The following is a 72,089-nucleotide window of genomic DNA, read 5'->3' on the forward strand; positions in this document are numbered from 1 at the left end:
CCCGGTGCTGCCCCTTATCCCGGTGCTGGTCCTTATCCTGGTGCTGCCCCTTATCCTGGTGCTGCCCCTTGTCCCGGTGCTGCCCCTTGTCCCGGTGCTACCCCTTGTCCCGGTGCTACCCCTTGTCCCGGTGCTGCCCCTTCTCCCGGTGCTGGCCGTTCATTTAGGGGATGTTAGTTTTAGGGTGGTCATTGGGAGGGGAAGACAGAAGCGGGGAGTGACTATGGTGGTGTGGGGACAGCGTCCAGAGCCTGAGCCACCACCGTGGTCAACTGCCCACCCAGACCCTCCCCTGGACTTTGTGCTGGTGCGCCCGGCGTTCGCACCTTGAGGGGGGGGGTTCTGTAACGGTCCTGACCTGTTTTCTGTTGTTTTTGTATGTGTTTATGGTCAGGGCGTGTTTTTTTGGTGGGCAGTCTATGTTTTCTGTTTCTATGTTGGTTTTGGGTTGCCTGGTATGGCTCTTAATTAGAGGCAGGTGGTTTGCGTTTTCCTCTAATTAAGAGTCATATTTAGGTAGGGCGTTCTCACTGTTTGTTTGTGGGTGATTGTCTTCCGTATCTGTGTTATGTCTTGCACCATACGGGACTGTTCGGTTGTTCGTTTCGATGTAGTCTGTTCCTGTCCGTGAGTTTTACGTTTTAGTTAAGTAAGTTCATGTTCAGGTTTTTTCGTCTACGTCGTTTTCTTGTTTTGTAAGTTTGAAAGTGTTTGTTTTCGTGTTGCCGTCGTTACAAATAAAAGATGGCTTATTTCCCGAATGCTGCATTTTGGTCTGATGATCCTTCTCTCCTCTCCTCGTCTGAGGAAGAGGAGAACGACAGCCCTTACAGAGCTTAAAAGTATGGCAACTTGGTATGAACTTTGAACTCTTATTCACTCCAGAAGTGATACCTCCTAGCCGTTGAGTTAGCAGCAGTCGCTAAACGTGGGCTAGGAGAGGACGGACAGAGTATCCATCCTACCATGCTCCAGTTCACCACTAGACATTCTTCAGAGGACCAGAGATCCATAAAGGACAAACCGGCCTTCCATCGACGACCAATCTACCGAAGCGCAGCTCAGAGTAAATATTTATTGCATTCTCCTTTTTCAAATGAGCGGTTATTTAGAATGCATAAGATTCTGTATTTACGATAGCATTGCTTCTCCCTTTGTTACTCAGTCTTCCCGCTCTTTCACTCAAACCCAACCTCCTCTCTTTGTGTAACCAGCCGTCGTATCTGTTCCGTCCACCAGGGACGTTTTCTTTATGACATAATTTGTAATCAATGTATGATCCATTCTGTGTGATTATTTAGGTATTTAGTAAATAAATAATGAAACCAAATTTTGTTTTGCTGATTCAACTTGTTAGCCAGGGTTCGTGAAGATAACCAAGAATTTACCATTTCAGATGAGACTAACAAGGTGACGATTAATAATTGACTGCTATTGATGTAAAAGATCACCAGGTCTTTATTCGGTTTATTCGGAAGATAACAGCTCTATTAACATTCTTTCGTGGTGCCCTGACTTTCTAGTTAATTATCTAGCTTAATCAGGTAATAATAATTACAGAGAAATTATTTTATAGAATAGCATGTCATATCACTTAATCCGGCATAGCCAAAGACACGACACCTGTCATCATGTTGAGTGTCCATGGTTAGTCTGTCATCATGTTTAGTGTTCTCCATGGTTAGCCTGTCATCATGTTTAGTGTTCTCCATGGTTAGTCTGTCATCATGTTTAGTGTTCTCCATGGTTAGCCTGTCATCATGTTTAGTGTTCTCCATGGTTAGTCTGTCATCATGATTAGTGTTCTCCATGGTTAGCCTGTCATCATGTTTTGTGTTCTCCATGGTTAGCCTGTCATCATGTTTTGTGTTCTCCATGGTTAGCCTGTCATCATGTTTTGTGTTCTCCATGGTTAGCCTGTCATCATGTTTAGTGTTCTCCGTGGTTAGCCTGTCATCATGTTTAGTATTCTCCACGGTTAGCCTGTCATCATGTTTAGTGTTCTCCATGGTTAGCCTGTCATCATGTTTAGTGTTCTCCGTGGTTAGCCTGTCATCATGTTTAGTGTTCTCCGTGGTTAGCCTGTCATCATGTTTAGTGTTCTCCGTGGTTAGCCTGTCATCATGTTTAGTGTTCTCCGTGGTTAGCCTGTCATCATGTTTAGTGTTCTCCATGGTTAGCCTGTCATCGTGTTTAGTGTTCTCCGTGGTTAGCCTGTCATCGTGTTTTGTGTTCTCCGTGGTTAGCCTGTCATCATGTTTAGTGTTCTCCGTGGTTAGCCTGTCATCATGTTTAGTGTTCTCCGTGGTTAGCCTGTCATCATGTTTAGTGTTCTCCGTGGTTAGCCTGTCATCATGTTTAGTGTTCTCCGTGGTTAGCCTGTCATCATGTTTAGTGTTCTCCGTGGTTAGTCTGTCATCATGTTTAGTGTTCTCCGTGGTTAGCCTGTCATCATGTTTAGTGTTCTCCGTGGTTAGCCTGTCATCATGTTTAGTGTTCTCCGTGGTTAGCCTGTCATCATGTTGAGTGTTCTCCATGGTTAGCCTGTCATCATGTTGAGTGTTCTCCATGGTTAGTCTGTCATCATGTTGAGTGTTCTCCATGGTTAGTCTGTCATCATGTTGAGTGTTCTCCATGGTTAGTCTGTCATCATGTTGAGTGTTCTCCATGGTTAGTCTGTCATCATGTTGAGTGTTCTCCATGGTTAGTCTGTCATCATGTTGAGTGTTCTCCATGGTTAGTCTGTCATCATGTTGAGTGTTCTCCGTGGTTAGTCTGTCATCATGTTGAGTGTTCTCCGTGGTTAGTCTGTCATCATGTTTAGTGTTCTCCGTGGTTAGTCTGTCATCATGTTTGGTGTTCTCCGTGGTTAGCCTGTCATCATGTTGAGTGTTCTCCATGGTTAGCCTGTCATCATGTTGAGTGTTCTCCATGGTTAGCCTGTCATCATGTTTAGTGTTCTCCATGGTTAGTCTGTCATCATGTTGAGTGTTCTCCATGGTTAGCCTGTCATCATGTTTAGTGTTCTCCATGGTTAGTCTGTCATCATGTTGAGTGTTCTCCATGGTTAGCCTGTCATCATGTTTAGTGTTCTCCATGGTTAGCCTGTCATCATGTTGAGTGTTCTCCGTGGTTAGCCTGTCATCATGTTTAGTGTTCTCCGTGGTTAGCCTGTCATCATGTTTAGTGTTCTCCGTGGTTAGCCTGTCATCATGTTTAGTGTTCTCCATGGTTAGTCTGTCATCATGTTCGGTGTTCTCCATGGTTAGCCTGTCATCATGTTCAGTGTTCTCCATGGTTAGCCTGTCATCATGTTGAGTGTTCTCCATGGTTAGCCTGTCATCATGTTTAGTGTTCTCCATGGTTAGTCTGTCATCATGTTGAGTGTTCTCCATGGTTAGTCTGTCATCATGTTTAGTGTTCTCCATGGTTAGTCTGTCATCATGTTTAGTATTCTCCATGGTTAGTCTGTCATCATGTTGAGTGTTCTCCATGGTTAGCCTGTCATCATGTTGAGTGTTCTCCATGGTTAGCCTGTCATCATGTTGAGTGTTCTCCGTGGGTAGCCTGTCATCATGTTTAGTATTCTCCATGGTTAGCCTGTCATCATGTTTACTGTTCTCCATGGTTAGTCTGTCATCATGTTTAGTGTTCTCCATGGTTAGTCTGTCATCATGTTTGGTGTTCTCCATGGTTAGCCTGTCATCATGTTTTGTGTTCTCCATGGTTAGCCTGTCATCATGTTTAGTGTTCTCCGTGGTTAGCCTGTCATCATGTTTAGTATTCTCCACGGTTAGCCTGTCATCATGTTTAGTGTTCTCCATGGTTAGCCTGTCATCATGTTTAGTGTTCTCCGTGGTTAGCCTGTCATCATGTTTAGTGTTCTCCATGGTTAGTCTGTCATCATGTTTGGTGTTCTCCATGGTTAGCCTGTCATCATGTTTAGTGTTCTCCATGGTTAGTCTGTCATCATGTTGAGTGTTCTCCATGGTTAGTCTGTCATCATGTTTAGTGTTCTCCATGGTTAGTCTGTCATCATGTTTAGTGTTCTCCATGGTTAGTCTGTCATCATGTTTAGTGTTCTCCATGGTTAGTCTGTCATCATGTTGAGTGTTCTCCATGGTTAGCCTGGCATCATGTTTAGTGTTCTCCATGGTTAGTCTGTCATCATGTTGAGTGTTCTCCATGGTTAGCCTGTCATCATGTTTAGTGTTCTCCATGGTTAGCCTGTCATCATGTTTAGTGTTCTCCATGGTTAGTCTGTCATCATGTTGAGTGTTCTCCATGGTTAGTCTGTCATCATGTTTGATGTACTTTTATACACTTACTTATTTTAATGTGTGATTTTATTGCTTTTAATCCTTCTGATTTTCTTGTGTATGTAAAGTGACTTTGGGTGTCGTGAAAAGCACTTAAAATAAAATGTATTATTATTATTACCCGAACCGTAACCATTTTAAATGTAAACTTTAATGGGGTAGGGATGTCCCAAAGATTCCGGATGGGAAGGATCATAAAAGTACTCACCCCCCAGTGAAAACAACTGTGGTGTATTTGGTCTCTGTGTTCCAGTTGGACAAGCTACTATGTGCAGGGTCAGGGACTGTAGGCCAGAGATTCTGCTTTATCCTGCAGAGAACAGACACTGTTATCAGACTCACAGACTAAGTGGAGGCATCTGCAGTCTGCTGCTAATCAGCCAGGGAAACATATGGGTCTGGAAAAGTGCAGCAGGCTGGCAAGACATGGGGAGAGTTCCACTTCAAGACCTCTACTAGTAGGCTGCTCTCTCTTTGGCTCTCTCACCTCTGTCTCCACTGTAGGCAGTTCAGCAGTATCAGGACGGTGAGCACAGTAGGAATGGAACACCACAGGATGGTGTCCACCAAAACAACGCCCCCTAGATTGGAACACACACACACACGCACACAAATTAATGAACAACTGTCCACTCCAATGGAGGTAAGTCAATAGAACAGTTAAAACATCTCAGCCTGTCTTAGTCCTCACCTACAACCACATCAAGCATTGGACCAGGAGGACTCCCTCCTGCATCAGTGTGAGCCACCATGTGGATCCTGTACAGTCCAGACAAACCACTTAACTGGTACCTCAGGCTGTCTCCTGGCACCACTACAACCTCTGGAGTTTCTTCTTCACTCTGGATGTAGAGGGTGTAGTAGCGGATGAAGCCATGCCTCTGCTCCAGAGGAACAGGCTCCCACTGCAGGACAACAGCACTGCTGCTCAGCTCCTGCACCACTGGCTTGGGGCCAGCAGAGGGGGCTGAAGAGTTCATGTAAAAGGGTGAGTAAAAAGGTGTACAACACATCCACATAAAATGTTATTCATTATGGTGGCAGCTATTGACAAATCAATGAATGAGCTAAAGCCTAGGATATAAGGTAAGTTGTTGTGGTGTGTGTGTGTTTGACCTTCTTGCCTGGTGTAGGCTTCTACTGACAGCTCCTCCCCAGTCTCTGCATCATACTCAGGCCTCACAGTCACTTTGTAGCACAGTTTCGGCCACACGCCCTCTGACAACAATGGGTATTTGGTCGCACATTACTCACACCCATCGTCAGAATATAATCCCATGCAACAACACATACTTGTCTGTCAAGTCTTTGTAGATACAACATATACTGTAAAAGTAGGGCCCCAGAGGTTTTCCTGATCACGTCACCAAATATAGGCCTTTTTTATTTATTTACACTGAACAAAAATATAAACGCAACATGCAACAATTTCAAAGATTTTACTGAGTTACACTTCATATGAGGAAATCACATGTCTAGTGAGGATGCAGGTCATGGAAGAACTGGGATATTTTCAGCTTCCAGGAATTGTGTACAGATCCTTGCAACATGGGGACGTGCATTATCATGCTGACATGAGGTGACGGCGGCGGATGAATGCACGACAATGGGCCTCAGGGTCTTGTCATGGTACAGTATCTCTGTGCATTCAAATTGCCATCGATAAAATACAATTGTGTTTGTTGTCTGTAGTGTATGCCTGCCCATACCATAACCCCACCGCCACCATGGGGCACTCTGTTCACATCATTGATATCAGAAAACCGCTCGCCCACACAATGCCATACACGCCATGTGCCCAGTACAGTTGAAACCGGGATTCATCGTTGAAGAGCACACTTCTTCAGCATACCAGTGGCCATCGAAGATGAACATTTGCTCACTGAAGTTGGTTACGATGCCAAACTGCAGTCAAGACCCTGATGACGAGCATGTAAATGAGCTTCCCTGAGGTGGTTTCCAAAAGTAGGTGCAGGAATTCTTTGGTTGTACAAACCCACAGTTTCATCAGCTGTCCGGGTGGCTGGTCTCAGACGATCCCACAGGTGAAGAAGCCGGATGTGGAGGTCCGAACTGGCGTGGTTAAACGTGGTCTGCGGATGAGAGGCCGGTTGGACGTAGAGCCAAATTCTCTAAAACGATATTGGAGGCAGCTTATGGTACATAAATTAACATTGAAATCTCTGGCAACAGCTCTGGTGGACATTCCTGCAGTCAGCATGCCAATTGCACGCTCCCTCAAAACTTGAGATATCTCAGGCATTGTGTTGTGTGATAAAACTGCACATTTTACAGGGGCCTTTTATTGTCTCCAGCACAAGGTGCACCTGTGTAATGATCATGCTGTTTAATCAGTTTCTTCATATGCAACACCTGTCAGGTGGATGGATTATCTTGGCATTGGAGAAATGCTCAATAACACGGATGTAAACAAATTTGTGCACAGAATCTGACAGAAATACGCTTTCTGTGCGTATGAAACATTTCTGGGATCTTTTATTTCAGCTCATGAAACATGGGGCCAACACTTTACATGTTGCATTTATATTTTTGTTCAGTACATATTTTTAGGGTAGAAAAAACTATGTGCTGCTGCACTCAAATGGGTAAAGACCAGTGGATGCTGCTGAGGGGAGGACGGGTCATAATAAGTAGCCGGCTACCACCATGTTACTCAACCCTGCACCTTAGAGGCTGCTGCCCTATATACATGGACATAGAATCACTGGTTACTTTAATAATGGAATACTAGTCACTTAAATAATGTTTACATACTGCTTTACTCATTTCATATGTATATACTGTATTCTATTCTACTGTATTTTAGTCAATGCCACTCCGACATTGCTCGATCTAATATTGATATATTTCTTAATTCCATTCTTTTACTTTTAGATTTGTGTGTATTGTTGTGAAATGTCATGTTTTGTCTTTGATCTTCATGTCTTGTCCCTGTGCTTCCCTCTGCTGGTCTTATTAGGTTCTTTCCCTCTTTCTATTCCTCTCTCTCCTCCTCCCTCTCTCCCTCCCCCGCTCTCTCTCTCTATCGTTCCGTTCCTGCTCCCAGCTGTTTCTCTTTCTCCTAACGACCTCATTTACTCTTTCACACCTGTCCCCTATTTTGCCCTCTGATTTGAGTCCCTATTTCTCCCTCTGTTTTCTGCTTCTGTCTTTGTCGGATTCTTGTTTGATGTTTGCTGTTCTGTGTCCTTGTTCCGCCCTATCGTGTTTTTGCCTTCATCAGATGCTGCGTGTGAGCAGGTGTCTAGTGGTCGCGTCTCCAGTCGTTCATCTCTACTGACGAGAGGATTTCAGTTTTCCTGTTTTGTTTTTACCTTAGATATATCAGGAGTATCGTTTTTGTCTAAGACTGGAATAAAGACTCTGTTTCTATTTCGTCGCTTTTGGGTCCTCCATCAGCATAACAGAAGAATCCGACCAAGAATGGACCCAGCGACTACGGATTCTCTCTACACTACCGTCAAGTTCCAGGGAGCAATGCTCGGCAGACACGAGCAGGAATTGTCTGCTGCTCGTCAGGCCGTTGAGACCCTGGCCGCTCAGGTTTCCGATCTCTCAGGACAGTTTCAGAGTCTTCGTCTCGTACCACAAGCTACTTCCTGGTCTTCCGAGTCTCCGGAACCCAGGGTTAATAATCCACCATGTTACTCTGGACAGCCCACTGAGTGTCGCTCCTTTCTCACCCAGTGTGATATTGTGTTCTCTCTCCAGCCCAACACATACTCTGGAGAGAGAGCTCGGATCGCTTACGTCATATCACTCCTTACTGGGCGGGCTCGGGAGTGGGGCACAGCTATCTGGGAGGCAAGGGCTGAGTGTTCTGACGTTTATCAGAACTTTAAGGAGGAGATGATACGGGTCTTTGATCGTTCAGTTTTTGGGAAGGAGGCTTCCAGGGGTCTGGCTTCCCTATGTCAAGGTGATCGATCCATAACGGATTACTCTATAGAGTTTCGTACTCTTGCTGCATCCAGTGACTGGAACGAGCCGGCGTTGCTCGCTCGTTTTCTGGAGGGACTCCACGCTGAGGTTAAGGATGAGATTCTCTCCCGGGAGGTTCCTTCCAGCGTGGACTCGTTGATTGCACTCGCCATCCGCATAGAACGACGGGTAGATCTTCGTCACCGAGCTCGGGGAAGAGAGCTCGCGTCAGCGGGGCTTCCCTTCTCCGCATCTCGACCATCTCCTTCCATCGGCTCAGAGACTGAGCCCATGCAGCTGGGAGGTGTTCACATCTCGACTAAGGAGAGGGAACGGAGAATCACCAACCGCCTTTGCTTCTATTGCGGTTCTGCTGGACATTTTGTCATGTCATGTCCAGTTAAAGGTCAGAGATCATCAGTAAGCGGAGGGCTACTGGTGAGCGCTACTACTCAGGTCTCTCCATCAAGTTCCTGTACTACCTTGTCGGTCCATCTACGCTGGACCGGGTCGGCTGCTTCCTGCAGTGCCTTGATAGACTCTGGGGCTGAGGGTTGTTTTATGGACGAAGCATGGGCTCGGAAACATGACATTCCTCTCAGAGAGTTAGGGAGGATCACACCCATGTTCGCCTTAGATGGTAGTTCTCTCCCCAGTATCAGATATGAGACACTACCTTTAACCCTCACAGTATCTGGTAACCACAGTGAGACCATTTCTTTTTTGATTTTTTGTTCACCTGTTACACCTGTTTTGGGTCATCCCTGGCTAGTATGTCATAATCCTTCTATTAATTGGTCTAGTAATTCTATCCTATCCTGGAACGTTTCTTGTCATGTGAAGTGTTTAATGTCTGCTATTCCTCCTGTTTCTTCTGTCCCCTCTACTCAGGAGGAGCCTGGTGATGTGACAGGAGTGCCGGAGGAACATCATGATCTGCGCACGGTCTTCAGTCGGTCCAGAGCCAACTCTCTTCCTCCTCACCGGTCGTATGATTGTTGTATTGATCTCCATCCGGGGACCACTTCTCCTCGGGGTAGATTATTCTCTCTGTCGGCTTCCGAACGTAAGGCTCTCGATGATTATCTGTCTGCTGAAGGCATTCAGATGGATCCCGCTAAGGTCCAGGATGTCAGCGATTGGCCTGTTCCTAAGTCACGTGTCGAGTTACAGCGCTTTCTCGGTTTCGCTAATTTCTATCGGCGTTTCATTCGTAATTTCGGTCAAGTGGCTGCTCCTCTCACAGCTCTGACTTCTGTCAAGTCTTGCTTTAAGTGGTCTGGTTCCGCCCAGGGAGCTTTTGATCTCCTCAAGAAGCGTGTTACATCCGCCCCTATCCTTGTTACTCCTGACGTCACTAAACAATTAATTGTCGAGGTTGACGCTTCAGAGGTGGGCGTGGGAGCCATTCTGTCCCAGCGCTTCCAGTCTGACGATAAGGTCCATCCCTGCGCTTACTTTTCTCATCGATTGTCGCCATCGGAACCCGAGGGGATTCTCCCTGAAGGGCGTGTTGTCGGGTTGACTGTCTGGGGAATTGAGAGACAGGTAAAGCAAGCACTCACTCACACTGCGTCGCCGCGCGCTTGTCCTAGTAACCTTCTGTTCGTTCCTGTCTCTATTCGTCTGGCTGTTCTTCAGTGGGCTCATTCTGCCAAGTTAGCTGGTCACCCCGGCGTTCGGGGTACGCTTGCTTCTATTCGCCAGCGGTTTTGGTGGCCTACTCAGGAGCGGGACACGCGCCGTTTCGTGGCTGCTTGTCCGGACTGCGCGCAGACTAAGTCAGGTAACTCTCCTCATGCCGGTCGTCTTAGACCGCTTCCCATTCCTTCTCGACCATGGTCTCAGATCGCCTTAGACTTTAGTACCGGTCTGCCTTCGTCTGCGGGGAGGACTGTGAGAGCCGCCAATAAACGTAGGATTAAGAGTCCTAGGTATTGTCGCGGTCAGAGTGTGGCTTTCCACTCGTAACCTTTCCCTTACGACAGCTTCTCGCAAGTTGACTCCGCGGTTCATTGGTCCGTTTCGTGTCTCTCAGGTCGTTAATCCAGTCGCTGTGCGACTGCTTCTTCCGCGACATCTTCGTCGCGTCCACCCTGTCTTCCATGTCTCTTGTGTCCAGCCTTTTCTTCGCGCCCCCGTTCGTCTTCCCTCCCCCCCTCCCGTCCTTGTCGAGGGCGCACCTATTTACAAGGAACGGAGGATCATGGACATGCGTTCTCAGGGACGTGGTCAACAGTACTTAGTGGATGGGGAGGGTTTCGGTCCTGAGGAGAGGAGTTGGGTTCCATCTCGGGACGTGCTGGACCGTTCGTTGATTGATGATTTCCTTCGTCGCCGCCAGGGTTCCTCCTCGAGTGCGCCAGGAGGCGCTTAGTGAGTGGGGGGGTACTGTCATGTTTTGTCTTTGATCTTCATGTCTTGTCCCTGTGCTTCCCTCTGCTGGTCTTATTAGGTTCTTTCCCTCTTTCTATTCCTCTCTCTCCTCCTCCCTCTCTCCCTCCCCCGCTCTCTCTCTCTATCGTTCCGTTCCTGCTCCCAGCTGTTTCTCTTTCTCCTAACGACCTCATTTACTCTTTCACACCTGTCCCCTATTTTGCCCTCTGATTTGAGTCCCTATTTCTCCCTCTGTTTTCTGCTTCTGTCTTTGTCGGATTCTTGTTTGATGTTTGCTGTTCTGTGTCCTTGTTCCGCCCTATCGTGTTTTTGCCTTCATCAGATGCTGCGTGTGAGCAGGTGTCTAGTGGTCGCGTCTCCAGTCGTTCATCTCTACTGACGAGAGGATTTCAGTTTTCCTGTTTTGTTTTTACCTTAGATATATCAGGAGTATCGTTTTTGTCTAAGACTGGAATAAAGACTCTGTTTCTATTTCGTCGCTTTTGGGTCCTCCTTCATCAGCATAACAGTGAAATGTGAGACACTACTGCACTGTTCGAGCTAGGAACACAAGCATTTTTCTACACCAGCAATAACATCTGCTAAATATGTGTATGTGACCAATAAAATGTGAGTTGATTTGAATAATGGCTGGAATGGGGTCAATGGAATGATATCTAACACAAAGACGTGGTTTCCATTTGGTTGATACTACTCCATTGACTCCATTCCAGCCATTATTATGATGCGTCCTCCCCTCAGCAGCAATCTCCATTGGTAAAGGCTATGAGGCCATTGGAAATTTGGTAGATAGTGCTCTTTGTAAAGGGTGGACTATGACTGGCATTAAAACAAAATGTATAATGTCCACAACTTAGTAAGTGAAAAATTTAGAAAAAATAATCATTGGGCTGACTTTTCACATCAAGGCACTCTTGAAGGGGGATGATGTAAAAAGCATTTATTGTCTTGTCATTTTGGTTTGTTATGTTTTATATAATAAAAAACAGAACCCCCGAATTGCCTAAGTGCTTGGGTTTGGTACAAGCCTTCATTAGGGTGTAAAAGGATCAACAAGTTCATCAAGTGGTGGATATTATCCACTTAGTTTTTTGGACATATTTTGTGGAGTATTTGGAAGTTATATTGACAGGTATAGATTAGAATATGAGATGGGGAAATAGATAGGAGGGACCTGGTCGTGGCGGGGGCGGCAGGACAACCCCCGGCACACAGAGTAGGAGGCCCCTGTGACATGTGACCTGATCAGGGAAAACTCTGTGCCCTAGTCATGGGCATGACAATTAACTAGCTGAATGATGCATAGAATCAACCCATTTACCTGTGATTATAATTTTGCTTGCATTGTGGCTCAGTCTTTGCCAGTATGGAGTATAGCTAGCTGTCTCAGATAAAGCCCACCACTCCACCAGGAAGCTGCTTAGTGATGGGGACTCTAGAGCTGTCCATCGTACCTCCAGTCTGGAATCATCCAATGCTGTGACACTGACATCCACCAGAGCCTTGGGTGCTGGTGATCATACCATCAGTAAGTTATTTTACAGAGGATATGCATTGGACACAATACAACTAAAATGATGCAAAAGTTTCTGGGCATTTGTTCAAATTCATATCAATATATACACTGCCACACAATGCTATCGTCTTAATATGTCGCAATGCTATTGACGTCAATGGTCAAATACAGTCAGAGTCTGTGTACCTGTGTCCGTGGTGCTGGGAATTGTGATGGTAGCTGGAGGAGAGATGCCGGCAGGGTTGGACATGCTCAGTGTGCAGGAGCAGCGCTCAGGGGGAAGGGTCAGATGACAGGAAGTGTCGGACACACTCAGGGCATTGCAGTCCCATGTATGCAGTGCATTCTGGGAACCCTCAGTACAGCAGGATATGTTAAACCATGGGACTGAGCATTTCACTTGACTCCTGGGTGGGGACTGCAAGACACACAAGGACAACAACAACTCAAACTGAATGTTTATAGAAGAATATCCATATAGACACTTTACAATGGAATAGACCTGAGAGAGCAGAATAACTAGCCCTAGTGCCACCTCAGAGAAAGTTGGTGGGAGGAGCTATAAGAGGATGGGCTCATTGTAATGGCTGGAATGGAATAAATGGAACTGAGTAAAACGTGGTTTTCATATATTTGATGTGTTTGATACCATTCCATTCCAGCCACTACAATGAGCCCGTCCTCCTATACCTCCTCCCACCAGCCTCCTCTGTGCCACCTTACCTTCCACAGCAGAGTCACTCGTCTCATGTCTGCTCCACCTACAGGCTGAACGGTCCTCCATAGCTGAGGGACAGTAGAGGGTGCTAAAGGGGAGAACACAATCAGATAGCGCAAACCTCACTAGTATCTTCAACACACTCCTAATCACATACATTCAAAAACCTTGCCACACATGTAAGGTGATGTATAAAAGATTCATGCACAATAATGTGCTCATTTAAGCAGACAATTTCTGTTCTTATCTACATATGATTTATGGTCTGCCCAGACTACATTTCCCACAAGCCTGTGCAGCCAAGGAGGAAGCACACTATGGCCAACTTGGCTTGGACTTCACTTTCACCTTGAGTGTGACTTTTCAAGGGGAAATCTGCAATTTAAACAATAACAAAGTGGCCACCCCGCTTTCTATAAACAATTGAGGGATGGGGCTGGAGAAACGTAACCACTCACAAATTCATAGACTGACCATTAACGATATCTATGGACTGACCATTAACGATATCAAAATTATAGTTTTAACCATGTTTTGAGTATATACAGTGTTTGTTTACAATTACATAGTTTACGGAGTTAAACAAGCTTATATTTTGGGTTCTTATGTGGTTAGTTGAACTAAGCTCATGAAACATAAGTTAAAATCGTAAAAAATCTCTGGGTATATATCATTAATTTAAAATTCAGTTTGCCCCTTTCATGTGCTAAGGGTAAGCTACACTGCCACTACCTCACTCTCCAACCAACGGTCATGAAATGATCATGAATTGCTGAGAAAACTGAAGAGGAAATTCAGCAACTCTTCAGGGGTTGCTGAATTTCCTCTTCCCTTTATTTGAATGTTTTTGTTACTTTTATTTAACTAGACAAGTCAGTTAAGAACAAATTCTTATTTACAATGACAGTCAACCCCAGCCAAACCTGGATGACACTGGGCCAATTGTGCACCGCCCTATGGGACTCCCAATCACAGCCGGATGTGATGCAGCCTGGATTCAAACCAGGGACTGCAGTGACACCTCTTGCACTGAGATGCAGTGCTTTAGACTGCTGCGCCACTCAGGAGCTAGAATGTACTAGAAATCAACTTCTGTTCTAGCTTAACAGGTAAAGTTATTCTACATGAGTCATTTGAAAAGCCACACAGATCTATATGAGGGGAATAGGAGGAACTGGGGTTTATCAACAGTTTTTGATTTGATGTGATAAAAGATATTCCCAGATCATTGTTCCTTGACCGTTTCATAGTCCTAGGAACAAAGCACACTACGCTGGCAATATATTGTTCTACTCTACATCCCTTTTCTTTTTCTACTAGAAAGCACATCAAACTCTCTCATGTCACATGGTTTCCCTCTCCTCGCTTTCTTTTTTTCTTATTTTCTTTTTCCTAAAGGAGTAGGGCATTGGAATCCATGCTGCAGCTGTATACAGTGGGCTCCAAAATTACTGGCACCCCTGACTGGCAATGCACAAACAATACTTAAAAAAATATAAACAATATAATTATAGAGATAAACTCAAAATACCAACATGTGAGAATACTGTACTTTATTCATGTTTCAATGGAACCCACCGAAATCAATGATTGATTTAATAAAAAATCTATGACCTCCAAATCAAGGTTTCACAATTAATGGCACCCTTAAAGATTATTGTAAATAACATCTACCAAAATTAAACCTGGAATTAAATTCCACTTATTTAAGTTTATCTAAGTCTTAAGGAACTATATTGAGCTATTACATCACTTCCTGTTTCACTAGGATATAAAAATAAGGTAACACGCATGCAATATCCCTTTGCCATCCAACACCATGAAGAAAACAAAAGAACTGGCAGTTCAAAAGAGACAGATGGTCGTAGACCTTCATAAATCTGGTAATGGCTACAAGAAGATCCACAAACGATTGAATATACCACTGAGCACTGTCAGGGCAATTCTAAAAGTTGAACAGTTGAAAACCTCACGGGTAGAGGACGCAAATGCATTTTGCCCCCCAGGATAGGGAGGATGGTGAGAGAAGCAAAACATCCCCAAGAATCACTGTGAAAGAATTGCAGGCCTTGGTGGCGTCTTGGGGTCACCAGGTTTCAAAATTCACCATCAGAAAACCACAACCACAGTCTCTTTGGAAGGGTTGCCAGAAGAAAGCCCTTTCTGACCCTAAGACACAGACGCAAGCGCTTGGAGTTTGCCAAACGTCATTTAAATTATGACTGGAAGAAGGTGCTCTGGTCAGATGAGACCAACATTGAACGTTTTGGTCAGATACAGCATCAGCATGTTTGGCGTCGTTACAGAGATGCATACTAGGAGAGGCACCTCATACCCACGGTGAAATATGGTGGTGGGTCAGTGATGTTTTGGGGCTGTTTTAATTCCAGAGGTCCAGGGGCACTGGTTAAGACTGATGGCATAAGGAATTACACCAAGTACCAGGCAATTAAGGCTGGCAATCTGGTTGCCTCTGCCAGAAGGCTGGGACTTGGCCGTAGGTGAACTTTCCAAGAACACAATGACCCAAAACATACCTCAAGATCCACACAGAAATGGTTCTGTGACAACAAAATCAATGTTCTGCCATGGTCATCTCAGTCGCCGGACATCAATCCAATCAAAAACCTGTGGGCTGAGTGGAAGAGGGCAGTTGATAAGCGCAAACCCAAGAATGTGAAGGATCTTGAAAGGATCTGCATAGAGGAATGGTTCAAAATCCCTCCAAATGTGTTTCTTAACCTGGTCAAACATTACAGGAAAAGACTCCATGCTGTTATCCTTGCCAGAGGTGATTGAACTAAGTACTAAATGAGAAGTGCCAATAATTATGAAACCTTGATTTTGGGGAAATGTATTTTGCATTAAATAATTGTATGATTTTGGTTGGTTCCATTGAAACATTAATAAAGTACAGTATTTTGAGTTTATCTCTATAATTATATTTTTAAAGTATTGTTTGTGCATTGCCAGTCAGGGATGCCAGTAATTTTGGAGCCCACTGTATGTGTTCCGGTCTGGAGGGCACGGCTTAGACCACTACATCTCTCTCTTTCTCTCACACACTCACACACTCACAGTCTCTCACTCTCCCTCACTCTCTCCCACTCTCTCACCTGCCACCTCTGTACACTGCTGTTGTGTTGGGCTCCAGTCGCTCCAGTGGCTGAGGGTACTATTGTATCGGTAACGCATCATCAGTGTATATAGAGTGGAGGCGGAGAAGAGACACGTGGAGGCAGAGAAGAGACCGTGCTCTCTCTCAGGTCTCAGGTCCACCTTCACTGTCTTGGGCTCAGGCTGATGGCAATATATGGGTAAAAAACGGATAACAATTTAACACCAAACACCCGCTGTAGATATACATATATTATACACATCACATTGTATACATTATATAGTCCTACAGTAACTGATAGATTGGAGATGACAGTGGGCCACACACCTGCTCCTCTGTGCTGTACTGCACCTGGAAGAGCAGAGCACCATTCGAGATATGTTTTCTGGTCACCGGGAAGCTGGTATTGGTAGTCCACTGCAGCTTCAGGCATCTGGGTTTGCCTCTCACTGCTGACACATTGGAGAGGACAGGGGTGGGCAGCTTCACTGGGGGGAGAAAAAGACAAAGGGTTAGATGTAAAGTAAGATGTGTGTAAAACATGTGCGTACAGATGTAGGATCTTAATTTAAGCCAGTTTGCTACAGCAGGAAAATAATCCTGTAGCAGTAGGAAATGTGAATTATTATGTGGTTTGTAATTAATGGACATTTTTGTAGGGGTTGATACATTTTTCATAAGGGAAAATCAAACTCAGAAATTTCAAAGCGGAACTTACAAACTTCAGAAGCCTTTTTAAACTTCAAATACACTACAAGGTTTACATTTCCAATATTCTCCTGCAACAGGGTGATCAAATTAAGATCCTTCATTCTGTATAGTCTATTGTATGACACTGTGTATTACCTGCGTCTATGGCATTGAGGCAGAGGCTGGGTGAGCTTGCTGTTGTGTGAGGGCTGTCGGCCAGGACCCTGATGCAGTAGCAGCGGCTCAGATAGGTCACGTTCACAGAGCAGTGGGTCTGGGTAATAGTCTGACACAGTTGGGACTGATGGATCACAGGGTCATCGCATCCGGTTCTGCAGGCACAAACACACAGGAATGCACACGCACACGCAGACACACACAAAATAATTTTGTTTGTTTCCTGAATAGTTTCCCGCACAATGAATCTCCACTGTGTCAGCCTCAGAACAACCCAATCCGAACCTCAAATCACATTACACTGCAGTCAGGTGTTTCGCCTGATGTTTCCTGGTGATGAAATAAAATGATCTATATGTAAAGGTTAATGAGCACCAACTTTGAGAATATATTATTTTACAGATCTGTGTAATAAACATGTTACAATGTCATTTTTAAGTACAATCCAGGGAAATAACCATAACAAACTCAAATACGACTCACACATGATGAAACACAGTGATAAAGTTGATACACCAGAATGGCTTTGGGTAGGCATTAGGCAACTTATGCTGGGAGCTTTGCCATCAATATAATTAATGAACTCTATGAATTATATTTTAAATCTCCTCATTCAGCCTGTGGTCATGGAGAAATCAAAGGCATGCTGATGTCAAGGTGTAGAGTACTCATTGAAATAGAACAGGGGAGGCTGGTGGGAAGAGCTATAGGACGGGCTCGTTGTAATGGCTGGAATGGAATTAATAGAACGGTGTCAAACACATCAAACATATGGAAACCAGATGTTTGACTCTGTTCCAAAAATTCCATTCCAGCCATTACAATGAGCCTATCCTCCCACCAGCTTCCTCCGAAATGTAATGAAACATTCTGTGGTTGCGCAACTACTGGAATATGTCAGCCTGCCTTTGTTTACTTCAGTCAGGGCACTGCATGTTGAAGGATATATTGGCATTCAAGTACTGCCTCTTCCTCTGTCTAAGGGGCTTCATACAATCACAACCATTAACTTGTGCCGTAGATGTTGTAGCACGTGTCTTACATGTTGACCTGCAGTGTGAAGCGCGTGTCTGAGGGAGAGCCTTGTCCAGGTGTCCAGTAGCAGGTCACGTTGGAGTACGCAATAAAGACACACTGAGGCTGGCTAGGGCTGAGGGAGAATTCTGCATGGACCATAGGGGAGAGAAAGGATATAGGTGATTCAAAGTGTGTAGAAATAATGTTTAATTAATGCTCACATATGGAAACAGCACATTCAAAATCCTCTGTTTTGATCTATGTTATTGCTTGCCATTGGCTGAACAAACCAGTCTCAAATCAAATCAAATGTAATGTAATTTGACACATGCGCCGATTACAAAAGGTGTAGGCAGCCCTTACAGTGAAATGCTTACTTACAAGCCCTTAACCAACAATGCAGTTTTAAGAAAAAAAAAGTGTTAAGAAAGTATTTACGAAAATAAACTGAAGTAAAAAAAATAAAATAACAGTAGCGAAGCCATATACAGGGGGTACCGGTACAGAGTCAATGTGCGGGGGCACCGGTTACTCGAGGTAATTCAGGTAATATGTACATGTAGGTTGAGGTAAAGTGACTATGCATGGATAACAAACAGAGAGTAGCAGCAGCGTAAAAATGCGGGTGTGGGAACAATGCAAATAGTCTGGGTAGCCATTTGAGTAGCTATTCAGGAGTCTTATGGCTTGGGGGTAGAAGCTGTTAAGGAGCCTTTTGGACCTAGACTTGGCGCTCCGGTAACGCCTGCCGTGCGGTAGCAGAGAGAACAGTCTATGACTAGACTTGCTGGAGTCTTTGGCAATTTTCTGGGCCTTCCTCTGACACCGCCTGGTATAGAGGTCCTGGATGGCAGGAAGCTTGGCCCCAGTGACGTACTGGGCCGTACGCACTACCCTCTGTAGTGCTCTGCGGCCGGAGGCAAAGCAGTTAACATACCAGGCGGTGATGCAACCAGTCAAGATGCTCTCGATGGTGCAGCAATATAACTTTTTGAGGATCTGAGGACCCATGCCAAATCTTTTCAGTCTCCCGAGGGGAAATAGGCGTTGTCGTGCTGTCCTCACGACTGTCTTGGTGTGTTTGGACCAGAGGTCGACCGATTAATCAGCATAGCCGATTAATTAGGGCTGATTTCAAGTTTTCATAACAATCAGTAATCAGTAATTATGGCCGATTACATTGCAATCCACGAGGAGACTGCGTGGCAGGCTGACCACCTGTTACGCGAGTACAGCAAGGAGCCAAGGTAAGTTGCTAGCTAGCATTAAACTTATCTTATAAAAAACAATCAATCATAACATAATCACTGGTTAACTACACACATGGTTGATGATATTACTAGTGTAACTAGCTTGTCCTGCGTTGCATGTAATCAATGCGGTGCCTGTTAATTTATCATTGAATCACAGCCTACTTCATCTTTGCCAAACGGGTGATGATTTAAAAAAAACGCATTTGCGAAAAAAGCACAATCATTGCACAAATGTACTAAATCATAAACATCAATGCCTTTCTTAAAATCAATAAACGTGTATATTATTTTAAACTTGCATATTTAGTTAGAATAAATTAATGTTAGCAGGCAATATTAACCAGGGAAATTGTGTCACTTCTCTTGCGTTCAGTGCAAGCAGAGTCAGGGTATATGCAGCAGCTTGGGCCACCTGGCTCGTTGTGAACTGTGTGAAGAGCATTTCTTCCTAACAAAGATCGTAATTAATTTGCCAGAATTTTACATAATCATGACATAACATTGAAGGTTGTGCAATGTAACAGCAATATTTAGACTTAGGGTTGCCACCTGTTCGATAAAATACGGAACGGTTCCGTATTTCACTGAAGGAATAAACATTTTGTTTTCGAAATAATAGTTTCTGGATTTGCCCATATTAATGACCTAAGGCTCGTATTTCGGTGCGTTTATTATATTATAATTAAGTCTATGATTTGATATTTTATAGAGAAGTCTGAAAAATCCTAATCGGTCGACCTCTTAGTGTCACGTTCGGACCTTAGTTCCTTTGTTTTGTATTTTGTTTAAGTATGGTCAGGGCGTGAGTTGGGTGGGTTGTCTATGTTAGTTTTTCTATGATTTTCTATTTCTGTGTTTGGCCTGATATGGTTCTCAATCAGAGGCAGCTGTCAATCGTTGTCCCTGATTGGGAACCATATTTAGGTAGCCTGTTTTCTGTTGGGTTTTGGTGGGTGGTTGTTTTCAGTCTTTGTGTGTCTGCACCAGACAGAACTGTTTTGGTTTTCACTTTGTTGTTTTTGTATTTGTAGTGTTCAGTTTTGGATTTATTAAATAAGATGAACACTAACCACGCTGCGCTTTGGTCCTCTCCTTCCACCGACGACAACCGTTACACTTAGTTTGGACCATGACAGTTTGATGGTGATGTGGACACCAAGGAACTTGAAGCTCTCAACCTGCTCCACTACAGCCCTGTCGATGAGAATGGGGGCGTGCTCTGTCCTCCTTTTTTTGTAGTCCACAATCATCTCCTTTGTCTTGCTCACATTGAGGGAGAGGTTGTTATCCTGGCAGTGTCTCTGACCTCCTCCCTATCGTTGTCTCTCTCAAGAAATACCAACAAATTATAGTCCCTTCTGATATACTCCTGGATATTACTGTGCATTCCGTACTAATCTAGTTATCTATTTAGGCTTACATCATTTCTATGAAGTCATATTGAGATTAGCTAATCTATTTTTGAAATTAGATCTATATCCTGAAAGCCAATAAAAGATTAAGAAACAACATACATAGTAATTAATCAAAAAGCAATACATTCAGAGATACACCAGAGATTCTGGGTTCGCGCCCAGGCTCTGTCGCAGCCAGACGCGACCGGGAGGTCCGTGGGGCAACGCACAATTGGCCTAGCGTCGTCCGGGTTAGGGAGGGTTTGGCCGGTAGGGATATCCTTGTCCCATCGCGCACCAGCGACTCCTGTGGCGGGCCGGGCGCAGTGCGAGCTAACCAAGGTTGCCAGGTGCACGGTGTTTCCTCCGACACATTGGTGCGGCTGGCTTCGGGGTTGGATGCGCGCTGTGTTAAGAAGCAGTGCGGCTTGGTTGGGTTGTGTTTCGGAGGACCCATGGCTTTCGACCTTCGCCTCTCCCGAGCCCGTACGGGAGTTGTAGCAATGAGACAAGATAGTAATTACTAACAATTGGATACCACGAAAAAGGGGGTAAAATTTACAAAAACATTTTTTTTAAATAAAAATTAAATTAAAAAAGCAATACATTCCATTTTTTTTTTTAGCTATACACAATGAAAATTAAACAATTTAAAAAATATTGCATTCCTCCACAACCAAGCTCTTAATTAAGGTCCTGAATTTGGGATAGTTCAGGATTTTGGCACACCAAAAATACTGACCTTGACTGACTACTAGAGTGATGTAAATTTGGTATGCTACCTCTCCACACGTGCTCTTGACACTGTTAAATATATCAGTGTAGGCTTGACCTCACTAACCAACCTGAAGTAGGTTGCAGAAATCTATGTTATTAGTTCTGCAGGGTATACTACAAAGCAGGAGCAATGAGTTTAGCCAGATAACTTTGATAAATAGCCAGAAATAATTGATGATTTTCCGGTTCAGTAAGAAAGCTAAATTTAGATGTGTTTTTTGTTGTTGAGTCAATTAGAGATTGCCCATCTCAAGCGTATCTTTCAAAAATATCTATGTTTTCCCCCCCAGAATATTTAGGATAGTTAGCTGGCTAACTCCTTGATCCTGCTTTGTAGTATGCCAGGTATACTATACTATGAAGGAAGCTAGATCTACTCAGGGTTTTCTAAAGATAGACAGCTTCAGTTAGCTTCACATTCCAGCTCAGGCCCTCTCTCCGGCGCCAGTTATCTCATCATTGGGGCGGCAGGAAGCCTAGTGGTTAGAGCGTTGGACTAGTAACCGAAAGGTTGCAAGATCGAATCCCTGAGCTGGTTAAAGGTTCAAATCTGTTGTTCCACCCCTTAACAAGGCAGTTAACTCACTGTTGTTCCTAGGCTGTCAGTGAAAATAAGAATTGGTTCTTAACGGACTTGCCTAGTTAAATAAAGGTAAAATAAATAAATAAATACAAATTACGCACACCTGCAACCATCGTTACACTCACCTGCGCCTCATGACACTCACCTGGACTCCATCACCTTCCTGATTTCCTCCCCTATATCTGTCACTCCCCTTGGTGTTTTCCTCAGGTGTTATTGACTATGTTTCTTATCTGTATGCTTTTTGTGTTTCGTACTATTTGTTACTAAATTTGCACTCCCTGTACTTGATTCCCAGAGTACATGTTACACATCTGTACCACGACCGGTGGATACTGAACGCCGAACTCTTCATTAAGACAATGCTGAAACATTAATCCATGGGTGAGTCAGTGTCACATTTTCATTTGTGACTAACTTAAAATGAAAGAAAATGTATCTTGCAAATTCAGCAGGCTATGGTGTAAAATAGGATTTTAGAAGTGGCATCTTTATTTTGTTACTTATCGTTAATGCCGTCTTTTGGTGTGCTTTGGTGTGCACAAGAACATTTTTCCCTCTCCTATCAATAAAATAATTGCATTAAATCATGCAAAATTTTTACTGTGCGTGAAGTTTTAAATACATTTTGTCATTACTAAATGACAGCTGCACCACAGAGCATCTTGACTGGCTTCATCACCACTTGGTATGGAAACTGCTGTCAACGTTGAAAACACTATGTTAAAAGTACTGTGTGTGAGTATCCCTAAACTTACCAACAGACAAAGAGCTATGAACAGATTAGTGGTTCACTAATCAGAGACTTATTTGGCTCGGCAACAGAAATAAGGCTTGTTGTGTAATGAAATAAACATTTGAAACATCAGGCGACATCCTTACAACAGGACACATGAATATTCTTGCAACGTTAGCATGAACCGTGTCTAGAACATTATCTTCTATTCGGAGAACATGGCAACCATGTTCTGTGTATGTTTGGTGGGATGTTGATTGAATATTCTCCTAAACCTCAGAACTGGACACATGAATGTTATTGCAACATTCCAATGAAGCGTGTCCAGAACATTAATATCTAAAATTCTGAGAACATGGTAACCACATTCTGGGTAAGTTATATTTTACATTACGGGAAAAGTCCATGAAACATTCCTTGCACATCAAGGGAACATTCCTATGAAAATGTTAGTTAATGACCTAATGAGACTCAAAGGAACATTCTCTGAAGTTGTGGGAATGTTTGTTGTTAGCTGGGTAGGTAGCAGCATGCCAATTATTACATTACCTAGTATTTTATCAAGATCTCTTAAATAGGTCGTTTTTTTGTACTTTCATAAGAGAAACAAGACTTGTTCCAACTTCCAATGTATGTAGATACAACACTCTAAAAAGTTATAGAAACGCTCACCTGTGGCAGTGCAAATATTTAGTCCAATGTAAAGAGCCACAAGTGCTAGACTCCTGTCGTCCATCCTCGAGTTACGATGAATTCCTATGCCTCCAGCACCCCGAGTCCAGATTACGACATGGCTAACTATCTGAAGCCTCGTATTGGTCTAAAATATGGGTCCTAAACAGCTTGTCTTGCCTGTGTAAACAAATCTTAACATGCCTCATTAGAAAGGGGTCTGCTGTCACTAACGGTGTCCTCGGAGTGTCACACAACAGAGCTCTGAATTTACAGTGTGAAGACGTGTGACAGTTCCAGGAACATAGCTAGTTTAACGAGCCCCTCATACCAGTTATGACGATGCTCTTCAGCAACCTCTCATATTTCAGCAACATGCGCGCAATCAGCCGCTAGCCTAAACGTGATTGTTTGACAATCAGATTAAAACATCATAACTGGTTGAGTTTGTGACAGAATAAAAACTTATTAGGTCTACATTTGAAAAGTTAAATGACACATCTTTATTACTATTTCCACAGAGATCATATTGAATTAAGATATTATTGTAGCGACCCGCACAGACAGCGGTGTATTTTATGTGGTAGGCTATTAGTGGGTTGTGTTGTATTTACCAGCGTTCGCGGGGTCCGACATGCCAATCAACCTGCTATCTGCCAATCACGGGGATGCCTGGAATGTTCTGATGCCGGGCGGAGTGGCGTGGAGGGGGATAGGGCAGGGGGATGGAGCACTGGAAGTTAAGACCAGGTTTAGCCAATGTTCTCTCTCTTACTCTGGGCTTCACAAGAGATGGTCACGGTTGGCTTGTGGGGTATATTTCATTTATTTGGCGTGGGCTACGGCCAAACAGTAGCCTGTGTAAAGTTGGGTTAATAAACCGTCAATTCGTAAACTCAACCCTCTGTCTGGACAATTGTTCCTTTATGATCTAGTCAGGTCATTACATTATATACGTAATTATTATATTAGGCCCATACAAAAATGTGGAGGTCCTGTACAGGAAAGAAATTAGTTACACTTTCACCATTGTTCATGAGTATCATTAAAACAGGTTAACACGTCCCACAAACATTAGACAACTATACAGAAAGCCCTAACTTGGTGAAATAAAATCAATGCTGAGAATAGTCAGATTAACCGATAACCGCTATGAACACGGGCATGGTGATGTAGCCGAAGGATTGGAGTGCCGGGAACCAAGAGGCTGTGGGTTCAAAAACCCAGGTGAGAACTGTTGAATAATAATACCTGTAGAAATGAACATGCACAAAGTAACCATCATGGTCAACGTGTGTCACATATGTAAGTTGAAAACACTATGTTAAAAGCACAGAATGCAGAAATGTACAGTACATCCAGGCAGGGGCATAGCCAGATTTTTTTTGGGGGGGAGAGGCCTCGAAAACTGGATAGGCATTTTTTCTACTTGTTTATTAAATTTATTTTGCAATGGCACGTATATTATTTCGCAATACAATCGTTTTATACTAGTGCATAGTACTTGGAGCAACCTCGTTACATATACAAATAATTACCCATCCCAGCATATTAAAATAAGACAGTAATTGTAGACCAGTTGCCAACTTGCCAACAACATACAACTCATTTTCAAGCGCACTTTAATCTCGATGGGCAAACAAGTCTATATTTGATGTTACCATTTATACCACGGTGGGCAGTAGTACTATAAAAAGGTACCTTACCATTAGTAAACATATCATAAGGCGTGACCTCAGTGGCATAGCCACGGGTAGGCCTGGGTAGGTTTGATCTCAGGCCTACCCCCAAAAAGTTATTATTATTCAATATACATTTTTATTTGTATTTATTATTTTACGTTTAAAAGCAATGCATGTGAAATTTATTTTCTCTGGGTAATTTTAATATAATGTAACAAAGAAATAGTCCGTGACAATCAAGTTGGCTTCAGGACTATTGGTTAAAAAAAAAATTCAATCATACGGTGGTTTACCTGAACAACATCACGTGGATAAACTTTGTAGCGCATAAATTAGCAAGCTCTACCACGCTAGCTTATTCAAATTGACTCACCAGCTCAGGTAATTTAGTAGTTCTAGCAATGGCAAACCAAATGTTGATCGCTAGGTTTAAAAAAAAAAAAAGACTTCTGGAGGAAAGAGTGTGTGCCAGAAAATAATTTGGATCAATCTACCGATAGCTTCCAGAATGAGACATTAACAGGTGGCCCCAGGATAGAAACAACCGCAATCGCCATCACAACCGCCAATGCCACATTGAGCCAGGCATGCTTGTCTACCCCACCGTTTCCTCTCCTTCTTGATGCTGTGGGCGTGGGTGAACCTGCAGTAGGCCCACTGACAGATTTGTCTGCCGTTGATGAACCAGCCTGTCAACCAAAGCTAGCAAAGTTCCCTTCAAGTATGATAAATGACAAATCACACTGCTTCTCTTCAAGGTGGTATGGCCAGTTTGTGTGGATTGAGTATAGTAAAGCAAAAGATGCAATTTATTGTACGTTTTGTAGGTACTTTCCTGGGGCAAATGTCGAATTCAGATTTGTACGAGATGGATTTAAAAACTGGAAACTCACAAGAAATGCTTGCTGCAAACACGAGAATAGCAAATGACATGTTAGTGCCCTGGCAAAATGTGAATCCTACAAGGCGACCCATGGGCCTAGAAGTCGTGGGACTGTGTTGAACCAAATACATGGTGATGCAAACATGGATTTTATAGAAAGAAACCGTGCACATGTTAAAGTGGTCATAGATATGGTTCTAATGTGTGCAAGGTAGGATAATCCACTCAGAGGACATAGAGAAACCAAAGAGGCAATCAACATTGGTCACTTTTTAGAAATCTTAAATTTCATCTCAAAGTATGACTCAGAAATACAAAACAGGTTTAATGAGTTGTTAATGAGTTGTCAGAACGAGTTGCTAGAGTGTGCCGCATCATTGTTACTGTGCAGGATAAAAGATGAAGTTCATTCTGCGCCTTCCACGTATTTTGCCATACTAGGTAGATGAATATAAAGATCAATCTACACGAGAACTTATTGCTGTGTGCATCCGATACATTCATGCTGGAATGATTAAAGAAAGAGCTGTTGGGTTTATGGAAACGCTGATTTTTCTGCACAAGGAATTTCTCGGAAAATACTTGAAGTGTTGCAACCCCTGGAGTTGGATCCCACTCTGTGTGGGTTTTTATTTTGATGGCGCTTCAGTCATGTCAGGGAACAGAAGAGGGGTACATGTCTTACTAAGGCAAGCATTTAAGGAAGCGGTATATGTGCATTGCAACTCCCATCGTTTGAATTTGGTTCTGTGCATGGCGGCAAGTGTCGGGACATGTCAGTGCTTTTTTTGACACAGTAAACCAGCTACACACATTCATGGGTGGATCCCACAGACATGCTCCATTCATAGAAGTACAGAAAGAGTTGCATCCCGATAGACCATGTATTGAGCTAGAAAGATCCACGGATGTATGTTGGGAGTTCAAAATCAGGGTCTGTGAGTAAAGCGCTGTTACTGCTAGATGTCATTTTAGAGGTTCTTGCAGATTTTTCAGAGGCTTGTGGACAAACCAAATTAGAAGCCGATGCCCTCTTACAACAACTCCAGAACAATACGTTTTTATTCCTGTTAGTCACGTTTAGTAAGTTGTTTGACACTAGTGATTTTTCTACGATGGGATTACAAAGCTCTACATTATCTGTGACGGACTGTATTGGTTTAATTGAAATCCTCAAAAGCAGCTTTTCTACGTTAATAGATAACTCAGGGGGAGACTTTGATAAAGTTCTCAAGCTAACTGAAGAGATGATGATTAAGCATGATATTAGTAATTGGGATGTGAGCGCATCACGGCAGCAAAAACTGCCTGTAAAATTGGCAGACAGTGTAGTCACAACTTCATTAGGGAAAACATCCAGCATCAAGTGACAGTGACCTGAAGCAACTTTGGAACAATATTCTAGACAGATTACTGAGTTAAACTCAAGATTTCAAGAAGAAACATATGGGATCATGCAAGCGGCAGCCTCCTTTTCCAAAGAATGCCATACCTGCGGCCTTAAAGAGCAGCTGAAAACCACACGCGATCATTATGCAATATCAATTGAGGATGCTGAATTCAGTCTATTCAGCAGTTGTGTCGCAAAATGAACATGGGAAAGAGTGACGTATCCTCCATAATGTGTGTACTTGACAGCTACCCTGATGACATTTTCCCAAATATAAACTCTCTGTTAAAGATCATTGTCGCACTTCCAATGACATCATGCTGTCACGCCCAGACCGTAGAGAGCTTTTTATGTCTCTATTTTGGTTTGGTCAGGGTGTGATTTGGGGGGGCATTCTATGTTCATTTTCTATGTTTTGTATTCTTTGTGTTTGGCCAGGTGTGGTTCTCAATTAGAGGCAGCTGTCTATCGTTGTCTCTGATTGAGAATCATACTTAGACAGCTTTTTCCCACCTGTGTTTTGTGGGTAGTTGTTTTGTGTCTGCACCAAACAGAACTGTTTCGTGTTGTTCCGTTTTGTTATTTTGTCTCAGTGTTCAGTTTAAATAAATAATCATGAACACTTACCACGCTGCGCTTTGGTCCGATCCAGTTTTGCACACAAGACTATGATTCAAGTACTTGTGTGTGTGGTCTAACTTTACCATCCTTTTGGGATCCAAAAGTCCTCACAAGGATAGTAAAACAAGGAAAAAGTGGGAACATTTCACATTCCCCAAAAGGAAAAATGCTATTCTAGGTTTAGGGGTTAGATTCACAGGAGGTTGGTGGCACCTTAATGTGGGAGCACGGGCGCATGGTAATGGCTGGAGCGGGGGATTAGTGGAATGGAATCAAATATATCAAACACATGGTTTCATTTTCCATTGGTTTTGTCTTGTTTTCCTTCACACCTGGTTCCAATCCCATCAATTATATGTTGTGAATTTAACCCTGTTTCCCCTCATGTCCTTGTCGGAGATTGTTTTGTTTGTATGTGATGTGCAATTTAATGTTGGTGTGCGACGGGTTTTGTACCCATTTTGTTATTTTGTACATTTTGGTTGTTTTGGAGTTTGGTAAGCATTTATTAAATAACTCAGTTTATACCAAGTTCATTCTCCTGCGCCTGACTTCCCTGCCACCAACACGCACCCCTTACATAGGGTTACAATTACTGTAGGGTTAGGGATACAAGTACGGTTACAGGCTGACTACACCGCTCGCGTCGCAAAATACATTTTGAAATCTATATTATTCAATTATTGCACCCACACTGCTCGCGCGGGCCAACGAGCATCTGTGTTGCCAAGGGCTAAAATAGAGGTCAGTTCTATTTGTGACGCAGATCGCGCTGCAAGTCCTGCCTCTCCCATCTTCTCATTGGTTTATAGAAGCAGGTACCCACGTGCCATCTCCTCATTGGTTATACCCACATGGGTGACTGAAAGACGAACGAGATCAGTGGCGTTACTGCACCTAATTTATGGAAGTTGCCAATCGCAATATAAAGTCAAGAGAAGAAAAAGCCTAGGCGAGATGACTAGAAACGATTCGGTTGACCGTTTTGTGTGTGGATTAATTGTCGGAGTAGAGCACCTTGTGCATTTCAGGCAAAATAACAACTTGGTGTTTATATCACAGGACAAATTAGCTAGCAACAGCAAGCTAGCTAAATAGAACAAATTAGCTAGCAAGTGCAAGCTAGCTAGCCAAATTGCCATAAATGTTTAATGCTTTTCGACCTGTCCCCAAATGAATGTAATGGGTTCAGAGTTTATTTGATATTTTAACCTGCATGTTGTGATCGTGTTTGGTGTGGGGGGACAATATACATTTATGTAAGATGGCGCACGCGCGCAGCCGATTTAGGTTCTGTGTTAGGCATTAAGATTTGTGTTAGGAGTTAGGGTTGTGTTTAGTTTTAGGGTTAGGGGTTTAGGGAAAATAGGATTTTGAATCGGTATACATTTTTTCATACCCACTTCGATAGTAAAAAAAAGTGTGTGAGTGTGTATGTGCAATGACTTTCATTGTCAACATGTGTATTTTTAATAGGTTTTGTTTTTTACAAAATATAATAATTATAATTACAAACCAACATAAACAGAAGAAGTACGATATAAATGCCCCGATAGTCAACATCCAGAACCTCCTGTAAACGGTTGAAGAAAACACAGATCTAGAACAGCTTAGGTCAGAGCAGGGAGTAGAGGATGACCCAACCTATAAAAATAAATAAAGATATGGAGTTTTCCTGCTGCCAGGGCAGAGAGCACAAGGGACGTATTCTCTCCGGGCCCACCTGAGCAGGGGTTGTGAAGCAGGCAGGCTCTTCAGACTATGTGACAGCCGAGATCCTCTAGTGGCAGGATACTGTAGAGCATCACTGAAACCTGGGGACTGTATAGCTAACTATATATCACATTCTCCATCTGCAACATTCTTAATATTGCATCCTTCTGAACACACACGTTTTGGGTTGATGTCCTTCAATGCCATTGGGCTTTGTCAATGACTGTTACCCCCAAGGTTGCATGTGTGATTCAGCGTAATATCCAACACTTAATCACACAACAGGAGTTGAGATACATAGAAGAAGCCAGAGGCTACAAAACCTGAGTAACTGTGTATTCAGTGACTTAGCTACAGTAACATTTACAATAATGCGCAAAACACAGGCTAACGTGCCTACCATGGTTGTCAGGCAATTGTGAGAGTTTGGTTCTGTACAAGACCTTTCAAATGTCAACATAAACTAGAAAGAACACAAAAGTACTCCCATCGCAAACTCTGGTTTCTTATTGCAAACCTTCCAAGACATTTCTGAACAAGGAACAAGAAAATAAAAACATTGTGACAATCTCAAAAGCATTGTTTCATGGTATTCTTAAACAGATCTTTCCTTTTAAACAGACTGTATACAAAACCTTCCGTTTCAGTTGTGGATGTTCAAGAGAGGTGGAACCACAGTGAACCAGGGAGGCTGATCCTACCTAAGAGGTCCACAGTCAGAGTGGTGAAGAGTCATACAAGTGCAGAATGAACACTGCTCATAGAAACAGCCTTATCAGATCTAATAGAGGGAGAACATCTCTTGTGGACATACTGCTATAATATGGCATCCAGGTCATGCATGTCTGTCTGCTGCTCATTGTTCCCAGTAAATGTTGGGAAATCAGTGAGGGATGTTACATCTGTCTCTAGTTCTGCTCTGGAAGAGGAGGCCACTGCAAAGAACATCAGGATAATTGCTTTGGCCTTGGAGCTATCATCAAGCCCACCCGCTTTTCCAGTACCAACATTACCTAAGAATTCTCTAAGAACTGGGAAAATCCCTGTAGAACGACAGGCTTTCCAGAACAGACAGGTAGGTAAGCCATTGTGCTTATGTGCAGTGGGAGCCCCCCTAGTAAACACTATGATACAGGTATGCCCATCTCCCCGTAAAAACATAGTTTCTCTCCTGGGGAGTTTCACACCAACACATGAGTAAGCTCTGGTCCAAGTTTACTTCAACAGGCAATAATTAGAAGTACAGACAATGTTCTCCAGAGTAAAGACACCCTTCTTCCTCCCCTTACTGTGTGAGAGAGCGGGGGTGCTGGACGGGAGGGGGGCACAGGGCTGAGGGACACAGGTAACTGCTGATGGCCCCAAAGTCAGAAGTGACGGAAACTGAGGGGGCAATGGCGGGTGAGGTCTGGGGGATGGAGGGCATGGAGAAGTCTACCTGCAACCCTTGGGAGTCCCCATCCTCTGGCCCCATGGACAGGCCATCTGGAAGGAAAGGCCCCAGCTGCAGCTGGTAGAAACCAGAACCCAGGAGAGGAGGCTCTGCTGGGGGGCACGGGGAGCTGCAGCAGGGCAGTGAGGAGAGGTGGAGCTGGGCAGGGGGCGAGGTGGGACAGTGGCCCGGGCTGGAACAGTTCAGAGAGGGCTCCTGCTGCAGGTCCTCCAGAGGGGGGAGTGGAGAGAAGTGGCTGAACAACTGCTCCCTCAGTGGGCTGGGGCAAGGAGCGCCACACAGCTCCAACACCTCCATCCCCATCTCAGCATCTAGACAAACAGAGAAGAATTACTAGAGAGACTCGAACAAGCAATGGTATACCTCAATGGTAACAATATGTGGCACTAACAGGTTTCCATCCAACCATTTCATGCTGATTAATTACCTGACGCATTAAAAAAAAACTCTTGGCCAGCCTGATGGAAACAGCACATTTGCTGTGTAAAATTTCCCAATGTCGACAAAACAAAATACGCTAGACAAGGGTGGATAATATGTTTGTCTGTGAAATAGATTATGCGACAATTGCGGTGGAAATGCATTTATGCGCAAATGTTACGTTGTACTACCATCACAACGTGGAAAATCAGTTAATAGGGAGATTAAATAAATTATGAACTTCATTAAAAAAAATCCTCAACCATCTAGACACAATACCACATAATGACAAAGTAAAAACATGTTTTTAGAAATTTTTGCATATTTCTTGAAAATGAAATACACTACATGACCAAATGTACAGCGTATTTTCTTTTGTCGACATAAGGAAATTCGACCGACAATTTTTCTGTTTCCATGAGGCCTGTCTTGATTATTTTTGCAACAGGTAATTCATTAGCATTAAAGGGTTGGATGGAAACCTGGTTAAAATTACAATTACATTTTAGTCATTTAGCAGACGCTCTTATCCAGAGCAACTTACAGTAGTGAGTGCACACATTTTCATAGTTTCTTCATACTGGTCCCCCATGGGAATTGAACCCACAACCTGCTCTATCAACTGAGCTACAAGGGACAATCAGCTCTTTACAAAATGTAATGGTTTCAGACTCAAAGTACAATATAACAAAGCTGGTGAACATGGTAAGATGGTAAGCACTTCAAGGTAAAGTCTACACTTGTTGTATTTGGCGCATGTGACAAAAAACTTTTTATTTGATCGGTTAAAGAATTAGAATTAATAAAATTATTTAAATAAAATATTAATAAAATATTTTAGGTTAAATTATTGTGAGGAAGCCAAAACAAAACTTAAAAATCTAACCCTCCAATGAGACTTTTCATGACTTTTAACTATGTTTTGGTAGATTTCCTGCAACTTCCTGGCCTAAGAAGCATAATGCCTGTATTTGGTATTTAACCAGGCAAGTCTGTTAAGAATGGACTTGTTATTTCTTATTTATTTACAATGACAGTCTACCCCAGCCAAACCCGGATGACACTGGGCTAACTGTGCGCCGCCCTATGGGACTCGCAATCATGGCCGGATGTGATGCAGCCTGGATTTGAACCAGGGACTGCAGTGACGCATCTTGCACTGAGATGCAGTGCCTTAAACCGCTGCGCCACTTAAACCGCTGCGCCTGCTCTAGTTCTGACCTCATGAATACCTGACCTCATGAAACTTGTTTGGCTTCATATTTTCAATCAGCAAAAACAGCAACAGCAGAAATTGGATGAGCATGAGGATGTTTTGAAGGCACTGTAAGTGAGTGGTTTCTGTGATACTGTATATTTTTCTCTCTCACCCTTACAGGAAATAGACAACATTTTGTGTGAACTGGTTGAATCTGACTGCCTATTAAACACTGTGCACCCAAGACTCCAGTGGGGTTAGTATGTGCTAGGTAGGTCAGGCACAGTTTGAGTCTTTACCTGGTGGCTCGGCCTGGTCAACCTTCACCTGGTGGCCCTGCCTGGTTAGTCTTTACCTGGTGGCCCTGCCTGGTTAGAGTCTTTACCTGGTGGCCCTGCCTGGTTAGAGTCTTTACCTGGTGGCCCTGCCTGGTTAGATTCTTTACCTGGTGGCCCCATCTGGTAAGAGTTTTTACCTAGTGGCCCCATCTGGTTAGATTCTTTACCTTGTAGCCCTGCCTGGTTAGAGTGGCCTGTGTGCAGTGAGCTCAGGGCTTTAAGAGAAAGCGGGGTGTTCGTCTGCGACGTGGACGGCCCTCCTCCTCTGGAACGCCAGGCCAACAAAGGTAGAAACACCACAGGCAAACACACAAACCAATGGGAAAACACAGATGCACACCGGTGGGATAAAACATGACATCAAAATGCTTCAAATCATATTTCATGAATACAACACATCAAATTGAGGCAAACAATGTAATCAAGACAAATAATAATAAGACAGAGTGGGGTGGATATGAAATGGTGAGAGGGTGGATATGAAATGGTGAGAGGGTGGATATGAAATGGTGAGAGGGTGGATATGAAATGGTGAGAGGGTGGATATGAAATGGTGAGAGGGTGGATGGCATGTATGACTATTATGGATCCAGCCAACTCTTATGACCTCAGTCTTAAAACAAGCTGTAGTGTTTGTGGCGTGTTGGTTTCATTTTACAAACATGTTTAAAAAAAAAAAATTGTTCTATTTTTCTCTCTATTATCATCACTGCATTGTTGGGAAAGAGCTCTCAAGGTAAGAACTTCACTGTACTGTACACCTTTTGTATCCTGTGCACATGGCGAATAAACTCTGAAACTTGAATGCTCTGGGGCAGGGATCAAGGCCAGGGCTGTGGTATAGGACTGGGGCTAGAGAAGGAGCTAAGGCTAAGGGCAGGGTCCAGGGCTGGGGCTATGGGGTAACCAGGGAAGGGGTTACCTTGCTTGTCCAGGTCTATGACTGGTGGATGTGAGGGGGGCTGAATCTGGGAGCACCCCTCCATCTCCCCAACCTCTCCATCCTGCTCTCCATCCTCCCTGGAAAACACGAAACAGAAGGAAACGGCTTGTGAAGGAAAAACCGTTCCAACTACACCTGAACTTGTCCAAGAAGAAAACTAAATTCCATTCTCAGATTCAAACCATTTTGTTATTGTTATGAGTACTGAACACGACCCAGAACTCCCAGCATGATATCAGCTAAACATATCAAACCTCTCTAGTCTGAAAACAATGACAATGGGGATGTTATATTGAGATACGCTACTTCTGCTTGTCTACATCTGTTATTTATTCCGATCAAGATGATCCTATTACATTCCCATCACTGTACAGTGCGTCTACACCTGGTATTAAAATGTGTCCGCTGTGTCTGGATTTCCTTTTCCTGTGCTCTATTTAAATAAGCTATTATTCTGGGAATGATGCCAGGCTAAGTAGACAATCATGACAACAACAACTTGATGGTAGTGTCATAGTAGTGCCTGCAATTCTAAACTTTACTCAACTTGATGGTAGTATTTGCCAACTCAGCTGGCATTGAAATGGGGCTTGACTCTCAGGTCTAGACATGGTCATATCTGCAGTGCTACTCACATGCTCCCTGACTGCAGACTGTACTTCTTGCGGCCCAGCTTAGTGGTCTGCTGGGTGAAGTACTCGTGGCGATCAGACTTCTTCCACATGTAGTAATACTCCACACACTCACCCACCGAACGCGTGCGTACCTGACATATAAACACAGTGTGGTTTACTGTTTGCTATGGTATGAATCAGTGAATTTCTTGTCTGATCAATGGAGACAAGCAGGTTTGCACAGGCACGCCTCAGGCTATGCCAGTCTTGGCCATTACTTAAAAAAAGAGAATTCCAATTTTGTAGAAAATCAGCTTCGCCCCAAACCTGACGTTGGTAGTTTCTGTGCTGCTCACCTTATTGGCCTGAATGAGGTGGAAGTTCTTCCCATGAACTCGATAGCCATGTTCAAAGTTTCGACATTCCTCCTCGCTCCAAGCACACAGCTCCTCTGCACAGAAGACAACAGCAGTTGTCTCTGAATAGAATTAAATGAATTGTTTTGGAGTCATATTACAGGAGCTAACCACGTCAAGATGATTACTATTAATCCATTCACCATTCACCCGTAGACCACCGCAATGGGGCGGCGCACAACTGGCCCCGCGTCGTCCGGGTTTGGCCGGGGTAGGCCGTCATTGTAACTGACATGTCTAGTTAAATAAAGGTTAAATAAAAATAAAAAAATCGAATAAACTCCTCTGACTGCTTGATTTCCATTATCTAGCTACACTAAATTACCAAAAGTATATGAACACCTGCTCGTCGAACATCTCATTCCAAAATCATGGGCATTAACATAGAGTTGGTCCCCCCTTTGCTGCTATAACAGCCTCCACTCTTCTGGGAAGGCTTTGCACTAGATGTTAGAACATTGCTTCCATTCAGCCACAAGAGCATTAGTGAGGTTGGGCACTGATGCTGGGCGATGAGGCCTGGCTTACAGTCGGCGTTCCAATTCATTACAAAAGTGTTCGATTGGGTTGAGGTCAGGATACTGTGAAGGCCAGTCAAGTCCTTCCACACCGATCTTGACAAACCATTTCTGTATGGACCTCACTTTGTGCACAGGGGGATTGTCATGCTGAAACAGGAAAGGGCCTTCCCCAAACTGTTACCACAAAGTTGGAAGCACAGAAGCATCTAGAATGTCATTGTATGCTGTAGCATTAAGTTTTCCCTTCACTGGAACTAAGGGGCCTAGCCCGAACCATGAAAAATGAAAAACAGCCCCAGACCATTATTCCTCCTCCACCAAACTTTACAATTGGCACTATGCATTGGGGCTGTTTGTGTTTCCACCGCTCCAGAGTCCAATGACGGCGAGCTTTACACCACTCCAGCCGACGCTGGGCATTGCACATGGTGATCTTAGGCTTGTGTGCAGCTGCTCGGCCATGGAAACCCATTTCATTTCATGCTTACAGAGGTAGTTTGGAACTCGGTAGTGTGTTGCAACCGAGGACAAATAATTTTTACGCGGTAGGCTCTTTAGCACTCTGCGGTCCCGTTCTGTGCGCATGTGTGGCATACCACTTCGCCGCTGAGCCGTTGTTGCTCCTGGACATTTCCACTTCACAAAAACAGCACTTACAGTTGACCGCGGCAGCTCTAGCAGGGCAGAAATTTGAGGAACTGACTTGTTGGAAAGGTGGCATCCTATGACAGTGGCACGTTGAAAGTGACTGAGGTCTTCAGTGAGGACATTCTACGGCTAATGTTTGTCTATGGATATTGCATGGCTGTGTGCTCGATTTTATACACCTGTCAGCAACGGGTGTGGCTGAAATAGCCAAATCCACTAATTTGAATGGGTGTCCACATACTTTTGCATATATAGTGTATATTATAATACCGCAAGCCAATGAATCAAACCCGCATTAAGCCTAAAACATAGGCAACAAACGTAAGTTGGTAGATTTGTCAGCCTACACTGGAGAGGGCACAATAGGCTACATTTTAACCTACACTCTAGAGCTCTGCTACCCGACCCCCGACATTACACATTGGGTTAAAGGCCAGGTAGGGGCTGTTTTTTCATCGATAACTAGGGTATGGGCAGGGCTCGCATATCACTAAATTGATCACTAACATTTTGAAGCTGAGACATTTACTTGTGCTCTGCTACGCAGTACAGTCATATCAGACTAAGATCATAACATGGTGTCAGAAGTGCTTCAACCTCGTCAAATATAAAACAGGAGACATTATTTAACAGAAAATAATAAATGTTCCTTAAGTTGTCTGAGTTTAGAGTGACGAAAAGTGGGTAACTGCAAACTGCTCTCTCATGACTCTTCATTGAGCAGAGCAGCCCAGGCTGAGCCATTGCTATGGATACTCACAGACTCAGAGAGCCATGAGCAGAGCGATCTGCGTGCAGGGAGCGTGTGACAGACAGAGAAGAGCAGCTAATGGATTTACTAACAGGCTCGGACTTACAATGAATGCCCAAGCAGGGCTTTACTACACTCCCAGCTTGGATGTGTGCGGCAGAAATGCAGGATCAAAAACTATTTGTAGCGTTAGTCAAGATGACAGTAGGGCTAGGACAATACTAGTATCGCAATAACGAAGCAGAACTAACTATTTGGTCCTTTAAAAACCTGCTGTATGTAAAATATTATGTGCTATAAATTGGAATATAAATTCATGTGATTCTGGATGACAACATAATGATGTTTGTTTCCAACATTAGGGCTGTTTTCCTAAAGAAGTTACACCCGCTTCGTGTTTTGATTTCTTGCCATGACACTAACGAGTATCGCGATACTGGTGTTGTCCCAGCACTAGATGACAGATTCAAAAAGGTTTTCAGAGTAGAACTGCTGATATGAATACGATTACAAGCCCTGGGATTTAGCTGAAATATTTGACCTAGGCCAATATATAAGTGTATTTTTAAGGTGTTGGTAACATGGGATCGTGGTGGGTCTATCAAATAATTGAATTTCTAAGGGAAAGCAAAGATTAAGCTCCAAAGAAACCAAAGAAATTCCACGGTCCTACACAAAATGTTTATTTTTAATGCTCTGAAATTTAGAATACTAGCATCATTCAGAGACTAAACAGCTGTAGAGAATTAACACACAGGGGTGGTTATTGACTTTTAGAAACTGGGTAGTTTGAGCCCTAGATGCTGATTGGCTGACAGCCGTGGTATATCAGACCGTATACCACGGGTATGACAAAACATTTATTTGTACTGCTCTAATTACGTTGGTAACCAGTTGATAACAGCAATAAGGCACCTCTGGGGTTTGTGATATATGGCCAATAAACCACGGCTAAGGGCTGTATCCAGGCACTCCACGTTGTGCCGTGCATAAGAACAGCTTTAGCCGTGGTACATTGGTTATATACCACACCCACTCAGGCCTTATTGCTTAAGAAGACTACAGGGATGGTGGTTGCTTTAATGTCTGTCCTCAAATATGAAATTCCAATGAATAATTAGATGCCGGCCTCACGCGGTCTAAGGCACTGCATCACGGTGCTTGAGCTGTCACTACAGACCTGGGTTCGATCCCAGGCGGTCACAACCGGCCGTGACCGGGAGTCCCATAGGGAGGCGCACAATTGGCCCAGCGTCGTCCGGGTTAGGGGAGGGTTTACTTGGCTCATCGCGCTCTAGTGACTCCTTGTGGCGGGCCGGGCGCCTGCAGGCTGACTTCGGTCGTCAATTGAACAGTGTTTCCTCCGACACATTGGTGCAGCTGGCTTCCGGGTTAAGCGGGCGGGTGTTAAGAAGCGCTGTTTGGTGGGCAATGTTATCGGAGGCCGCATGAATCGACCTTTGCCTCTCCCGAGCCCATTGAGTGTGCGGCAATGAGACAAGGTCGTGATTGGATCGCAATTCTATATCACGAAATTGGGGAAAAAGGGAAAAATACCAAAAATATAGAAATTTGAATAATAATTTGGTGCCGTTAATGAGTCATTTATATGAGCTAATAGACTCTTGAAAGATTAGTCCAAATGAGGACTATAAGAGATCCTAATTAAATCAAAAAGAGTTGTTGTCACGAGTAAGATGACATATTACCTACTATATAGCAGTAATAAATGTGTCGTGGACGGTCTTACCGCTGAATACTTTCACATTAAAGCGCATTCGTCTCAGTGCCTCCTCTGCATTAAAGCTGCATTTCACCAGCTCATACAGAGCCTGAGAGACGGAAAGAAAGAGAAAAGAAAGCAAACAGTTGTGACAGAAGTCTGTGACCTCAAATAGAGTATGAACTGTGCAGAAATCACTCGACATGCAAACAAAGTTAATAGATTTACATATGACGATCCAGCCCTACTAAGTCCCACTCTGTTTGTGCTTTACGACACAGTTTCAAGTTTAATCAATCGTATGTACAAGATACATATGGTATACACCATCCAACTAAATGATTACTTGCAGGTTCCTCCTCGACAATGCAACAATAAGAAATACAGTTGAAGTCGGAAGTTTACATACACTTAGGATGGAGTCATTAAAACTCCTTTTTCAACCACTCCACAAATGTTTTGTTAATAAACTATAGTTTTGGCAAGTCGGTTAGGACATCTACTTTGTGCATGAAACAAGTAATTTTCCCAACAATTGTTTACAGACAGATTACTTCATTTGTAATTCACTGTATCACAATTCCAGTGGGTCAGAAGTTTACATACACTATGTTGACTGTGCCTTTAAACAGCTTGGAAAATTCCAGAAAATTATGCCATGGCTTTAGAAGCTTCTGATAGGCTAATTGACATCATTTGAGTCAATTGGAGGTGTACCTGTATTTCAAGGCCTACCTTCAAACTTAGTGCCTCTTTGCTTAACATCATGGAAAAATCCAAAGAAATCAGCCAAGACCTCACAAAAAAATTGCAGACCTCCACAAGTCTGGTTCATCCTTGGGAGCAATTTCCAAACGCCTGAAGGTACCACATTCATCTTTACAAACAATAGTACGCAAGTATAAACACCATGGGACCACGCGGCCGTCATACCGCTCAGGAAGGAGACGCGTTCTGTCTCCTAGAGATGAACGTACTTTGGTGTGAAAAGTGCAAATCAATCCCAGAACAACAGCAAAGAATCTTGTGAAGATGCTGGAGGAAAAAGTATCTATATCCACAATAAAACGAGTCCTATCTCGACATAACCTGAAAGGCCGCTCAGCAAGGAAGAAGCCACTGCTCCAAAACCGCCATAAAAAAAGCCAGACTACGGTTTGCAACTGCACATGGGGACAAAGATCGTACTTTTTGGAGAAATGTCCTCTGGTCTGATGAAACAAAAATAGAACTGTTTGGCCATAATGACCATCGTTATGTTTGGAGGAAAAAGGGGGAGGCTTGCAAACCGAAGAAAACCATTCCAACCGGGTGGGTCTTCCAAATGGACAATGACAATGACCCCAAATGGACAATGACCCCAAGCATACTTCCAAAGTTGTGGCAAGGACTACAATGTCAATGAATTGGAGTGGCCACCCCAAAGCCTTGACCTCAATCCTATAGAACATTTGTGGGCAGAACTGAAAAAGTGTGTGCGAGCAAGGGGCCTACAAACCTGACTCAGTTACACCAGCTCTGTCAGGAGGAATGGGCCAAAATTCACCCAACTTATTGTGGGAGGCTTGTGGAAGGCTACCCAAACCGTTTGACCCAAGTTAAACAATTGAAAGGCAATGCTACCAAATACTAATTGAGTGTATGTAATCTTCTGACCCACTGCGAATGTGATGAAAGAAATAAAAGCTAAAATAAATCATTCTCTCTACTATTATTCTGACATTTCACATTCTAAAATAAAGTGGTGATCCTAACTGACCTAAGACAGGGATTATTTTTGGATGTAAACTTCCGACTTCAACTGTAATAAAAGATAAGAATACGAACATAAAGTAAATGACCCAACCCACTACATTACTTGTTCATTGTCTTTGATTATGTCCCCGTTGATGAGGGTGTCTACAGCCCCGTCCTGGCCTCCCCGTCTCTGGGCACTTAGCAGGAACTCCTTTACAGCCTGGCCTGGCAACATGTCTGGGGTCCACAGGAGCTGGTCCTCATTATCATAGACTGGGAACAGGAGATGGAGAGATAGTGATAGAGACACAGGTATAAGGATGTGTGTGAGACTGAGGCAAAGTGTCAACACACTAATCCAAAATGTACACTGATTCTGAAAGGGTCAATTGGGGGTTACCTCTCTCCTGGTATGAGTATGGGCTGAGAAGAGGGATTTTGGCTTGGTACATTGAGCCCACCATGATGTCCTGGAAAAATAACAACCACAGTGTCAGTCAAGGCACTACAGAAAACAGGTTGTTATATTTCCCTAAATAGTAATTGCAGAATATTTGAGCTCTGTTCAGTAGGCCCCAGTGTCTCACCTTGCGTTCATCATTGGATGGAATGGAGGTGTTGTCGTCATCATCATCTGAGACATCTTCTGAGGAGCTGCCGAAGGTGCCTTTGTCTCCATCTGCCATGGAATGGGCTGGCACATGGGAACATTTATTACATCAATATGTAGCATTCTCATAACACCACCAGTTAACAACTTCAAGGTACAACAAATTAGTTTTGGCATAAAGGGGCCCTCAGGCCATTAAAAAAATATATTGATGTGATATGATAAGAAGGGGATTCTCCTGAGTGGTGAGCTGGGTGGGTGGGAAGTGGTAGCTGTGCTCCAAAAGTAGAAGTGTGTCATACCCATTATATAAAGGTAACTGCCAAAATAAAGGAAACACTTGAGTAAATGAGGGATACAAAGTATATTGAAAGCAGGTGCTTTCAATACAGGTGCTTTTCATTTTTGCCATTGAAAAAGATATTGCAATACTGGTATCGTCACAGCCCTAATACTCTATATGACATTATTGGTCATACCTCTTAGGTGGCGGCGGAAGAGGAGGTCAGAGGAATGGGAGGTGACAGAGAGAGTGAGGTCATCAGCTGATGACTCCTCTTCATCCTCTCCTGAGAACAGATCTTTAGCAATCTGGTCCTGGAAGAATGGAACAGTCCATTACTGTCTCAATGGAATAGTTCACTACCTTCTCTAAGCATCACACTCTTTAATGGAATTTATGATACATAAACATGATTTAGTATTTTTCATGTTTTCTGAGTGTTTGTAGACTAGACAGGGCATCAAGAGCCCATCTTAACTCAATTCCTTAAGGGCCAAATCATAATTACTCATACAAAAATCAATAGACATCATGTCAATGCCTGAACAAGTATCCTATAATGCTCTTGAATGCAGAACTGCATAGCACCTCGACAATCACAGTGTACTCTATGCTGGTTTTCCTTCTTGCCTTTTAACTAGTGATTGATTTCTGCTTGGAAAACCAGGTGGGTGCACCAATAACCAATTATACCACATCCGTGCATCGAGGACATCATCCCCACAGTGACCGTGCGTACATATCCAAACCAGAAGCCATGGATTCCAGGCAAAATCCCGCTACGCCCTACGACGAACCATCAAACAGGCAAAGCTTCAATACATGACTAAGATCGAATCCTCCTACAACAGCTCTAATGCTTGTCGGATATGGCAGGGCTAGCAAACTATCACGGATTACAAATGGAAACCCAGCCACGAACCGTCCAGTGACGCGAGCCTACCAGAATAGCTAAATGAACCATGCATGAGAGCACTGACTGTGTGATCATGCTCTCCATAGCCGATGTGAGTAAGACCTTTAAACAGGTTAACATTCACAAGGCCGGGGCCTCCCGGGTGGCGCAGTGGTCTAGGGCACTGCATCGCAGTGCTAACTGCGCCACCAGAGTCTCTGGGTTCGCGCCCAGGCTCTGTCGCAGCCGGCCGCGACCGGGAGGTCCGTGGGGCGACGCACAATTGGCATAGCGTCGTCCGGGGTAGGGAGGGTTTGGCCGGTAGGGATATCCTTGTCTCATCGCGCTCCAGCGACTCCTGTGGCGGGCCGGGCGCAGTGCGCGCCAACCAAGGGGGCCAGGTACACGGTGTTTCCTCCGACACATTGGTGCGGCTGGCTTCCGGGTTGGAGGCGCGCTGTGTTAAGAAGCAGTACGGCTGGTTGGGTTGTGCTTCGGAGGACGCATGGCTTTCGACCTTCGTCTCTCCCGAGCCCGTACGGGAGTTGTAGCGATGAGACAAGGTAGTAATTACTAGCGATTGGATACAACGAAAAGGCCGCAGAGCAAGAATGATTACCAGGACGCATACTCAGAGCATGCACTGACCAGCTGGCAAGTGTCTTCACTGACATTTTTAACCTCTCCCTGACCCAGTCCGTAATATCTACATGTTTCAAGCAAACAACCATAGTCCATGTGCCCAAAAACGCCAAGGTAACCTGCCTAAATGACTATCGCCCCGTAGCACTTACATCTGTAGCCATGACATGCTTTGAAAGGCTGGTCATGGTACATTGACTTCAATATAAAAACTAGGAGGCACTTGGTTCTCACCCCCTTCCATAGACTTACACAGTAAATTATGACAACTTCCGGAGGACTTCCTCCAACCTATCAGAGCTCTTGCAGCAATGAACTGACATGTTGTCCACCCAATCAAAGGATCAGAGAATGAATCTAGTACTGAAAGCATTAGCTACAGCTGGCTAGCACTGCAGTGCATAACATGAAGAGGTGAGTAGTTGACTCAAAGCGAGAGAAAGACAATAGTTGAACAGTTTTCAACAAATACATTTCTTAAAAAATGAAGGAGAAGCAAGAGAAAGAGAGAGAGAGAGAGAGAGAGAGAGAGAGAGAGAGAGAGAGAGAGAGAGAGAGAGAGAGAGAGAGAGAGAGAGAGAGAGAGAGAGAGAGAGAGAGAGAGAGAGGGAGAGAGCGTGTGTCATTTTTCTTCACTTTCAGTTTCACTTACTTAGCTAGCAAATGCAGCTGGCTAGTTTAGCTACTCAAACACCTGGCTCAAACAGAGGGATGCTATGTTAGCTAGCTGGCTATGACTATCCAACACAACACTGGAACTCCTCCAAGTCAAGGTAAGCTTTTGGTTTTATTAATTTATTGCCACTGGGGCCCGCTGGTGTAACTGCTTACTGACTATACACTGTAACATTACTGCATGATTAGCTAATATGAGGACAACAATGTAGATGGTTTGGCTTGGAAAGTTTTTTTTTAGCCTTGTAAAGTTTTTTTTAGCCTGGTCACATACAGCTGATGTGTTGTTCATTGAAGTCCACAAACGAAGGGAAAAGGTGAGAGGAGGGGAGTGCATAGAGGCGAGAAGGAATAACAATGCTATGAACGTGAACTGTGTTTATGCGTGATCAGGGGTGTATTCATTCCACCGATTCTGTTGAAAAACGTTTCTTAAACGGAAGCAATCGAAACAGGGATAAAAAATAATTTGTTCAATTGAAACTCTCGTTTGCAACTGTTGGACTAATGAATACAACCTAGATAAGCTAGATGCAGGCAAGAGTGTGCAAGGCAGTATTGAAAGTCACTGTCTGTCAATGTGTCACTGTCTGTCATCTCAAATTTCTCTCTGGACCTGTGTGCACCTACATTGTAAACTTTCATTCATAGGCTAGGTTGTAGCAACCTCATGATGGGTATAGGGAGAATTTAAGGATCATGTAGTAGCCTAAACCTATCAATGCTACATTGAGCTGGGTGAATGGAATATGAATGACAGTCATCCAACATATTGTAATAGAAATAAGGCCATGCTCATGAAAATAAATCTTCCTCCCTCATCATAAATGGCACTGACCGCCACTGCTGTCTATATAAGGTCCCACAGCCATGAAGTCGAAGGAATTGTCCATAGAGCTCAGAGACAGGATTGTGTCGAGGCACAGATCTGGGGAAGGGTGACAAAACATTTCTGCAGCATTGAAGGTCCCCAAGAACACAGTGGCCTCCATTATTCATAAATGGAAGAAGTTTGGAACCGCCAAGACTCTTCCTAGAGCTGGCCGACCGGCCAAACTGAGCAATCAGGGGAGAAGGGCCTTGGTTAGGGAGGTGACCAGGAAACCGATGGTCACTCTGACAGAGCTCCAGCTCTGTGGAGATGAAAGAACCTTCCAGGACAACCATCTCTGCAGCACTCCACCTGTAACGGTCCTGACCAGTTTTATGTTGTTTTTGTATGTGTAATTGGTCAGGGCGTTAGTTTTGGGTGGGCAGTCTATGTTATCTGTTTCTATGTTGGTTTTGGGTTGCCTGGTATGGCTCTTGATTAGAGGCAGGTGGTTTGCGTTTTCCTCTAATTAAGAGTCATATTTAGGTAGGGCGTTCTCACTGTTTGTTTGTGGGTGATTGTCTCCTGTGTCGTTGCATGTATTTACCATACAGGACTGTTTGGCTGTTCGTTTTCGTTTCGATGTCGTCTGTTTCCTGTTCGTGAGTTTACGTTTCAGTTATGTAAGTTTATGTTCAGGTTTCGTTCTACGTCGTTTCTTATTTTGTAAGTTTGTTAAAGTGTTTGTTTTCGTGTTGCCATCATCATCGTTTTTTTGAAATAAAAGATGGCTTATTTCCCTCAAGCTGCATTTTGGTCTGAAGATCCTTCTCTCCTCTCCTCGTCCGAGGATGAGGAGAGAGACAGCCGTTACACCACCAATCAGGCCGTGATGGTATTTCGGCCAGACGGAAGCCACTCCTCAGTAAAAGGCACATGACAGCCCGCTTGGACTTTTGGCAAAAATTACCTAAAGGACTCCCACACCATGAGAAACAAGATTCTCTGGTCTGATGAAACCAAGATTGAACTTTATGGCCTGAATGCCAATCGTCACGTCTGGAGGAAACCTGGCACCATCTCTACGGTGAAGCATGGTGGTTGCAGCATCATTCTGTGTGGATGTTTTTCGGCGGGCTGGGAGACTAGTCAGGATCAAGCGAAAGATGAACAGAGCAAAGTACAGACAGATCCTTGATGAAAATCTGCTCCAGAGCGCTCAGGACCTCAGACTGGCTCGAAGGTTCACCTAACAGGACAACTACTCTAAGCACACAGCCAAGACAAAGCAGGAGTGGCTTCGGGACAAGTCTCTGAATGTCCTTGAATGGCCCAGCCTGAGGCCAGACTTGAACCTGATCGAACATCTATGGAGAGACTAGAAAATAGCTGTCTAGTGACACTCCCCATCCAACCTGGCAGAGCTTGAGAGGATCAGCAGAGAAGAGTGGGAGAAAATCCCCAAATACAAGTGTGCCAAGCTTGTAGCGTCATACCTAAGAAGACTCAAGGCAGAAATCGCTGACAAAGGTGCTTCAACAAAGTACTAAGTAAAGGGTCTGAATACTTATGTAAATGTTATATTTCTATTGTTTTTTTTAATTTTTATACATTTGCAAAAAACTGTTTTTGCTCTGTCATTAAGATTGATAAGAGGGGAAAAAACTATTGAATCAATTTTAGAATAAGGCTGAAACAACAAAATGTGGAAAAAGTCAAGGGGATCCTGAATACTTCTCAATGCACTGTATATGCAATGACTCTCTTGCACAGGCTTGATGTACACTCACTGGACTCTAACCACACACCCACACATACTACACTGACACTCCAACACACACACACACACGGACAAAGACACAGGCATATTAACACCACACACACATGCTGCTGCTACTCTATTTATTTTCTATATATAGTCACTTTACACCTACCTACATGAACATATTACCCCAATTACCTCGACCAACCCGTACATTGACTTGGTACCGGGCCACTTGCATATATCCTCGTTATTATGCTACTATTTTTCCTTTAGTTTATTTTACTTTTTTTTACTTTTTAAAAAACTCTGCATTGTTGACTAAGGTCGTACGTAAGCTTTCGGAGCATTTGACAAATAAAATTAGATTTGATTTACTAACAAATTAATCAATTAAGTACTACGAAGAAACAAAACAAAAACAAAAATCAGCCAGACTGGAACTGGAGGGCCTGAGTTGTTCACCCCTTCTGCAATGCTTTCCTGGCTGTGTTTACAGTTTTATCTGTGGATTACTCCAGTCTCAGGTATGTCTAGTTATACCCAGGTCTCACCTTGTCCAGTGTCATGTCAGGCAGACTGGCTGCTAGCTCGTTGGGCTCCCTGTCCTGCTGCAGGAGGGGATCAGACACCTCATACCCACACAGAGATAGCAGGTCCTCCAGGGGAATCTCACTGCCCTATAGAGAGAGACAGGGAGAGAGAGAGAAAGCGAGAGAGTGAGATAAGGGTAAATTTGGCAATTAAGTATTGGATAGAAGGGGCCACATTAGAATAGATTTTTTCCATCGCGGGCCAGAATCATATTACAGGATTATACATCATGTGTATGACTGTGTTGACAGATATATCAACTGTAAATCACGTCCAGATATGCTACTTATTTTACTTTTTTTACATGCACACAAATAAACCACATCCATCTTCTCCTTTTGGTAGAAATTTTCATTATTAAACATGCAATGAACTTCACGGAGGGAAAAGTACACTGTGCATTCAGCACCACGGACAGAACTCTTGTTAACGGGTATGCACAAAAACTCAAGAAAGAGAGAGAGCTCAACATTACATTTAAACTACTCAATCAGTGTGAGACGTAGCCTCCCGAGTGGCGCAATGGTCTAAGGCACTGCATCACAGTGCTAGCTGTGCCACTAGAGAACCTGGTTCGAGTCCAGGCTCTGTCACAGCCACCACAACCGGGAGACCCATAGGGAGGCGCACAATTGGCCCAGCGTCTTCCGGATTAGGGGAGGGTTTGGCCGGGAGGGATGTCCTTGTCCCACCCATAGTGGGCCGGGCGCATGCACGCTGACACAGTCGCCAGGTGTACAGTGTTTCCTCCGACACATTGGTGTGGCTGGCTTCTGGGTTAAGCAGGCATTGTGTCAAGAAGCAGTGCTTCGGAGGATGCATGGCTCTCGACCTTCACCTCTCACAAGTTGCAGCGATGAGACAAGACTGTAACTGAGCAGTGAAGTGTCACGTTCCTGACCTGTTTTTGTATGTGTTTAGTTGGTCAGGGCATTCTATGTTATGTGTTTCTATGTTGGGTTAAATGTGTTGCCTGATATGGTTCTCAATTAGAGGCAGGTGTTTGACGTTTCCTCTGATTGAGAACCATATTAAGGTAGGCTGTTCTCACTGTTTGTTTGTGGGTGATTGTACCTGTGTCTGTGTCCTGTGTCTGTGTCCGACTTAGACAACCGTTACAGAATCACCCACCAACCAAGGACCAAGCGGCGGAATAGAAAGCAACAGCGCACGAAGGATTCATAGACATGGGAGGAGATATTGGACGGTAAAGGTCCATGGACACAGCCAGGAGAATATCGCCGCCCCAAAGAAGAGCTGGAGGCAGCTAAAGCTGAGAGGCGGCGATATGAGGAGGCAGCACCGAAACGAGGCTGGAAGCCCGCGAGTCAAACCCAAAAATTTATTGGGGGGGGGGGCTCTCGGGGAGTGTAGTTGGGTCAGTCAGGAGACTTGAGCCAACTCCTCCTGATCACCGTAAGGAGCCGGTGAGGGCGGTATTGGAGGTGAGCGAGGTAGAGACTGTGAAGGATTTAATGGGGAAATTGGAGGAGAGAGTAATGAGGGATTTGCTGGTTTGGTGCATGAGGCACGGCATCCGCCCAACGGAGCGTGTCGGGGATTTGATGCCACCTGAGTCAGCTCTCCATACTCGTCCTGAGGTGCGGGCTAGCCGTCTGGTGAAGACCGTGCCAACCTCACGCACCAGGCCTCCTGTGCGCCTCCCTAGCCCTGCACGTCCTGTGCCAGCTCAGCGCACCAGCTCTCCTGTGGCAGCCCCATGCACCAGCTCTCTGGTGCCGGCGCCACGTACCAGGTCTCCAGTTCCAGCACCCCGCACTCGCCTTGAGGTGCGTGCCCTCAGCCCAGTGCCACCAGTGCTTACACCACGCACCAGGCTTCCTGTGCGTCTCCAGAGCCCTGTTCTTCCTCCACGCACTCTCCCTGTGGTGCGTGTCTCCAGCCCGGTACCACCAGTTCCGGCACCACGCACCAAGCCTCCTGTGCGTCTCCAGAGCCCTGTACGCACTGTTCCTTCTCCCCGCACTCGCCCTGAGGTGCGTGCCCTCAGTCCGGTACCACCAGTTCCGGCACCACGCACCAGGCCTATAGTGCGCTTTGAGAAACCAGTGTGCCCTGTTCCTGCTCCCCGTACTAGCCTTAAGGTGCGTGTCTCCAGTCCGTTACCACCAGTTACGGCACCACGCACCAGGCCTACTGTGCGCCTCAGCAGGTCAGAGTCGGCCGTCTGCCCAACGCCGCCTGCACTGCTCGTCTGCTCAACGCCGCCTGCACTGCTCATCTGCCCAGCGCCGTCTGAGCTGCCTGCACTGCTCGTCTGCCCAGCACCGTCTGAGCTGCCTGCCTGCCCAGCGCCATCTGAGCCATCCGTCTGCCCAGCGCCATCTGAGCCATCCGTCTGCCCAGCGCCGTCTGAGCCATCCGTCTGCCCAGCGCCGTCTGAGTCATCCGTCTGCCCAGCGCCATCTGAGCCATCCGTCTGCCCAGCGCCGTCTGAGCCATCCGTCTGCCCAGCGCCGTCTGAGCCATCCGTCTGCCCAGCGCCATCTGAGCCATCCGTCTGCCCAGTGCCATCTGAGCCATCCGTCTGCACAGCGCCAGCAGAGCCATCCATCTGCCATGAGCCTTCAGAGCCGCCCATCTGTCCCGAGCCATTAGAGCCGTCCGTCAGTCAGGAGCTGCCAGAGCCGCCAGCCAGTCAGGAGCTGCCAGAGCCGCCAGCCAGTCAGGAGCTGCCAGAGCCGCCAGCCAGTCAGGAGCTGCCAGAGCCGCCAGCCAGTCAGGAGCTGCCAGAGCCGCCAGCCAGTCAGAAGCTGCCAGAGCCGCCAGCCAGTCAGGAGCTGCCAGAGCCGCCAGCCAGTCAGGAGCTGCCAGAGCCGCCAGCCAGTCAGGAGCTACCAGAGCCGCCTTCCAGTCATGAGCTGCCCGCCAGTCATGAGCTGCCCTCCAGTCATGAGCTGCCCTCCAGTCATGAGCTGCCCTCCAGTCATGAGCTGCCCTTCAGTCATGAGCTTCCCTTCAGTCATGAGCTTCCCTTCAGTCATGAGCTGCCCTCCAGTCATGAGCTGCCCTTCAGTCATGAGCTGCCCTTCAGTCATGAGCTGCCCTCCAGTCATGAGCTGCCCTCCAGTCATGAGCTGCCCTCCAGTCATGAGCTGCCCTCCAGTCATGAGCTGCCTTCCAGTCATGAGCTGCCCTCCAGTCATGAGCTGCCCTTCAGTCATGAGCTGCATCTAGTCCGGAGCAACCTCTCTGTCCGGAGCGGTCCTTCAGTCCGGAGTTGCCCCTCTGTCCTGAGCTACCCTTCTGTCCTGAGCTAGCTCTCTGTCCTGAGCTACCTCTCTGTCCTGAGCTACCTCTCTGTCCTGAGCTACCCCTCTGTCCTGAGCTACCCCTCTGTCCTGAGCTACCCCCCTGTCCTGAGCTACCTCTCTGTCCTGAGTTGTCTATATTTAGGAGGGGCCTTGGTGAAGGTTCCTGGACCATGGTCGGGGGCGAGGGTCGCCACTCAAGGGACGCTAAGGAGGGGGACAAAGACAATGGTGGAGTGGTGTCCTCGTCCTGCGCCGGGGCCGCCACCGCGGACAGATGCCCACCCAGACCCTCCCCTTGAGTTTTAGGGGTGCGCCCGGAGTTCGCACCTTGCGGGGGGGTTCTGTCACGTTCCTGACCTGTTTTCTGTTGTTTTTGTATGTGTTTAGTTGGTCAGGGCATGAGTTGGGGTGGGCATTCTATGTTATGTGTTTCTATGTTGGGTTAAATGTGTTGCCTGATATGGTTCTCAATTAGAGGCAGGTGTTTGACGTTTCCTCTGATTGAGAACCATATTAAGGTAGGCTGTTCTCACTGTTTGTTTGTGGGTGATTGTTCCTGTGTCTGTGTCCGTTGCACCACACGGGACTGTTTCATGTTTTCATTCGTTTGGTTAGTCTTTCCTGTTCGTGCGTTCTTCGTTATATGTAGTTCTCATGTTCAGGTCAGTCTACGTCGTTTGTTTGTTATTTTTGTAATTATCAAGTGTAGTTCGTGTCAGTGTTCGTCTTGTCAAATAAATTCAGTATGTCTACATTCAACGCTCCTCGTCTGAGGAGGAGAACGACTTAGACAGCCGTTATATGAAGTCAGGTATAGTTTCTGATGTTGCTATGTGCAGGATAGCCGCACTGCTTCTTGACACAATGTCTAGTCAATGCCCATCAGACTTAACACTGATTGTTTAATTATATATTTTTTACCCCTTTTTCTCCCTAATTGATAGGTACAGTCTTGTCTCATCCATTCTTCATCTTGCAGTTGAGGGAAATCCACATTTACCTTGTCTTTCAACTTGTCTTTTCATATTCTCTGCGATGTCCACAACACGCCGTGTCACTGTTTGTCTTAACACGGAAACATTTTAAACAGTTCTTTCTTGTCGGGGCAAAGTATTGCTGCAGTCAATTAAACATTCTTTAATGAATTCGCCCTCAGCGAATGGCTTGCTATTTTTAGAAATTTTGTGGGACTATTTTTTTTAAACAATATATATATATTTCACCTTTATTTAACCAGGTAGGCCAGTTGAGAACAAGTTCTCATTTACAACTGTGAACTAGCCAAGATAAAGCAAAGCAGTGTGACAAAAACAACACAGAGTTACAAATGGGATAAACAGTCAATAACACAATAGAAAAAATCTATATACAGTGTGTGCAAATGAGGTAAGATTAGGGAGGTAAGGCAATAAATAGGCCGTAGTGGCGAAGTAATTACAATTTAGCAATTAAACACTGGAGTGACGGATGTGCAGAAGATGAATGTGCAAGTAGAGATACTAGGGCGCAAAGGAGCAACAAAAAAAATAACAATATGGGGATGAGGTAGTTGGATGGGCTATTTACAGATGGGCTATGTACAGGTGCAATGATCTGCGAGCTGATCTGACATTTGATGCTTAAAGTTAGTGAGGGAGATATGAGTCTCCAGCTTCAGTGATTTTTGCAATTCGTTCCAGTCATTGGCAGCAGAGAACTGTAAGGAAAGGCAGCCAAAGGAGGAATTGGCTTTGGGGGTGACCAGTGAAAAATACCTGCTGGAGCGTGTGCTACGGGTGGGTGCTGCTATGGTGACCAGTGAGCTGAGATAAGGCGGGGCTTTACCTAGCAAAGACTTATAGATGACCTGGAGCCAGTGGGTTTGGCGACGAATATGAAGCGAGGGCCAGCCAACGAGAGGATACAGGTCGCAGTGGTGGGTAGTATATGGGGCTTTGGTGACAAAACAGATGGCACTGTGATAGACTGCATCCAATTTGCTGAGTAGAGTGTTGGAGGCTATTTTGTAAATTACATCGCCGAAGTCAAGGATCGGTAGGATAGTCAGACTTACGAGGGTATGTTTGGCAGCATGAGTGAAGGATGCTTTGTTATGAAATAGGAAGACGATTGTAGATTTCATTTTGGATTGGAAATGCTTAATGTGAGTCTGGAAGGAGAGTTTACAGTCTAGCCAGACACCTAGGTATTTGTATACAGTACAAAGCTAGCTCTCGCAATTCTGTCGTATGCTGAATGCAGTTTTGTGAAAAGTCCTTGCTGCTTTTGCAACTGTGAAAGCAACTCTTTCGATGCACTTGCCGTCTGCTCAGAAGACATATTCCTATATTTCTCTACATGCTTTGTCTGGAAGTGTCAGGAGAAGTTGTAGTCTTTCAAGACAGCGATGCTCTCTTTGCACACTAAGCACACAGCTTTCCCTGATACCTCAATAAATACATATTTAAATGTCCACTCTTGCTGGAACACCCTACATTCATTGTCTACTTTCCTTTTTTTTATCTTTGAAAAACTCATTTTTGCTCAATTTCTAGGTAGCTACTATTTGTAACTGTGACATGTCTGTCAACCTGTCAGTCACTGTCTGTCCTCGTGCAGTTGTTATTTATACGTGCCTTAAAAATAAATGTCCCACAAGCGGTGTGAGTTAAATAATTACACAAAGGCGATTATTCATTGGGCTTTTAATTTGAATAACAAATTTTTAAAAATTAACTTTACTATCGCAAATTCTTCATGTGATCTGAGCATGATTCCGCGGGCTGTATTGAATCAGGTCGCGGGCCGGCCTTTGCCCTGCATTATTTCATCACATTATGGAATATTTGACAATCTATTACATATAATAATATTATTCACTCCTGGTCTAGAGGGATGCAGTGAGGTCAGGCTTTTGTCCCAGCCCAGCACTAAAGTTGTGGTTGCCTACTGCTGCCCCTAATGGGTCAACACACCACACCAGAGGAGGTGTACTCACATTTTGGGGACGTGCTGCCATCTTCATTGGGCGGCCCTGTGACTGTGAGGCCCCCAGGCTCTTCTGCAGCTCCACTAGGGCCCTGGACTCCTCCTCTGGCCCCTCATAGCCCTGCCTCAGGATCTCCACTAGGCTGCGTCTGTGATCTCCAGAGCCCATCAAACTAGCTAAAACACACACACACACACAAAGGGTTACCATCACGGAGGACTAGTAGGTGCTTGATCCCTGTTCATTACATTATATACTGAACAACAATATAAACGCAACATGCAACAATTTCAAAGATTCTAATTAGTTACAGTAAATATAAGGAAATCAGTCATTTGAAATAAATAAATAATGCCCTAATCTATGGATTTCACATGACTGGGCAGGGGCGCAGCCATGGGTGGAGAGCATAGGCCCACCCACTTGGGAGCCAGGTCGACCCACTCGGGAGCCAGGCCCAGCTAATAAAGATGAGTTTTTCCCTACAAAAGGGCTTTATTACAGACAGAAATTCTCCTCAACACCCCTACCCCTCCCCCTCGGACGATCCTGCAGGTGAAGAAGCGAGATGTGGAGGTCCTGGGCTGGCGTGGTTACACATGGTCTGCGGTTGTGAGGCTGGTTGGATGTACTATCAAATTCTCTAAAACGACATTGGATGCGGCTTATGGTTGAGAAATTAACATTAAATTCTCTGGCAAAAGCTCTGGTGAAAATTCCTGCAGTCAGCATGCCAATTGCACGCTCCCTCAAGAATTGAGACATCTGTGACATTGTGTTGTGTGACAAAACTGTGTAATGATCATGCTGTTTAATCAGCTGCTTGATATGCCACACCTATCAGGTGGATGGATTATCTTGACTAAGGATAAAATGCTCACTAACGGTGATGTAAACAAATTTGTGCACAAACAGTCAATTGTCAACTCAACATGGCTTTTATTTAGTCAGGATCATTATGAGATTATAATAAAACATAAGGCCTGTCATACATGCTTAAGACAAGCCCTACAATGCATTATAGCAGTATAATTAAGCAATAAGGCCCGAGGGGGTGTGGCATATGGCCAATATACCACAGCTAAGGGCTGTTCATATGCACGAGTGCCTGGATACAGCCCTTAGCCGTGGTATATTGTCCATATATCACAAAACCCTGAGGTGCCTTATTGCTATTATAAAATGGTTACCAACGTTATTAGAACAGTAAAAATAAATGTTTTGTCATACCCGTGGTATACGGTCTGATATACAATGGCTTTCAGGCAATACATTATAGGCTTACCTGCTGTTGTGTAAAGTGTTCCAAGTCTTTTTACTTGTTCTGTAATTCAAAGTCGCCTTACAACCACTCATGAATTAATGAATGGTTGAAGTTACTCCAACAGTGGAAACTAATGGTATTAGAAAAACTGAATTAGACTTTTTGTCAAAATAGAATAGAGTTGACCTATGAACCAACAGTCAAGAGTTAGTTTTCACCTCAAGCAAATACAGCTATGGTCTACTTAAAACTCTTTTGGGCGAATACTCTCACAAACAACACATTAGTGACAGGTACGTTTATGGCCATTATAACTTCGAAAAGCTTGGTCCACTCCACTTCAGGACGCAATGACCAGGGCGCTTTCCTGTAACTTGGTGCTGAACGTTCCTTCCTCTGACTCACAAATGGCACGCGAGAGAAGGAAATAGTTCTGGCTATTGCGTTTCCACCCGAAAAGACACCGACAGAGTATCTGAAATAATTCAGACTTCTCTCAAAGTTTGCAGTCCAAATGCATTACTAACGGAGCACACCTGGACCACTTCTTCAGCACCACTGTCGAGGTGGTCTCCGATTGTGTTCTATAGCGCACTATCCGGCAAATTGGGAATGGCTCTTTAATGCGAAGAACGCGGAGAGGCGAGCCTGGGACAAAATGCCCCCATTTTACTTCCTTAATTATCAACACATATTACATTCACAACCTTCTGTAACCCGTTGATACGATTGTAAACATCGATAGCTACCGTCTTGGACGACAGAGGCTCTCAAACTCAGAGCTGTTCCAGAATCATTTAGTCCTCACATTCCTACCCAAGCCCTTTTGCTCACTTACCTCCGCCATTCCGTTTCTGCGCAGGCTGAGGAATGCCCGGATGTTGTAGAGCTATGGCTCTATTCTACAGTATGTACAGCCTACAGACCTAGTTTACTGCCGCAACGTTTCAGCAGCAATGACAGTAAACTACATGACAAATTCTGAAATGAGAGAGTACGCCGTGTACTATTCACGTCTGCTATTTGTACAGGCTTTCATAAACTTGCCATCCCTCTTGCTCTTTGTGAAAATAACTAACAAAGGACAATGATTGAAGTTCAGATGTTTGTAAAGTTGCCCTTTGAACTTAATATCACATGTTTGTTCACCTATGACCCTGAATAGTTATTGTAGCCAATCTGATTGTCATGGTCTAGGGGAGAGTGGGGTAAATGTTGCTGTTTTTTAAAATTACATTCAGCATCACTATGTCAAGGGAAATATAGTATTATTTCTAACAAATCTATCTACATATATTTCAGGATGTTGTGTATCCCTGGAAATATTCAGAATTCATGGAATCATAACAGTTTTGAAAACATACAGTACCAGTCAAAAGTTTGGACCCAAACTTATTCAAGGGTTTTTCATTATTTGTACTATTTTCTACATTGTAGAAAACTATGAAATAACACACATGGAATCATGTAGTAACCAAAAAAGTGTAAATATATTTGGTATTCTTCAAATAGCCACCCTTTGCCTGATGACAGCTTTGCACACTCTTGGCATTCTCTCAACCAACTTCATGAGGTAGTCACCTGGAATGCATTTCAATTAACAGGTGTGCCTTGGTAAAAGTTCATTTGTGGAATTTCTTTCCTTCTTAATGTGTTTGAGCCAATCACTTGTGTTGTGACAGGGTAAGGGTAGTATACAGAAGATAGCCCTATTTGGTAAAACACCAGGTCCATATTATGCCAAGAACAGCTCAAATAAGCAAAGAGAAACGACAGTCCATCATTACTTTAAGACATGAAGGTCAATACGGAACATTTCAATAACTTTTCTTGAAAGTTTCTTCAAGTGCAGTCACAAAAACCATCAAGCGCTATGATGAAACTGGCTCTCATGTGGACCGCCACAGGATAGGAAGACCCAGAGTTACCTCTGCTGCAGATGATAAGTTCATTCGAGTTACAGCCTCAGAAATTGCAGCCCAAATAAACAATTCACAGAGTTCAAGTAACAGACACATCTCAACATCAACTGTTCAGAGGAGACTGCGATGTCGTGTGGTTTTGTAAGAAATATACTCTGTGATTCAACAAAAGAGGCAGACATGCTCGAATTCCCACCCATAATAGCGTTTAACGTTCTCCATAGTTTTTTCCCATCACCCTTTACTTCATAAATTTTGTGGTGATAGAATCCCTTCTTCTTTCCTTTGTTTGGTTTGGTCACAATATTTATTTATTTACAATAACTTTGCTTATCAAACAGAGTGCCAGATTTTTCTGCCGCTTTTTTGTCATCATAACGATGAATCATTAAATTTCTCAGCTCATCATTAATCTATGGTGCACTGTTTGACCTCACAGTGCATTTTCTTAAAGGCGCATGCTTATCAGCTATACTCACAAATAATTTCATAAACAAATTTAGTGACATTTCATACTTCTAACCATTGCACATTCTTAATCTCATCCACAAATAAGTCCCGATTGAACTCTCTGTAGGACGTTTGGTAGATTACCTTAGGGGCAGCCTTTGGTATTTTAGTTTTCCTAGTGAGTGCAACCAAGTTATGATCACTACAACCTCGTGCCTCTGATACAGCTTTAGAACAATGTTCAGCCATGTTAGTAAAAATGTGATCGATACAAGTTGATGATGTGATACCGGACCTATTAGTGAACGTTCTGGTTGGTAATGTCATAACTTGGGTCAGGTTACATACGTACATTGGCAACAGAAATACATTTCTTTCTCATTGGACATTGGTGTTAAAAAAAATCTATATTCATATCTCCCCCAAAATATATTTCCCTATTTTCATTAGATACCTTATCCAAACATTTCGCAAATTCCATCAAGATATTTCACATCAGCACTAGGTGTCCTATAGCAGCAACCAACTAGTATAGGTTTCAAATGTGGTAAATACACCTGTACCCATAGAGCCTCTAATCCATTCAACATTAAGTCCGTACGTTGTTTTGCTGGAATATGATTCTGGATGTAAACTGCAACTGCAACTCCACCCCCATATCTTTTTCTGTCCCTCCTGAACAAGTTGTATCCATGTATAGAGATCTCAGCATCATCAAAAGAAGAGTCCATGTGAGGCTCTGATATTGCCAATATATGAATATTGTTTGACTGCGCTAGACAGCATATTTCATGAAACGTGTTCCTTAAACTGCATATATTCAAGTGAGCAATTAACAGACCTTTCTTTGGTAGATTTACAGTATTTATACGTCCAAACATGAATCAGCATTTGGAATCTGAGAGCGAGATACTCAGTCAGTGTGTGTGTGTGGGGGGGTGAACAATATACAATTTGTGACTGATAGCGCCTATGTTTAAGATTTTAGATTCTTCAAAGTAGCCACCCTTTGCCTTGATGACAGCTTTGCACACACTCTCTCAACCAGCTTCACTTGGGATGATTTTCCAACAGTCTTGAAGCAGTTCCCACATATGCTGAGCACTTGTTGGCTGTTTTTCATTCACTCTATGGTCCAACTCATCCTAAACCATCTCAATTGGGTTTAGGTCGGGTAATTGTGGAGGCCAGGTCATCTGATGCAGCACTCCATCACTATCTCTCTTGGTCAAATAGCCCTTACACACCCTGGAGGTGAGTTTGTGTCATTGTCCTGTTGAAAAACAAATGATAGTCCCACTAAGCGCAAACCAGATGGGATGGCGTATCGCTGCAGAATGCTGTGGTAGTCATGCTGGTTAAGTGTGCCTAGAATTCCAAATAAATCACTGACTGTGTCACCAGCAAAGCACCCCCACAACATCCCACTTCCTCCTCCATGCTTCACGGGGGGAATCACACATGCAGAGATCATCCGTTCACCTACTCTGCTTCTCACAAAGGCACAGCGGTTGGAACCAAAAATCTCAAAAGGACAGATTTCCACTGGTTTAATGTCCATTGCTTGTGTTTTTTGGCCCAAGCAAGTCTCTTCTTATTATTGGTGTCATTTAGTAGTGGTTTCTATGCAACAAGTTGACCATGAAAGCCTGATTCACACAGTCTGCTCTGAACAGTTGATATTACTTGAACTCTGTGAAGCTGCAATCTGAGGTACAGTTAACTCTGATGAACTTATCCTCTGCAGCAGATGTAACTCTGGGTCTTCCTTTCCTGTGGCGTTCCTCATGAGAGAGTTTCAAACCGAATCAAATTTTATTCATCATTTGCGCTGAATACAACAAGTGTAGATCTTACAGTGAAATGCTTACTTACAAGACCTTAACCAACAATGCAGTTAAAAATAAAAAGAATCAACTAAAAAGTGAAATATAACAAATAATTAAGGAGCAACAATAAAAGAACAGTAGCGAGGCTATATACAGGGGGTACTGGTACAGAGTCACTGTGCGGGGGCACCAGTTAGTCGAGGTAATTGAGGTAATATGTACATGTCCAGTAGGTAGAGGTAAAGTGACTATGCATGGATAATAAACAGAGAGTAGCAGCAGCGTAAAAATGAGGGGTGGGGTGGGGACAATGCAAATAGTCCGGGTAGCCATTTGATTTACTGTTCAAGAGTCTTATGGATTGGGGGTAGAAGCTGACCTAGACTTGGCGCTCTGGTACCGCTTTCTGTGTGGGAGCAGAGAGAACAGTCTATGATTAGGGTGGCTGGAGTCCTTGGCATTTCTTTGGGCCTTCCTCTGACACCACCTGGTATAGAGAGGTCTTGGATGGAAGGAAGCTTGGCCCCAGTGATGTACTGGGCTGTACGCACTACCCTCTGTAGTGCCTTGTGGTCGGAGGCCGTGCAGTTGCCATACCAGGCGGAAATGCAACCAGTCAGGATGCTCTCGATAGTGCAGCTGTAGAACTTTTTGAGGATCTGAGGACCCATGCCAAATTTTTTCAGTCTCCTGAGGGGGAATAGGCGTTGTCATGCCCTCTTCATGACTGTCTTGGTGTGTTTGGACCATGATAGTTTGTTGGTGATGTGGACACCAAGGCACTTGAAGCGCTCAACCTGCTCCACTACAGCACCGTCGATGAGAATAGGGGCGTGCTTGGTCCTCCTTTTTCTGTAGTCCACAATCATTTACTTTGTCTTGATCACGTTGAGGGAGAAGTTGTTATCCTGGCACCACACTGCCAGGTCTCTGACCTCCTCCCTATAGGCTGTCTCATCGTTGTCAGTGATCAGGCCTACCACTGTTGTGTCGTTGGAAAACTTAATGATGGTGTTGGAGTTATGCTTGGCCATGCAGTCATGGGTAAACAAGGAGTACATGAGGGAACTGAGCATGCACCCCTGAGGGGTCCCTGTATTGAGGATGGTGGATGTGTTTTTACCTACCCTTACCACCTGGGGGCGGTCCGTCAGGAAGTCCAAGATCCAGTTGCAGAGGGAGGTGTTTTGTCCCAGGGTCCTTATTTTAGTGATGAGCTTCGAGGGCACTATGGTGTTGAACGCTGGGCTGTAGTCAATGAATAGCATTCTCACTTAGTGTGTTCCTTTTGTTCAGGTGGGAAAGGGCAGTGTGGAGTGCAATAGAGAATGCATCATCTGTGAATCTTTTGGCGCAGTACGCAAATTGGGGTGGGTTTAGGATTTCTGGGATAATGGTGTTGATGTGAGCCATGACCAGCTTTTCAAAGCACTTCATGGCTAAAGACGTCAGTGCTACGGGTCGGTAGTCATTTAGGCAGGTTACCTTGGAGTTTTTGGGCACAGGTGGTCTGCTTGAAGCATGTTGGTGTTACAAACTCGATCAGGGACAGGTTGAAAATGTCAGTGAAGACACCTGCCAGTTGGTCAGCGCATGCTCGGAGTACACACCTTGGTAATCCGTCTGGCCCTGCGGCCTTGTGAATGTTGACCTGTTTAAAGGTCTTACTCACATCGGCTACGGCGAGCGTGATCACACAGTCTTCCGGAACAGCTGATGCTCTCATGCATGCTTCAGTGTTGCTTGCCTCGAAGCGAGCATAAACGTTATTTACCTCATCTGGTAGGCTCGTGTCACTGGGCAGCTCGCGGATGTGCTTCCCTTTGTAGGCTGTAATAGTTTGCAAGCCCTGCCATATCCGACGAGGATCGGAGCTGGTGTAGTACGATTCAATCTTAGTCCTGTATTAACACTTTGCCTGTTTGATGGTTCATCGGAGAGCATAACGGGATTTCTTATAAGCATCCGGATTGGAGTCCCGCTCCTTGAAAGCAGCAGCTCTAGCCTTTAGCGTTCGTGTGGATGTTACCTGTAATCCATGGCTTCTGGTTGGGGTATGCATGTACGGTCACTGTGGGGACAACGTCATCGATGCACTTATTGATGAAGCCGGTGACTGATGTGGTGTACTCCTCAATGCCATTGGATGAATCCCGGAACATATTCCAGTCTGTGCTAGCAAAACAGTTCTGTAGCTGAGCATCTGCGTCCTCTGACCACTTCCTTATTGAGCGAGTCACTGGTGCTTCCTGCTGTAGTTTTTGCTTGTAAGCAGGAATCAGGAGGATAGAATTATGGTCAGATTTGCCAAATGGAGGGCGAGGGAGAGCTTTGTACACATCTCTTTGTGTTGAGTAAAGGTGGGTAGAGTTTTATTTCCCTCTGGTTGCACATTGAACATGCTGATAGCTCGTTGACTGCCATCTTAGTGCCAGCATCGGTTTGCGGTGGTAAATAGACAGCTACGAAAAATATAGATGAAAATTCTCGAGGGTCAATAGTGTGGTCTACAGCTTATCATGAGATACTCTACCTCAGCGAGCAAAACCTTGTGACTTCCTTAATATTAGATTTAGTGCACCAGCTGTTAGTTACAAGGATATCCTTGATCGGAGCTCATCCATTTTGTTCTCCAATGATTGCACGTTGGCTAATAGGACTGATGGTGGTGGGGGTTTACTCACTCGCCTACAAATTCTCAGAAGGCAGTCCGAACTCCGCCCCCTTTTTCTCAGTCTTTTCTTCAAGCAAATGACTGGAATTTGGGCCCGTTTCCCGAGAAAGCAATATATCCTTTGCGTCGGACTCGTAAAATCATCTTAGTGGTTGATGGTTTTTGCGACTGTACTTGAAGAAACTTTTCTAACCCATTTTCTAAAAACACCATTTCATGAAATACCTAAAAAAGTGTCAACTGTAGCCATTTATTTATCTTTAAAGTGTATTCGCCTTCATCCACATACCGTCACGTCCACTCCTGCTCCCCCTCTCAGGTGCTCAACGTCACCGGTCTACCAACCACTGGTCCTGGCAACCCATCCTTACGCACACCTGGCAACCTTCATTGCGCACACCTTCGCCTCATTATGCACACCTGGACTTCATTACCTCCCTGATTAGTTCCCCTTTATATAGTACTTCGTTGTTATCACCCACCCGGCAATATTGTTTGTTTCCATGTTTAGAACCTTTTCTTGTTTTGTATTGTTCAATTTCCTTTGTCAATAAACTCACTAATTGCACTTGCTGCCTGACTCCCTGTGTCTACATTACACAATTACACATACCAATTTTTTTTTCTGTCAGCAATTAGTCATTGTTCTTAGGGGGGGGGGCTAGATACCCCATCTTAAATGTTTTGCTATTGGATTAACTGGTTGTTGAAATAACTACATAAATTGAGAAGTTATCATTATGATGGGTTTTGGTGATTAAAGCAATGTACTCATTATATTTCACAGTAAAAGTATATTTTGGATCAATAGTTGTGTGGTGAAAGATGTCTACAAACAAAATGAATGCACAATAAAATGTTTTGACTGTAAGACTGGCTGCGTTACAAGTGCTCCTAGTTTGGAGTTCTGTACAAAGAGTTTTGAAAAATCCCTTCATTCATCTGAAAATAGAACTAAAACGATCTCTAAGTGCCAACTTACTAAACTCAGCAAAAAAAGAAACGTCCTCTCGCTGTCAACTGCACTTATTTTCAGAAAACTTAACATGTGCAAACATTTGTATGAACATAACAATATTCAACAACTGAGACATAAACTGAACAAGTTCCACAGACATGTGACTAACAGAAATTGAATAATATGTCCCTGAACAAAGGGGGGGTCCAAATCAAAAGTAACAGTCAGTATCTGGTGTGGCCACCAGCTGTATTAAGTACTGCAGTCCATCTCCTCCTCATGGACTGCACCAGATTTGCCAGTTCTTGCTGTGAGATATTACCCCACTCTTCCACCAAGGCACCTGCAAGTCCCCGGACATTTCTGGGGGGGAATGGCAAAAAGCTCTCACCCTCCGATCCAAAAGGTCCCAGATGTGCTCAATGGGATTGAGAGCCGGGCTCTTCGCTGGCCATTGCAGAACACTGACATTCCTGTCCTGCAGGAAATCACGCACAGAGCGAGCAGTATGGCTGGTGACATTGTCATGCTGGAGGGTCATGTCAGGATGAGCCTGCAGGAAGGGTACCACATGAGGGAGGAGGATGTCTTCCCTGTAAAGCACAGTGTTGAGATTGCCTGCAATGACAACAAGCTCAGTCCAATGATGCTGTGACACACCGCCCAAGACCATGACGGACCCTCCACCTCCAAATCGATCCCGCTCCAGAGTACAGGCCTCGGTGTAACGCTCATTCCTTCGACAATAAACGCGAATCCGACCATCACCCCTGGTGAGACAAAACCGTGACTCATCAGTGAAGAGCACTTTTAGCCAGTCCGGTCTGGTCCAGCGACGGTGGGTTTGTGCCCATAGGCGACGTTGTTGCCAGTGATGTCTGGTGAGGACCTGCCTTACAACAGGCCTACAAGCCCTCAGTCCAGCCTCTCTCAGCCTATTGCGGAGAGTCTGAGCACTAATGGAGGGATTGTGCGTTCCTGGTGTAACTCGGGCAGTTGTTGTTGTGATCCTGTACCTGTTCCGCAGGTGTGATGTTCAGATGTACCGATCCTGTGCAGGTGTTGTTACACGAGGTCTGCCACTGTGAGGACGATCAGCTGTCCGCCCTGTCTCCCTGTAGTGCTGTCTTAGACGTATAACAGTACGGACATTGCAATTTAATGCCCTGGCCACATCTGCAGTCCTCATGCCTCCTTGCAGCATGCCTAAGGCACGTTCACGCAGATGAGCAGGGACTCTGGGCATCTTTCGTTTGATGTTTTTCAGAGTCAGAAGAAAGGCCTCTTTAGTGTTCTAAGTTTTCATAACTGTGACCTTAATTGCCTACCATCTGTAAGCTGTTAGTGTCTTAACGACTGTTCCACAGGTGCATGTTCATTAATTGTTTATGGTTCATTGAACAACCATGGGAAGCCGTGTTTAAACCCTTTACAGTAAAGATCTGAGAAGTTATTTGGATTTTCACGAATTATCTTTGAAAGACAGGGTCCTGAAAAAGGGACATTTCTTTTTTTGCTGAGTTTATGACCAATCGGGATCAGACAGGAATCAGCAAGTCAAAAATGTCCAAGCAAAACTTTTACTACATGCCAAAAAGAGATAGGGAACGTGAAGAGAAACATGCTGAAGTAGACAGTGTATTGTACATGTTCTGTAAAGGGACAAAACAGAGAGCAATGGGGGAGAAATTAAGAGATTTCAGAGAGAAAGAAAGGTGTCAATGTGCATGTATTCTCAATCTTTTTCTACTTTGTTTTCCTTGTGCATTGCGATAAAAATTGCAGCATATAGGATAAGAATTCAATCGATAAGGATCAGACAAGATTTTTCTTCATGTACTGTGATAACTCAATCATTTTAATCATCATTTAGTAAATTGTCTTGCACACTGTGACATAGCCACAGACTGTTGTGTGTGTGGTGGCCACGTGCTGCCATTGTCACTGTGACAGGTGCTGACATAAGGGTTTAAACTTCTTATGGCTGAGATCCCGCTAACGGGATCTATATGACATCAGCCAGTGAAAGTTGCATGGCGCCAAATTCAAACAACAGAAATCTCATAATTAAAATTCCCCAAACATACAGGTATTTTATATCATTTTAAAGGTAATCTTGTTGTTAATCCCACCACAGTGTCCTCTTTCAAAAAGGCTTTACAACGAAAGCACCACAAACGATTATGTTAGGTCACCGCCAAGTCACAGAAAAACACAGCCATTTTTCCAGCCAAAGACAGGAGTCACAAAAAGCAAAAATAGAGATAAAATGAATCACTAACCTTCGATGATCTTCATCAGATGACACTCATAGGACTTCATGTTACACAATAGATGTATGTTTTGTTCGGTAAAGTTCAGATTTATATAAAAAAATCTCAGTATACATTGGCGCGTCATGTTCTGTAGTTCCAAAAACATACGGTGATTTTGCAGAGAGCCACATCAATTTCCAGAAATACTCATAATAAACGTTGATCAAAGATACAAGTGTTATACATGGAATCTTAAATCCACTTCTCCTTAATGCAACCGCTGTGTCAGATTTCAAAAAAGCTTTACGGAAAAAGCAAACCATGCAATAATCTGAGTACGGCGCTCAGAGCCCAAACCAGCCAAAAGATATCCGCCATATTGTGCAGTCAACAGAAGTCAGAAATAACATGATAAATATTCACTTACCTTTGAGGATCTTCATCAGAATGGACTCCCAGGAATCCCAGTTCCACAATAAATGTTTGTTTTGTTCGATAATGTCCATCATTTATGTCCAAATAGCTACTTTTGTTAGCGTGTTTTGTAAACAAATCCAAAGTCACAAAGCGTGTTCACTAGTAGCAGATGAAATGTCAAAAAGTTCCGTTACAGTCCGTAGAAACATGTCAAACGATGTATAGAATCAATCTTTAGGATGTTTTTAACATAAATCTTCAATAATGTTCCAACCGGAGAATTCCTTTGTCTGTAGAAAAAGCAATGGAACGCGAGCTACCTCTCACGTGAACGAGCGTCACGAGCCTGTGGCACTCTGCTAGGCCACTGACTCAAAGAGCCCTTATGAGCCCCTCCTTTACAGTAGAAGCCTCAAACAAGTTTCTAAAGACTGTTGACATCTAATGGAAGCCTTAGGAAGTGCAACATGACCAATATCCCACTGTATCTTCAATAGGGAATGAGTTGAAAAACGACCAACCTCAGATTTCACACTTCCTGGTCGGATTTCTTCTCAGGTTTTTGCCTGCCATATGAGTTCTGTTATACTCACAGACATCATTCAAACAGTTTTAGAAACTTCAGAGTGTTTTCTATCCAAATATACTAATACTGTGCATATATTAGCAACTGGGACTGAGTAGCAGGCCGTTTACTCTGGGCACTTTATTCGTCCAATACTGAATACTCAATACTGCCCCCAGCCATAGTAATGATGGACGGTCGTTTCTCTTTGTTTTTTTTAGCTGTTCTTGCCATAATATGGACTTGGTCTTTTACCAAATAGGGCTATCTTCTGTTTACCCCCCTACCTTGTCACAACACAACTGATTGGCTCAAACACATTAAGAAGGAAAGAAGTTCCACAAATTCACTTTTAACAAGGCACACCTGTTAGTTGAAATGCATTCCAGGTGACTACCTCATGAAGCTGGTTGAGAGAATGCCAAGAGTTTGCAAAGCTGTCATCAAGGCAAAGGGTGGCCATTTGAAGAATCTCAAATATAAAATATAGTTTGATTTAACATTTTTTTGGTTACTATATGATTCCATAAGAGTTCTTTCATAGTTTTGATGTCTTCACTATTATTCTACAATGTAGAAACTAGTCAAACTAAAGAAAAACCCTTGAATGAGTAGGTGTTCTAAAATGTTTGACCAGTAGTGTATGTATATCAATGAAGGGAGCAGATTTTTGGCTATGTCTCTGTTCTTCATCCTTTATCTCCTGTGTCCTGCTCATTACTGATGGAAGCCGTTTGCAGGGGCAATGAGACTGAGGGGAGGGATGGGAGAGGGACCACATACGTGTTATGATTTATTCACGTTTGTATACATAGCAATTTGACAGAGCAGTGTAATCTGTAGGTATCTTGTACAGCAGAAATAAATGAATGAGAAACATGCACATCTCTCACTCCTGATTAATTAAGACATGAAGGTCAGTCAATAAAGAACATTTCAATAACTGTTCTTGAAAGTTTCTTCAAGTGCAGTCACAAAAACCATCAAACGCTATGATGAAACTGGCTCTCAAGAGTTCCCTCTGCTGCAGAAGATAAGTTCATTTGAGTTACCAGCCTCAGAAATTGCAGCCCAAATAAATGCTTCAGAGTTCAAGTAACAGACACAGTCTTGCTTGGGCCAAGAAACACAAGCAATGAACATTAGACCGGTGGAAATGTGTCAATTGGTCTGGAGTCCAAATTGAAGATTTTTGGTTCCAACCGCCGTTTCTTTGTGAGACTGATGATCTCTGCATGTATATTTCCCACCGTGAATCATGGAGGAGGTGTTATGGTGTGGAAATGCTTTGCTGGTGACACTGTCAGTGATTTAGTTAGAATTCAAGGCACACTTAACCAGCATGGCTACCACAGCATTCTGTAGCGATACGCCATCACATCTGGTTTGGGCTTGGTGGGACTATCCTTTGTCTTTCAACAAGACAATGACCCAACACACCTCCAGGCTGTGTGAGGGCTATTTGACCAAGAAGGAGAGTGATGGAGTGCTGCATCAGATGACCTGGCCTCCACAATCCCCTTACCTCAACCAAATTGAGATGGTTTGGGATGAGTCGGACCGCAGAGTGAAGGAAAAGCAGCCAACAAGTGCTCAGCATATGTGACCCGATTCAGGAAACTAGGCGTATGTTGCAAGTCACGACTTCATAGGAGAGTTGTTTGAACGTAAACATTTTTTAAAAATCAGAATAAGTTTTTGGGGCATAAATGCCTTCTCGAACATGTGAACTTTCATGTGCCTTAATAACAAACTTGTATGCCATCTGTAAATACGAATACAATTGTTAAATTACGAGCCAAGTTGGTTTAGCCACAGAAAGCGAGAGCAACCTTCCCGCTAGCCATGATTGCCTGAGATAATGAGTGGGCTGGACATGCCGAGAGATGAGTTTGGATTGGTCTACCATATAGCACGCGTCTGTCTATTGGAGCCGGTCAGTATGTTTAGGTAATCGTGTCAAACGCGGATTTAAAAAAAAACATTATCGCATAGTAAAACTGCATAAACCTAATGTCAAGTTAAAGTGTACTGTTAGCTAGCTAACGTTATGTGTATGCTCTCCACTTTCTGGAGGACCGAGTTTTGAAATCAGTGGAATTCGAGTATGATAGCTAAGGAGATGGAGAAAACACCAGTCTGGATTACATCATCAAACTAAGGCAACCATGCATGGCATCAGACAGGAGATGCGTCCAACCACGATGTATACTGGTAAGATTTTCAGATATTACACGTTTCTAATTTTGACAGAGTGTGGTTTCATTTAAAGTGTACTGTTAGTTAGCTGTCTGGGTCGCTAGCTAACTTTATGTGTATGATCTTATTCTTCGTATCTCAGACACACTTGCTTGACTAGTTATAGCCATATAACCTGGCTGGTTAGCTACCTGCAGGGTAGTAACGTAATGAGTTGTGATTATGGTCCATTGTTTAGCTAGCTAGCTACATGTCTTAACAAAAGACTCCACTCTAATTTTGACAAAGTATTTTCATTTCAAGTTAAAGTGTACTGTTAGCTAGCTAGCTAACGTTAGCTGGCTGGCTCGTTAACTAGCGTTATGTCATGCGTTGGGATTCCTTGTTTACCTAGCTAGCTATCTAGCTACATTTCTTAACAAAAGACTCTCATCTTAGTGTGCCAGAGCGCAGAATAACTAATGAATTTTTTAATGCTCAACACCCGTTGAATATGTCCAGTGTCACTAAACATCTGCAACAAAGCGTAATTCAGTTGTTTCCAGCAGCATCGTTACAGTCACCAACGCTCTGGATAACATGAAACAATCCTAACCAGCTCTGCTAGGGTGAGTAAAATGGTCAGAGTGGGGTGTTCTCTCATTGTGTGTCTGGAAATAGCTAGCCAATGTTAGCCAGTTAACTTGGGTGCTTGACTGTAGCTGTGAGGTCAGAGCTTTCGGAACAACCCTACTTATTGCCCAGAGCGTCCAGTGTGCGCTCTGAACATGAAACCACAGATAGAGCGATGGGGCGAGTAATGTTCAGTGAGCTGTTCTTTCTCTCTTAGATGTCTGGAAGTAGCTGGCAAGTTAGTACAGAACGGTTGGATCAACCCTTAAAGAGATGGGTGGGGCTAAGGCTTAAGATGTGAACAATGCTGAATCGGTGTAGACAAAGAAGGGCTCTCCAATAGTTGTACCAAAACATTGAAAGACGGTTTTCTATAAAGTGAGTTTACAAGTTGATCAACTTTCAAAGCAGAATTACTTTCCCATTGTTTCCTCAAATGCAGTGTATGAAATACCATTTTGTAGCTCGGAGTCTCTACTTTTATCCAATGTAAAAAACAGAAATTCAAATGTTGCTACATAAGACAGAATCCATTGGTGAGTCACATATGTGGGAACTCTTTCCAGGTGAAGTGTGGAAAAGCATTCCAGGTGAAGCTGGTTGAGAGAATTCCAAGAGTGTGCAAAGCTATCATCAAGGCAAAGGGTGGCTATTTGAAGAATCTCAAATATAAAACATATTTTGATTTTGATACTTTTTTGGTTACTACATGATTCCATATGTGTTATTTCATAGTTTTGATGTCTTCACTATTATTCTACAATGTAGAAATTGAATGAGTAGATGTTCTAAAACTTTTGACCGGTAGTGTACATAATTCTGGTCTTTTATACGTCCGTCAAATGAAAAGAGCCGGCCACTTCATTCCGCTGCTCCGTGTTTCCACTAGCCAGAGGGTGGGGAAAGGGGAGGGTCAAGTTAGGGATGATGCTGGTGGCAGCCAGGCTGTGTAAATTAGTGGGCGTGTCCCGGGGCTTGATCAGTACAGTATGTAGAGTATTCCTTAATAGGAATCTCCTCCCTCACACACACACTGGAAGCTTTTAATTACTCCTGGTGAAATAACTTTAAAAGGGGTTATAGGCTGGGACATGGAGAGGCATCTTTTGCCTTGCCACTGGTCCTTAATTAGTTTAGTTTGTTTCTTTGTGTGTGTGTAAGAGGAGGCTGGTGGGAGGGGCTATAGGAGGACAGGCTCATTGTAATAGCTGAAATGGAATAAATGGAACGGAGTCAAACATGTGGTTTCCATATATTTGATGCCGTTCCATTTATGCCATTACATCCTCCTGTAGCTCCTCCTACTAGCCTCTTGTTGTGTGTGTTTGTGTGTGTTTCAGGCTGTCAGGCTGTCCAGATCAATTGAGCTTTTGGGGCAGATGCACTGTGTGTTACATATGTAAATGTTGACTACAAAATGGAAGGAAATTGCCCACAGACACCAGAAACAAGTTAATTGGTCTTGACCTATGGGGACAGATTTATTATGAGAGGGGAGGATCCAAGGACAAAGCACTGCCCTAACAATATAGACCATGCCCGCAGTAGCACAGCAGAGGTGCCTTATTGTATTATCTCTGACAGTAGAGTCCCATATGAAAGACTGGGAATGGAGTTTGCCTGGCAGGACACAGAGGATTGGGCAGGTAAGCATTTTTTATCATGAATCTTGTTGTGGAGGCCAGTGGCGGTTCTAGCTTGTATGGCTCCCTGGGCGAACCCCCCCTTCAGCACCCCCTAGAATCAGGGCGCCCACACCGACAAGGTTAATTGACCCACAGTCCCACACATGATATCATTGACGTGACGTGCAAATTAGCGATAGAAAACCGATCGCGCAAATGTCACCAGTCCAAATGTTTTGGTGCGGGCACCCCGTACTGCCCCCCGCAAGATGCCTCCCTGGGCAGCTGCCCATGTCGCCTACACCTAAATCTGGAGACTGGAGGCAGCTCTACAGAGTGGTCACTAGCTAGCACAGCCACAAAGTCATAAAATCTGATTTTAAACCTAACTCTAACCTTAAACCACACTGCTAACGCCAATGCCTCATCATAACCCAAAATTAAGACCAAAAAGTAAATTTTTGTTTTCATGATTTTTTTTATATAGCCAATTTTTACTTTGCAGCTGGCTCATCTAGCGGAAATCGCTCAGTTCTGCCTCCAGGGTAATATTCATGACAATAAACGGCAACCTTTGAGGTTTGGAGGTTATATACGTACCTTCAAGTAAAACGTCTTGGAAAAACTCCTGGAAAACTGTTGGCCCTTGATGGAAGAGACAAAGGTTTCAGTAAACCTCATTCAAAAAATCATCACTTTTCATCAGTACACAGCAAGGTTGGGGTCGATTCCATTAAAATGACAGTCAAATCAGAAATTAAACCAAATTCCAGTTCCAAAATGTCCTAATTGAAAAGCATTGAGAATCATTTGAATTTGAATATCATTGTACTCCTGAATTGACTGGAATTGAAATGGAATTGAGCCCAACCCTGGTTCACACGGTGGTACTGATGTCAATGTTATCTGTGGTATGGATTCCCCCATACTTCCCTCCCCCAGCTCAGCCCATCTGTGCCACCAACCACCTCTACTCAGAGCCCAGCGCAAATTAGGTCTGATTTTAATAACCCAAGGGGAGGGAACTGTTGCATTGTTTTACTATTAGGGATGAAGGGTGTTTGTTGAAAGTTAATTTAATAGATTGCTTTGAAAAGTAAGGGTGTGTGTGTGTGTGAGTGTGTGTGTGTGTGTGTGTGTGTCAACGTGGGGGTTGTAGTGGCATTGCATACCTCTATTAAAGTGAGAGGAGTCGAGTGTTGCTCCAAGACACTCTTGCAGCGACATACTTTGTGATGGACCATTCTTGGAAGAGAACCTATTGAATCCAGCTCAGACAGAATTCCTCTCACTGGGGACAGTTGATGTCCTGTCAGAATACACCCTGATTGTTACAGAAGAAAACCATCGAGGAACACAAAAATGCAGGTAAATGTCTGATACTATAACATCAGAATTTACAACACCATAACATGTTCTCTGAAAGTGTTCCTTTCATATTCATATACTCACTGTATATAGACTTAGTTCTTTTTTTCTACTGTATTATTGACTGTATGTTTTTGTTTATTCCATGTGTAACTCTGTGTTGTTGTATGTGTCGAATTGCTATGCTTTATCTTGGCCAGGTCGCAATTGCAAATGAGAACTTGTTCTCAACTAGCCTACCTGGTTAAATAAAGGTGAATTAAAAAAATGTAATACAAATATTTACAATAAACTCTATATGACCTCTGTTGAGTATAACAAATTAAGCATTTTCTTTATTTACTAAATTATTATATAAAACTTTTTTCTGGATCAAACTTGTAAACTTAATACCTATGAGATGATGCTAAGAATAAAACATTTGTTTTATTTAGAACATTTAAATATTCAAACGATATGTCCTTCATTGATTACTGCTAATAGAGAGATTATGAAGTTCCATATCATGAACAAACTGTTACAAAAATTAACTTCACATCTTGAGACCTTTTCAGAGGTGGTGTCACACAAAGGTCATTTTCAGTCCAGTCTGTTTGACACCAGTAATTCCAGTAGAACCAGGGTGCAGTGAGGAGTCATGTCCACAGGGGGCAGCATGTCCCAGTGTTGGCTGTGGAGAGCCTATCAGAGACCCTGTGGTGCTTCAAGTGTGCACAGACCAGCAGTGGCACACAGGGTGCCTGTCCTGTGAAGCGTGCCACTGTCCCCTGGGAGAGCATGTCAGCTGCTTCCTGAGGGATGGGAGGACATTGTGTGGGTCAGATGATGCCAGCTTTATCAAATTATTTTTTATTCAATCAAGCAAGTCAGTTAAGAACAAATTCTTATTTACAATGACAGCCTACCCTGGCCAAACCCTAACGACACTGAGCCAATTGTGCGCCCCCCTATGGGACTCCCAATCACAGCCAGTTGTGATACAGTCTGGAATTGAACCAGGATCTGTAATGATGCATCTAGCACTGAGATGCAGTGCCTTAGACCGCTGCGCCACTCAGGAGCCCAATGGAGGAGGC

General features: G+C 44.0%; 2 protein-coding genes across 4 annotated transcripts; both read right to left on the reverse strand.

The window, feature by feature from the left end:
* Positions 1-4,495: 4,495 nt before the first annotated feature.
* On the reverse strand, positions 4,496-23,632 carry LOC129855142 (interleukin-6 receptor subunit beta). The gene is made up of 12 exons (XM_055922501.1): positions 23,310-23,632; positions 17,920-18,040; positions 16,857-17,032; positions 16,338-16,498; positions 16,009-16,192; positions 12,898-12,980; positions 12,361-12,592; positions 11,980-12,168; positions 5,436-5,537; positions 5,011-5,286; positions 4,807-4,900; positions 4,496-4,629 (listed from the first exon to the last, which is right to left on the reverse strand). The coding sequence occupies exons 1-12, from the start codon at positions 23,371-23,373 to the stop codon at positions 4,524-4,526; spliced, it is 1,788 nt and encodes a 595-aa protein (XP_055778476.1). The 5' UTR covers positions 23,374-23,632; the 3' UTR covers positions 4,496-4,523.
* A 5,699-nt stretch (positions 23,633-29,331) lies between these two features.
* LOC129855143 (mesoderm induction early response protein 2-like) lies at positions 29,332-55,207 on the reverse strand. 3 transcript variants are annotated; one of them, XM_055922503.1, is made up of 12 exons: positions 54,978-55,207; positions 52,885-53,051; positions 46,593-46,718; positions 41,450-41,567; positions 40,948-41,054; positions 40,761-40,830; positions 40,482-40,633; positions 38,651-38,732; positions 34,921-35,042; positions 34,586-34,716; positions 33,930-34,027; positions 29,332-31,362 (listed from the first exon to the last, which is right to left on the reverse strand). In XM_055922503.1, the coding sequence occupies exons 2-12, from the start codon at positions 53,041-53,043 to the stop codon at positions 30,884-30,886; spliced, it is 1,644 nt and encodes a 547-aa protein (XP_055778478.1). In that variant the 5' UTR covers positions 53,044-53,051; positions 54,978-55,207; the 3' UTR covers positions 29,332-30,883. The 3 variants fall into 3 exon arrangements, with proteins under 3 accessions (XP_055778478.1, XP_055778481.1, XP_055778477.1); XM_055922506.1 differs by lacking the exon at positions 54,978-55,207 and adding an exon at positions 54,161-54,971; XM_055922502.1 differs by lacking the exon at positions 54,978-55,207 and adding an exon at positions 53,406-54,971 and having other exon boundaries at positions 34,921-35,015.
* Positions 55,208-72,089: the final 16,882 nt, after the last annotated feature.

The sequence above is a fragment of the Salvelinus fontinalis genome, chromosome 5 (genome assembly GCF_029448725.1).
Source record: "Salvelinus fontinalis isolate EN_2023a chromosome 5, ASM2944872v1, whole genome shotgun sequence".
NCBI classification, from domain to species: Eukaryota; Metazoa; Chordata; class Actinopteri; order Salmoniformes; family Salmonidae; genus Salvelinus; species Salvelinus fontinalis.

Coding starts and splice junctions, on each gene's coding strand:
- LOC129855142 (XM_055922501.1), bottom strand. CDS start 23,373: ATGGACGACAGGAGTCTAGCACTTGTGGCTCTTTACATTGGACTAAAT. Junction 17,033..17,919: donor TTCACACTGCAGGTCAACAT/GTAAGACACGTG, acceptor TTGTGCCTGCAG/AACCGGATGCGATGACCCTG. Junction 5,538..11,979: donor AAGCAAAATTATAATCACAG/GTAAATGGGTTG, acceptor CATTGTTGTCAG/AGGGCGTGTGGCCGAAACTG.
- LOC129855143 (XM_055922502.1), bottom strand. CDS start 53,649: ATGTCACAGATGTCTCAATTCTTGAGGGAGCGTGCAATTGGCATGCTG. Junction 53,052..53,405: donor GGATCGTCCGAGGGGGAGGG/GTAGGGGTGTTG, acceptor TGTGTGTTTTAG/CTAGTTTGATGGGCTCTGGA. Junction 41,055..41,449: donor CTTCCGCCGCCACCTAAGAG/GTATGACCAATA, acceptor CCCATGTGCCAG/CCCATTCCATGGCAGATGGA.